Genomic DNA, 60,948 nt, shown 5'->3' on the forward strand with positions numbered 1-60,948 from the left:
GCCTCTCTTGGCTAATAAAAACTAGCAGGGAGGGAACAGCTGGCTGGGCTAGGGAGGTGATTACTGCCTCCTTGTGAGAGGGAGTGGTTCCGAGCTGACTGAAAGAGGCAGTGGTGAGACCACTCCTGAAGAAATCTTCCCTAGACCTGGAAAACCTTAATTATAGGCCATTTGCAAATGTTCCATTCCTGGGCAAGGTCCTTGAGCGAGTGGTTGCCAACCAGTTCCAGACACTCTTGACTGAGACCAATTATCTGGATCCATTTCAATCGGGGTTCAGGCCAGATTTTGGCACAGAAACAGCCTTGGTCGCCCTGTATGATGACCTATGTTGGGAGAAAGACAGGGGGCGTGTGACTCTGTTAATTCTTCTTGATCTCTCAGCAACTTTTGATACCATCGACCATGGTATCCTTTGGAGACAGCTCTCTGAGATGGGTGGGAGTGGGAGGCACTGCATTGCGGTGGTTTCACTCTTACTTGGAGGGTCGGCTCCAGAAGGTGGTGCTTGAGGAACACTGCTCGGCCCCACGGATTCTCCAATATGGGGTTCCACAGGGGTCAGTTTTGTCCCCCATGCTGCTCAACATCTACATGAAATCGTTGAGTGTGGTCATCCGGAGTTTTGGAGTGCGCTGTCATCAGTATGCTGATGACACGCAGCTCTATTTCTCCTTTTCATTTTCTTCAGATGAGGCTGTGGATGTGCTGAATTGGTGCCTGGCTGCGACAATGGACTAGATGAGGGCTAATAAACTGAAACTCAGTCCAGACAAGACTGAGATGCTGTTGGTGGTGGTGAGGGTTCTTCTGACTGGATGGAGGGTGTTCAACCTGTTCTGGATGGGGTTGCACTCCCCCTGAAGGAGCAGGTCTATAGCTTGGGGGTCCTCCTGGGACCATCTTTGTCACTTGAGGCTCAGGTGACCTCAGTGGCATGGAGTGCCTTCCACCAACTTTGGTTGGTGGCCCAGCTACTCCCATATCTGGACAGGGATAACCTGGCTTCAGTTGCTCTGGTAATCTCCAAGTTAGGTTACTGCAATGCACTCTACGTGGGGCTGCCTTTAAGATGGTTCAGAAGCTGCAGTTTGTGCAAAATGCAGTGGCCAAATTGCTAACAGGGACCAGAAGGTCCAAACATATAAGACTGACTCTGGCCCACTTGTATTGGCTGCCTATATGCTTCTGAGCTCAATTCAAGGTGCTGGTTTTAACCTATAAAGCCCTATAAAGCTTGGGTCTGCAATATCCGACTGGACGCCTCTCCCGAAATGAACCTACCTGTACTCTACGTTCAGCATCTAAGGCCCTTCTCTGAGTGCCTCCTCCAAGGGAAGCTTGGAAGGCAGCAACAAGGGAGACGGCCTTCTCAGTGGTTGCCCCCCATCTGTGGAACAAGCTCCCTGATGAGGTCCACCTGGCGCCAACATTATTATCTTTTAGGCACCAGGTTAAGACCTATCTCTTTTCCCAGGCATTTGGCTGCATGTGATGAATTTTAATCGGCCCTGGATGTGTCTTTAGTTATGACTGATCGTTCAATGTTATTTTTTGTAAATGGCTTTAAAACTTTGTATATTGTATTTAATGTTTTAACTTCTATAAACTGCCCAGAGAGCTTCGGCTATGGGGCAGTACAGAAATGCAATCAATCAATCAATCAATCAATCCCCAGGTGATATCAAGCATTTGGTAATTATATGTCAGTTTATAAAATATATAAGCATATTCAGAGAATTATTAATTTATAACAATATAATGGCTTCTTTCAAAAAATATTTTAGATTTTTTAAATACATTGTTCTCCCTCCCTCCCTCCCTCCATTTGTATACTATTTTGGACAAAAAAAAAATGCTGTACTTCTGGGGAAATCACCATTGATTTCTGTGGGAGTTTAATCCCAGTAAATATTAGTGTCTTGACCATATTTTATATGAAATGTCACAACTAAGGTAAGTCAATAAATATACTAAAAATATTAGGAGTCTTCCTAATTTTGGCTTGGGGCACCATGAAAAATAATCTCATGATTTCTTACAAGGCAAAATTTCTGGTTGGATTTATTCCCCACCTCCCACCCCCAGCTGAATATATCATTAAGGAACAAAATTTATTAGCAACTTTAGATGCATCGCTGGACACATAAGCACAAACCCATCGCCAGTGAGATTCCCTTCACTTGAATGGTGTTTAATATGGCATCTTGAATGTGTACTGTTATCCCTCTCCTATTAAATGAAGATATATTATCAGTATTTGTCTTAAGCATTCTGTTTAACACTCTGCATATATATTCATTAGCACCTGGAATAAGAGCAGGTTTGCACTTTTACAATTGCAGTTATTTATTTCTCGGCACCAATCTGGGTGCAAGAGCTTGGTGCATCTTCCCATATGCAATTTCAGTGTCTGTCATTCACATGTAGAAACTCAGCTCTCTATTTAACACATTGCTGGTGAGAGATAGACATTTACAGGGCCCCTCTGCCCTTGAGCTGTTCCATTAGTGCATGGAAAGCACCTTGCAGCCTGTGACAAGCGCAGCAGATCGGCACTAAATCAAAAATCAGTGCCAGCCAGGGATCTAAGCCACCATGAAGGTCACAGCCATCAACTGCATGCCATCTCAATCCAAACAAAACACATTGGATACAGGGGGATTTTCTCAACTCACAATAGGAGGCAAACATGTCATGTTAGAATAATCCCCCTATAGCAGCGAAAGGGTAAACTGACCTTTTTTAAAAGCTCTTCAGAGTATTTAATCAAACTTTGAAGATGAGTAGTGGTAATTTTGGGGTAATTTTAATGCTGCAGCTGAAGCACTGGCTCTCAGCCACGCAAGCCACACTTTGGACAAAGGAATTCCCTTTTTATAATGTTGAGATCTAATATTGAGGGAGGAAACAGCTACTGTTTTTTAAAAAATAAATATGATACCAAAAGTCATGATCATATATTCTTGTCTTTATTAAGTAATGAAGCTAAGCATTTTGTTAATTTATATGATTTTGCTTTGTTAATTATTACACATGTATGCATGCATATTGATTGTGATAGATATGCACCCTAATCCATAAGCCACTTATAAAACAGTATTTTGATCTAAATGTATTGGCTATCCTATGGCTATGCTAGTACATGGTGGAAGTCTGTGTGTATTGTTCAAGTACAGCATATTTTTTTTCTTGAAGACAGGGGATTGAACTACATGACCCACTGGCTTTCCTCCAGTTGTATGATTCTATACACACATCTCCAAACGTGCAGGCCTGGAAACTTCAAATATGTCATGGGGGATTGCTCTGCAGCTCCTGTGCAAAATAAGTGGCACTTCCCTCATGAAACAAGCAGGGCCGGCCCTGCCATGCATCCGGGGTGAAGCGACCTGCTTCAAGTGGCACCATGGGGACAGAAAAAGGCAGGGATGGGTGTCTGAATGGTGCAGCAAACAGGGGCAGCCCTAGACTAACTGCCAGCAACTGGCACCTAGGCAAACCATGCAATCGGTGCCCCCACCCCCAAGCCCAAGGGCAGATCTAGGCTGAGGGTTTTGGTAAACTGGGAAATATTTTGTCCCTATTTTCTGTTAAATGAAGAGGCACCTCCACCCCGCCCTGCATCTTCGGAAGCAGAAATATAATCATTTATAATAAAACATGCCAAAAATGGGTTGTTATGAACTTGAGCACACTCCGGGAGAGAGCGGAGGACAGGAAAGCCTGGCGTGCTATGGTCCATGGGGTCATGAAGAGTCGGACACGACTTACCGACTCAGCAACAACAACAACAACAACAACAACAAAATGGGTTGTTGTTGTTGCTTTTACTAAGCATTGTGTCAGCATAGAGGGTCTGATAAAAACAACAAAGGAGATAAGCACAGCCCTGGAAGGAGGGTCCAGGTTGCATCCTTGGGGTGACACGGCCAATAAGGTGCCACCATCCCCTAGGGTCCCTCCAAAGACAAAGAAAATGGCTGCTGGGGGACCCCCTGTCTCCACCTGGGAGCACCAGTAGAGCAGGAGGTCACCTCGTGTTGCCTGAGAGAGGATTGTGTCCCAAAGGCGGGTAGGCAGCCTGACTTAGCTCACCATCCCCAGTCGATCCCTCACCCACCTCTACAGCCTTGGTCATATTCCCTCTGTATGCGCCCAGGAATTGAAATAATGACATCTTTGTTATTTTAGTATTATTTTTAATTTGTCGTTTTCCCCTCGAATTTGGTGCCTCACTTAACTTGGTGCCCATGGCTACTGCCTAGTTTGCCCAAATGGATGGGCTGCCCCTGGCAGCAAATTGTTTAAGAGCGTTAGCCCTGGCTGGGGTGAGGAGCATCATTTGTGCTGTATGCCAGGCAGCAAAATCTCTTGGGCTGGCACTGGAATCAAATACCAGTATGGCGGTTCAAGGGTGTGGACAGCTGGGGGAAAGGAGTGCACTTGGGGTCCAACTTAGCCAAGAGACAACCTTCCCCCCTCTGTCCTGCTATGATCTCTGACCAAGAGCGCTTCCGTAACGTTAGCAGCAATGCAAATATTTGACTAGCAAGGAGCAGCACTGCAGCCAGATAAGTTCTGCCCCTGGGCATCATGGACTTATGGGGGAAGGGCTTTAGATGGCCATGTGCAGTGCTTCAGAAGCACACAACTAACTTTATTTCTCTTCTCCCACAATCACCATTTTATGCTTTACAACTGCTTCTACATTCCAGATATGTTAGAACAATAACAAAACTGTTTGCCAACCCTGATAAAAAAAAACTCTTGCATGTCCAGTTTTGCCTTTTAAATTCACTTAAATCATAGGAATTAAATGGAGTCTGTTTCTGCTGCCCTGATGCCATCATCACTCACCATTCCCTGGGTGATAATTTGCCCCCCTCCCTGGGCTGTGGGGGTTTGGACTTTGGCCCCAAAGTTCAGCCCTAGCTGCACCACTGGCAAGGAGGCATAAAGGGACAACTTGATGATTGCCCCATCGTTGTGGAACTCTCTTTTCTTGGAGACTTACCAAAGCTACAGCCTGAGCATTTTTTAGAACTGTTGGTAAACATTTCCATTTGGGCTGTTGTTGTGGGGTAGACATTACCCCTGAGGGGTATTCTGGCATCCTCCAGGGATTTCTGAACCAATGGGATTCTCCACATCTTTTGAGTGCTGTTCTTGTTGAAATGGGTAGTCTCAATGTGCAGCTAACTTTTGGGACTAGGTGCAGTGGTAAATTTTGGAGTGCAGGCACTCATCGTGACAGTCTCCATAGCCATGCCCCCCAAGGAGAGTCCAAAATGTAGGCAGCTGTGTTGATCCATATCAACTCCATTTTATCCCCGGTTTTCAAACCAGTTTTCATCTCCATCAGGAGCAGGTCTTTTATAAAGCTGATGGGTCTTAATTCCTCATTCAAGACTAAGCCATCCCAAAATACTTTGCATCACTACAAGGAACAATTTATTGTTGCTGGGAAAATTTACTCCCCCATCCCCAGCCACTGTGAGGATTGCAGGTAAGTTCAGAGGGAAAAGGGAATTCTGATGTGGGGTGGCTGATGATGTTAGTACCCCTGCTAATTAAAAAGTACCAGCACTGCATTCCTTCAAGCCCTGGGTCCACTACACCACTGACTATGAGTCTACTCTGAAGTAGAGCTAACATTATCTAGAGGCTTTGACCACTCCCAAGGATGGCGGGCCCAGGATACTCTGACAGTAAGAGAATAGATGCTGGTAGGTTGAATACCCAAATGCTAGTCTTCCCAGTGTAAAGCCACAGATACTTGAGGAATTCAGTATTTGCAAATTCTGATGCAAACGGACATGATCTGCACCTCCTGGACCACTGTACAGAATGTAACGTAATTTTATCCTTTGGATATTGCACATCTCTGAATTTTGTGATGCAGTTCTCAGCTAAAAAAAAGGGTACCCAAATGCATTTAAAATACATTTAGAAATTCCATTTTTAGAGATGGAATATGTTTATAAGCATGCATTTTGTGAGAAAACACATATTGAAAGACAATTTTGTGCAGATTTTTAAAAGCACTAATTAATGTGGAAATGGAATGGAATGGACTTAACAAACACATGTGAAACTGACAAGGCTGGAAATAGACAGATCCCTCCCTCTCTATGTAAATCCTTGAAGGAACAATGCTGCTAGAGCAGTACCAGCCAGTGTTTGGTGGTAGAGGTGAAGCTGTTTGGCAGTTAGGTTTTTTTAGTATCTCTAAGAGTATAAGGAGAGACCCCTTGGATCAGACAAAAGATCCATATATCTGGAATGGGCAGAAGGTAGATTGGGATCTACCGGTAGATCTCTGGATGATTTGCATTGGATCAGTCAGGGTGTTCTGATTCCCAATGGTTTACAAAGGCAACAAAAGCCTTTTGGGGGGCGTGGCGGGGGAAGTATCCTAAATTAGATTACTGAAACCAAGAAAGCTGGGCGGTGGGGACTAGGAGTGGGTTTTTGTGTGAAAAGACTGTGAGCTCAGTTCTGGAACTACAAAAAATTTCCTGGGCTGAGCAAGTGCTCAGAGGTACCCTGTTCCTAAATTCTAAAATGTATGTCTGCACCTGCCCACACCACTATTTTGCACCTGGGTTTCGTTGGACCTTCAGGTTTTAGTAAAAAACCAAGTTCATCCCAAATCTGCCCATCTCTGCCATATATATGTATAGTCCACCTTCCTGTTTCCACAGCAGCAGACCAGATGCCTCCAGGAAGTTCATAAGCAGGGCATAAAGCAGGTGTGCATAACCTCAGGCTCGGGGTCCAAATGCAGCCCTTCAGGGGCTCCCCAAATGGCCCCACTCCCTTCCCCTGCCCCTTCCCCTTAATCACCGCTGGTATGTTTGCCCCACACCTTTTGCCACTGGACCCTCCCCCTCTTGCCTTCAGTCTCACCCACCACTGGAATGCGGCCCCTGAAAGCTTCTCTGAAATGGAATGTGGCTCTCGGGCTGAAAGAGGTTCTGCACCCCTGGCATAAAGGCAACAGCCCTTCCCTACTGGTATCCCACAGCCACTGGTACTCAGTGGGATAGTGCCTCTGGACATGAAAACCCCATTTAGCCATCATGGCAAATAGCCATCGATAGTGCAATACTATGTATGTGTACTCTGAAGTAAGTCCTATTGAGATCAATGCAACTGACTCTTAGGTAAGAGTGCACAGGGCTACAGCCTGAGAGAACTCTCCTCCTGGTTGCTTCATGAATTTGTCTAATACCCTTTTAAAGACACCTACCTGTGATATTTCTAGTTGGTTTGAGACCCATCTCATATATAAATTTGTTCTACAATACAGTGGAGGCTGGTGGCACCTATGTCAGTGGGGCGGTGTATCCGCTCTGACTGGGTTTCAGTCAGAACCAGTCAGAATTCTAAAGGAGCTATCCAAAGCACCTTGGATAGCTCTTTTAGAGTTCTGACTGGAACCCAGAGCAGATCCACCACCCCACTGACCTCGGAGCCACCAGCCTCCACTGCTACACGATGGCCAGCTGCCCTCAGATGCTTATATTACATTATTATTCATGGCACTGAGACTTTGAGAATGGGGCAAATGACACATTTTAAGAAGAAATGTCTACCAAGAAGCGTCCAGAGAGGCTTTGCCTGAATGGAACAGCTCTGAGTTCCAATCCCTGACAAGTGCATTGTGGCCATGGCTTACAGGCTGTGGTTGCAGCAGCAGAGGGAGAGGTGAGGGGCAGCAGCGGGGCCATTCCACCAGCCCTGCTGAAAGGCCTCTTGCTTTCCGCCCTCTTCCCTCCCCATCCCTTTTCTCTTCCGTGTCCTTTTAGTCTGTAAGCCTGCTGACAGGGCCTGTCTTGTTTTTATGGATTGTATGTAAGCTGCTCCAAGAGCCTTTTTGGCTGCAGAGCGGGGTAAAAATGCATTAAATAAATAAAATAAATAAATAAGGTCCTGTCCCTCTTGTTGACTGGCCAGGCAGGTGGCAGCAAAAGTGCAGGGAGTCTTTATGCCAGTTACTCCATAGGACACATAGCTGCAATCAGGGCCTGCTCCAGAGTTTTGAGGGCCCCTGGGCGAGACACCCTCAGCGGGACCCATCCCTCAGAGAGTCTGTCCTCTCACCACCATTGCCGCCAGCGCCTCTTGCTCCTTCTCCTCCTCCTCACCACCACCATTGTGTGGATCAGGGCAAGAGGCAGCTGAACAAGCAGGTTGCAAGGTGAAGAGGAGGAGCAACTGAAGGGGGCTCTTGTCAGTGGGTCCTTGCTGGGATGCGAGCCCTGGGCAGATGCGTAGCCGTGCCGACCTTTGACACCATCCCTCACTGGCATCCTGTGTGAGGACACTGGCTAAGGCCTTTCCTCCTATGTTGTAGCTCCATCCTAGCAGCTTGCTGTCTAATCATAGATGCAAAAAGTTTTCATCTATCTACCTGACTCCATAGTGCCTGAAAAGCTTTTGGATAGTGCATGAAGGCTGGTGGCTCTGATTTCAGTGGGGCTGTGAATCCATCCTGGGTTTTAGTCAGAACCAGCCAGAACTCTAAAGGAGCTATCCAAGCTGCAGAATCCTGTCCCCAGAATTACATGACTGCTTGTAATGGCAACAAACCACAGGTTATGCATGATGTTTTGCTAGTATGTTGACATGGGCAGTCCCATGGTGACCAGTAATTTTCTACAGTGGCCTTCTCCTATTGGTGCCCCCCAGATGGACTACTGGGAGCTGTAGTCTAACACATTTGGAGAGCTCCAGGAAGGTGGTTCTGAAGACATTACTTTGAGGATAAGTCATCTTAAATCTAAGCACTCCAAATTAACTAGTTTGTGGCTTTTGGTGTAGTTCAGCTGGTATGCAAAACATACCATTGGATTGTATCCAGTGTGTTTTACATAGCCATCACTGTGATAAATGGATGCCTCTCATATCAGTATATAGAACTGCTGTAAAGAGCTTCAAAAGTTAAACTGGAAAAATGGAAGAGAGGGGTGATGTGATAAAAGTGTTCAGGAGAGCCATTTTTTAGCCGAAATTTCAAATGAGATGGCAAGAGATAAAAATAGCAGACCTTTAATTTCCTACAGGCGCATGGTTGTTGGTTTGTGGTAGGTATGTGGAAGAAGACTGAATATATTACTCTGCTGTTGCAATACTTAATATTCTGAAAAGACACACCAAAATTTGGAGGGAGTAATCTGAGTCTTGTGTATGGAGATTCCCCTTTGTATTGCAAAAAGCTGGGAAAGCAGAGTTCTTTTAGCACCCATTCAGAGGACTGTCTTCATGGTCATCCGAACAGACAAAGAAGCAGGGCTGACCCTCCTATGAAGCAGGGTGAGGTGCTTGCATCAGGTGCTGGAGCAGAAGGAGAAGGAAATTGTGTTGCTTCCCCCCCCCCATGAGGGCCCACCACCACCACTGCCTTGCCGCCTCCAGCAGGTGCCCTGGAGAGCCCCACCAGCTGCTTTTCTGGCATGGCATTTGCCACAGCAAGAGAGGGGCCAGTGGGGCTCTCTAGAGCAGCTGCCTGCCCTCTCTTTGCCTCATCGCATGGAGAGTTGTGTAGCTGGAGGAAATGGCTGTGGGGGTCTCGCAAGAGCTCCACAGCCACCTACAAGCTGAATATGACTCAACAATGTGATGTGGCTGCAAAAAAGGCCAATGCCATTTTGGGCTGCATTAATAGAAGCATAGCTTCCAAATCACGTGAAGTACTAGTTCCCCTCTACTCAGCACTGGTTAGGCCTCATCTGGAGTACTGTGTCCAGTTCTGGGCACCACACTTTAAGAAGGATGCAGACAAACTGGAGAGGGTTCAGAGGAGGGCAACAAAGATGATCAGGGGACTGGAAACAAAGCCCTATGAAGGGAGACTGAAGGAACTGGGCATGTTTAGCCTTGAGAAGAGAAGACTGAGGGGAGATATGATAGCGCTCTTCAAGTACTTGAAAGGTTGTCACAGAGAGGAAGGCCAGGATCTCTTCTCCATCATGCCAGAGTGCAGGACACGGAATAATGGGCTCAAGTTACAGGAAGCCAGATTCTGGCTGAACATCAGGAAAAACGTCCTGACTGTTAGAGCAATACGACAATGGAACCAATTCCCTAGGGAGGTAGTGGGCTCTCCCACACTGGAGGCCTTCAAGACGAGGCTGGACAGACATCTGTCAGGGATGCTCTGACTTGGATTCCTGCATTGAGCAGGGGGTTGGACTCGATGGCCTTGTAGGCCCCTTCCAACGCTACTAGTCTATGATTCTATGATTCCCCTGGCTGTGGTGCTCCATACATGACAAGGCAAACAGAGGGTGGGCAGCAGCAAGGGTAAGGGGGCACAGAACAGGAATAGGGGTGTGTGTTTGTGTGATGTGGCAGGATGGGGAGCAATGCAGCAGCAGCGTGTGTGTGTTCTCTCCTGTTTCAGGCGGTGAGAAATCATGTGCTGGGGCTGCAAAAAAGCCTAGGGCCGGTGGCAACAAAAGAGGGACTGGTTCTTTTAAAAAGCCAATAATAATTATACCAGCAAATTCATGGTGCTTTGGCTAAAAGCCTCCTAGACTTGTTGTTGGAAGAAAAGTAGTACTCATTTACTTGTCACCATTTAGCTCTGTAGTTTGGCCCTTTATCTCAGCTTCTAGAAGTTTCTTTTGAGAGCCAGAGTACTGCAGAATACTTGAATGTGGCAGACCCAAATTCAAGCTCTTTCCAATCCCAGCTGTTGGGTAGTCCCCAGTGAGCAATTGTATCTCTGCCTAGCTTACCTCATAGGACTGTTGTGAGGATAAGAGATAGAAGACATCCAACAGCATTATAAAAACCACCAAAAATGCCTCAATTTGGTGGTTTTTAGTTGGAATGGTTACTTCCATGAAGGTGTGAGCATGGATTGCAGGAGCAATTTATTGATGTTTCTATCCTACATGTAAGATACAACAAACTGCTCTATCCCTATGATAAAGAAGATGCAACCAATATTGTAGTGAGTTGGGAGTTCATATACAGAGGAGGGGCTTGAAGAGCAGTGTGGGAAGAAGTCATCTTGTTGCTGCTAAGATGGCTTTGGAAGTGAGTGTAGTTAGATGCTCCCGGGGTCAGTTGTGTTTCATCCAAAAATCAAGGGTTGGATCTCTAACATCTGCCTTGCATGAGAGGAAAGAATTTTCTGCAAGAGGTACTTGTGGAAGGTACCCCCACCTGATTTTGGGGGACCCCCACCCACTCACCCACCACAATTCACACCATTCAACAGAGTCTTCTGACTCTCTGTGTAGCATTTTCAGGGCAGGTGGAGAGGTAGCTGTGGGAAGGAGGAAGTGGAGAAGTCTACTTCTGCCAGTGCAGTTGGTCCAGTGTAAGACTGGATCCAACCCTAACAGTTTGGGCTTCCTTCAAAAGGAGCTGTTGTCTGTCATTTAGTGGAAGCAGAGAACACCTCTGAGACTCTATTACAACAAACCCCACTGAGGGGAACTGTCCCCCTTGCAGACTGTTCAGGCTACTAGTCCAGTACTGCCAACCTTGACTGGCTGTGGCTCTCCAAAGTCTTAGTTCAAGGTCTTCCCCAGCCTTGCTGTCTAGATCTTCTGACAGAAGGTCCTGGGGACTGAATGTGGGACCATATAACCAGGCATGGGAAACCTCTGGCTATGGGCTCGATATAGCCTGTAAGGTTCCCCATATGGCCTGCCAGTTTCTTCCGCAAGCCCTGCCTCTCTTCCAGCAGGGAAAAGCTCTTACCTGCTGATAGGAGACAGGAGCTTTCCCCTGCCAAGGAGAGGGGGCAAGACCTGGGGAGGAAGCTGCTGGGTCATTCAGTCCTGGTTATGTCTGAGGCTTGTCCTGCTTACTTCTGAGCAGGCTCAACATTGGTAAGAATCACGTTCTGGCACCACCCACTCTGCCATTGGCCACGTCTGCCTTGCCTTTGGCCCCCAACCACAGATAGAATGAGGCCCCCAAGACCTTTCCCAGGCTGGAATTCAGCCCTTGGCCTGAACAAGGTTACCCACCCTTGCTGCAGACACAAAGCATGTGCTTATGGTCCCTGCTAAGGGATCAGGTTTCGCACCTTGATAGCTCCTTTAGAGTTCTGACTGAAATCCAGAGCGGATTTACTGCCCCACTGACAGCAGAGCCAGCAGCCTCCACTGCTCCTGTGAGTTGGCTTGTTCTGTGCTACAGTTATGAGGTAGTTTTTATATACTGAGGAAAGGAGGTAATAAACTTCCCATCTTAGACATTTCTAGCAATTAGTTGGACCATGTGTGCACTCACTTCCAGACCTCTGTCTGTTGCAGAAGTACTTCTTGATGCATCCTTTCAGTGATGAGCAGTGCAGTCCTACAGATGTCTACCCAGAAGTAAGACCCATTGAGTTCAATGGCACTTGCTTCCAGGTAAGTGAATGTGCACCATTGAGGCCCAAGCTTTTTTATTTGTTTATTATCAACAAATGCTATCCCATGCAAATTTTATAGTCATAATGGTGTGTTTGGTGACGAGGTGACATCTATACAGGAATATCTCATGGTGCATGACGGCAGCATGACATTTCCCCATGCTGCCTGGAATGATGATTATTAATAATAAAACATTTTGTTGTTCAGTCGTTCAGTCGTGTCCGACTCTTCATGACCCCATGGACTATAGCACGCCAGGCCTTCCTGTCCTGTGCTCTTTCCCGGAGTGTGCTCAAGTTCATATGTCCCTTTGCAAAGAAGGAGAGGACAGCTTCTTCCTGCTGCAAGGAGCTAACAATCTGCATAACAGACACAAGGCAGACAAGGAAGGATTGGGGTGGATAGTGGGAAGAATATGCAATTATGGCTGCAGTCCTATACACTCTTCCTGAGGAGTAAGTCCCATTGAATTCAGTAGGGCTTACATCTAAACAGACACGTTTGGCTTGGCCTCTGTTTTGCTTACATGTACTTAAGCTTAGTTACAGTGCAAGTTAGAGGTAGGCAAACTTTTTGAGGTGAAGGGCTGCATTGGCAGCTGCAGAACCCTTTGGGGGTCTGTGGGTGGGTGGGGCTGGTGGTGGGCAGGATGGTCATGGGTGGGGCTAGGGTACCCATTCATATACACACAAACACACCCTTGCCTGCAGGGATTGGTGTGTGTGTGTGTCTTGGAGGCTTCAACCCCCCCACCCCAACCCTTCCCCTATTCTGATGAAGATTGCTTTTCCCCCACTGCTAATGCCAGTAGTGACCTGTTCCCTGCAGCCTAGCTGACAGCTGATCAGCTGTGCTGCAGAGAATAGTGGGCGAGGCTCCCCAGGCCACACAGAGAGGGGATGCTCATATGTGATGTAAGGTATTGGGAGTAGGGTGTTGTGCAAAAGCTTCACAGTGTAGCCATAATTCAGTAGTAGAGCATATGAGGGCACAGGTTCTGTCCCACAGCCTTCCCCAAACAAGTGACCTCTAGGTGTTTTGGGCCACAACCCCCATCAACCCCCAGCCAGCATGGCCAATTATCAGGGATGATGGGAGATGTAGTCCAACACATCTGGAGGACACTGGATTGGGTGTCTAGTTCCAGGAACCTAGAATCGCTTCCTCTCCATCTCTTGGAATCCAGTTTAAACTTGTAATCTAGGTCGTAAGGGGCCTTGGTTTGGGCTTGGTTTAAATTGGCTGCTTATAAAATGCTACAGCAATTGTTCATATGTGGTGTACAGATTTGCTGTCTGAAAGTACTCACCCAAGTTCCTCTTTAGAGTCTGAGATTCTTGATTAACTCTAGGAAATAAATGGGACTTGCACATTATAACATTCTGCACTGCATCAGTTTAAAACTGCCATAAATAGAAGACAGATTGGGGTCTACTGGTAGATCTCTGGGTGATTTGCAGGAGATTGCAAGGGTTTCCCACTCCCAATTGTCGAACAACAGCCATAGCTAAAAAGCGCCTCATCCCCTAAATTTGTTTGCTGAAAAAAGAAGGCTTTGGGAAAAACTAGGAGTGTTTTCATGTATGAAAGGACTTGTGAGTTTGGTTCTGGTACTGATCACAAATTCCTGGGCTGGGCATGTGGTCTGAGGAACCCTGTTCCTTCATTCTTAGCATATCTAATACCCACTTTACCCAGTATTTTGCACCTGGCTCTGGTTGGTGGACCTCAGGATTCTAGTAAAACAGCCCAAACAGTAGATCCTGCAAGCCCAAAGTCTGATGCTCATCTGGTTTAAAACATTAAATCTGCTCCCCTTCTTAACTACGATGTGAACAGCCCCCACAAATAAGTAAGGTACAGTGGAGGCTGGTGGCTCCAATGTTGGTGGGGCTGTAGATCCATTCTGGGGTTCAGTCAGAACCAGCCAGAACTCTAAAGGAGCTACCCAAGGTACTGAACCCACTTGGGGGATAGGGTTCAGTGCCTTGGATAGCTCCTTTAAAGTTCTGGCCGGTTCTGACTGAAAGCCAAAATGGATTTATAGCCCCACCGAAATCAGAGCCACCAGTCTCCACTGGTAAGAGTTGGTGAAGAACTTTGGTTGGTGAAGAACCAGCGGGAGCTTTTCTGTGGAGCTCCACAGCTTTAATTTGAGGCAGAAGCGAGATGGGTGGGGTGGAGGTAGTGTATCTTATAATACAGTGCCATCTAGTGGTGAACCTGTATACATCTTGCGTACAAGGCGAAAGACCAGGCAAATAGCATCGGAATAAGAAGTAAGAAGTTTGTCAGATTTCTCTGCCATCCCCCTCCCCCCCTCCAATCCGGTTCTTCCACCGAGCTCTGCTTCTGCTGTCAGGGTTTTGTCGTTTATCTGTGCTACAGCTTTCATTAAAGCGAAGCACACCTTTGAGCTACATTATTCATTTTAAATTAACTTTATTACCAGCTTCATAGAACCATTGGCAAAGAAAGCTCTTCAAAAAAGAAAGCAGTGCGTCAAAGGCCTTCCCCCCCTCCTCCCTCTTGTCAATTAACAAACTTTTTCTATTCATCAGTCATCAGCCAGCGAGTCTGTTCTATTTAAATGCGCTGGCTTCTTCTTACTTCTTTTTTTTTTTTAACTTAATGCATCCCATCTGTTTCTGAAATAAATTGCAATAATCCGTGTTTAATGTTAATCAATGTATTACTAAATATGCAAATTATATTAAAAGACGTGGTTTGAAAAAGCTTTCATTTGTAAATATGGTAGCTCCAATGGAGAAGCATATCTAAAAGCCATTTAGCTACAGTAGCCTAACTCTAACACTGTGGCGGATTTATAAAGCGGTTCGCAAGTTGATCTTTCTCCCACAAGGGGATATGTAAAACTGTTGCATATCAGATGTTGTTAACATCTGATGGGCTAGTGCTAACAGTGTAAGAGCCTAATTTTCATTGGCATGTCTTTTATATTTAAATTAATCTTATTCCAACTTTCTAATTTTTGTGCATGTGGAGTTCCTAACATCAGGATATATGCGAAGAGTTTATGAATCATGGTGAATGCAACTTGAACAAGCTTTTAAATCAGTGATCAACATATAGCCCTTGAAATCATTCCCAGTGGAGGGTGGTTGGTCTGATTTCCATGGGGCTGTAAATCCATTCTGCGTTTCAGTCAGAACCATCCAGAACTCTAAAGGAGCATTCCAAGGGGCTGAACCTATTCTGGGGGTAGGGTTCAGCACTTTGGACAGCTCCTGGCTGAATCCAACTGAAACCCAGAATAGCTTCACCAAAATCGGAGCCACCAGCCTCCACTGATCATCCCCCAATAGAAGGGTCTCAAAGAATCCTCCTGTGAGGTTGATCATTCAGCCCGAGAGATGTATGTAGCAGCAGGTCATAGGGCATTCAGGTAATTGTTTCAGTCAGCCAGAAAATGGTGCTCAGGATGATGTGGAATAACGGGCCTCTTCCCCACTCCCTAAACAGCATTGTGAGAGGGGCCGCAGATCAGTGGTAGATCACCTGCTTTGCATGCAAAAGGTCCCAGGCTCAATCCCTGGCATCTCCAGGTAGGGATAGGAAAGAATCTTGCCTAGAGTACTGGACAGCCATTGCCAGTCAGTGTCAACAATACTGGGCTAGATAGACCAATGGTATGACTCAGAATAAGGCAGCTTCCTATGTGGAGGTGAGTGGAAAGGTTTCCAGAAGGTAGGATGTTGAAGTAGGACGAGTCCAAGTCCTCACTGGAAAGAGGGAGGTTGATGAAATGGGAGGCTTTGAGAGGAGCTGGGCTTCTTTCTGGCTATATAGAGGTTCCTCTAATTCTAATGTTCAGGCTGTGAGTGTTGCTGCTTACGTAGCTAAAATGGCACCACCCACACATGAGAGGGAGTATTAGCAGGCTTGTGGGATCCTCAAAGTTTACAGAAAAACAAACAATCAAAATCTTTATGGAAAAACCCTAAAGTGGAGGGGCACCCCAACACAACCCATTGCTGATTGGGCATGCTCAGTGGCCACAAATGCCAACTGACTGTTGTGGGGCGGGGTGAATGAAAAACAGAGAGTGAGGGGTAATGGAAGGGACTGGCTATAATCCTGCGCAGCAGAATTCCACACTGCAACATTCTGTTGCAGGTCCCACTTGCTTTGTCCTAAAACAGCTTCCAAGGTGGTAAACTTTGAAAGACATTCTTGGCTACAATTTTATTTGTTTATTTAAACTATTGGTATATCACTGTTCATCCAACAGATTCCAGGGGAGTAAACAGCAAATGTACACCATAAAATACTAAAAGATATAATAAAACCATAATATTAATGATACAATGAGGAAACAACTAAAAACAGACAGCAGACTAAAGCATTTCTCAAAATAAAATGCCTTGGAATTTTTTTTTAAAGAAGTCTTAACTGGATGACAAAATGTAACATAGGCACCAAGCACATTTCTTTAGGAAGGGCTTTCCAAGACTACAAGATGGTGGAAAGTGGGGATCCAATCAGGGTCAAGAGCCTTCATAGAACCAGCCTTAATGAGGACAAGAGGGAATTCATGGAGGTCTTCCTAGGGTAGGGCAAACTGAACTCAGAAGAGTTCATGGCTGAAAAATGTTATGCACATGATCCTTTGCAGTTGGCCATAGCCAAGGAGCCCTGATTTTGAAGTCAGTCTTTGGAAATAAGAGAAAGGAAATTCTCCTTAAGTAGCACCTTCCTGTGTAAGACAGGGATTTGTGACTTAGGGCAGAATCCTATGCATGTTTAGATAGAACTAAGTCCTACAGCTCCCAGCATTCCACAGTAACTTCATTTGTGGAAGATAGGGACATATGTAATAACTACTTGGTCATTTTGCTCGCTTTACTAGCTGCACAGGTCTGCTCATACTCACTTTTCAAATGTTGTGGGGTATACAAACGACAGTTCAATAAAGCAATATTCAAACATGTGATTGGTTTTTCCATAAATAATTACTCTGTTTCTTCACATACTTAGAGATTTCCCCACCACAAGAGAAAACTCACAATTCTCACAAATACATTTAGTAGGAATTCCTTTAACAGGCCCTGCACAATATTGCTCAGTTTTGAGGTGTATGTAAGGTTGCTACATTCAGTCTTACACGTTTAGGCAGAATAAAGCAACTAGATGAGTGATGAGACAGGCTTTACATCTATACTTCAAAGGATTTGCTGGTAGAAAGGAGGAGAAACCAGACATGGATTTGAGCTCAAAGCATTAGTTGTAATAGGGCCAAGAATTAGAACAATTTCACTCACAGCACTTAAAACACTTTTGAGCTTCTCTCCTGCTGTTGGGTGTGCATGTGGGAAAGGCAGAAATGCAGTTTTAAAAAGTACTTGCATTGGATTTTTTAATGGATTGATTTAAATGGATGCAGGGAGGTAGATTTACATTTGCACATCAGCCTACTGGCTATTTTTTCACCATCTTTGAATACAGGTCCTATATCTGAAGTGCATTTTTAGTCCTCCACCCACCATCTCCCACCCCTCCAGGGTTGTACACATTTGAGAATGGCCCTTTCTCTTGTTGAAATTGTTGACCTCTCCTTCCTGTATAAAAGTATCTCATTGGTTACTATTAACAGATGTCCTGTTTTAAAAGGTAGAAAATGGTGTTACCAAGTTTGCCTCCTTAGAAAGGGATTCCACTGCAACAACGCAGGTTTGTGGCAGAGCTCCAGTTTTCATTGCTCAAAAACATTGCATCCACCAACCACCCAGTACTCCTCATCTCAGTTAGCTCCTTTAGAATTCTGATTGGTTCTGACTGAAACCTGGAACAGATTTACTGCTCCACTGACATTAGACCCACCAGTCTCTCCTGGACACAGCACCCAGCAGATGGGGGGGGGAGGGCAGGAGAGAGACAGGTAGAAAGACACCCCACTGGTAACACATAAGAGCTTTCACCAAACTAGAGCAAAAAGGAGAAGGAGGATGGAGGAAGCATGTGTTCTAATCTGAACCAAACTCACCTAAGACAGCCCTGCACCAATGTGCATAGGTGACATCAGTGTAGGACAGGGGTCTTGAATCACTTTCAGCCTGAGGGCTAAATTCAATTTCCAAGGAGCTCTTGGGGGCTGCATCCCAATAGTAGGTGGGGCCAAAGGAAAAGGGGCAGGGTGAAAATGCCAGTAATTAAGCCTTAGGAGGAGCATTTCAGCCTTTTAGAATGTGGGGGGGGGGACTGCACAAATGCTGGGAAACTATCAAATGAGTGGAAATTGGGGAAAGGGGGGAGTGCCAGTGGAATAGGGTGTGGCCTGCATTGGGCCCCCCGACAGGCTGGATTTGGCCCACAGACCTGAGGCTCTGCACTCCTGCTGTTGTTGTTGTTGTTGTTCAGTTGTTCAGTCATGTCCGACTCTTCATGACCCCATGGACCATAGCATGCCAGGCCTTCCTGTCCTGCGCTCTCTCCCAGAGCATGCTCAAGTTCATATTCATTGCATCGGTGATGCTATCTAGCCATCTCAACCTCTGCCGTCCCCTTCTCCTTTTGCCTTCAGTCTTTCCCAGCATCAGGGTCTTTTCCAGAGAGTTTTCTCTTCGCATTAGGTGGCCAAAATATTTCAGCTTCAGCTTCAGTATCTGTCCTTCCAATGAGCACTCAGGGTTGATTTCCTTTAGGAGTGACTGATTTGACCTCCTTGCAGTCCAGGGGACTCGTAAGAGTCTTCTCCAGCACCACAGTTCGAAAGCATCCATTCTTCGGTGCTCAGCCTTCCTTATAGTCCAGCTCTCACAGCCATACGTGATACATTACTACTGGGAAAAACATAGCTTTGATTAGATGGACCTTTGTCGGCAAGGTGATGTCTCTGCTTCTTACTATGCTGTCTAGGTTTGCCATAGCTTTCTTCCCAAGGAGGAAGCATCTTTTAATTTCATGGCTACAGTCACCGTCTGCGGTGATCTTGGAGCCCAAGAAAATAAAATCTGTCACTGCTTCCATTTCTTCCCCTTCTATATGCCAGGAAGTGATGGGGCCAGATGCCATGATCTTCGTTGTTTTAATGTTGAGTTTCAAACCAGCTTTTGCACTCTCCTCTTTCACCCTCAACAAGAGGCTCTTTAGATCCTCTTTGCTTTCTGCCATTAGGGTGGTATCATCTGCGTATCTGAGGTTGTTGATCATTCTCCCGGCAATCTTAATTCTGACCTGTGATTCATCCAACCCGGCGTTTCTCATGATGTACTCTGCATATAAGTTAAATAAGCAGGGTGACAATATGCAGCCTTGTCGTACTCCTTTCCCAATTTTGAACCACTCGGTTGTTCCATGTCTGGTTCTTAGTGCTGCTTCTTGGCCCTCGTAAAGGTTTCTCAGGAGACAGGTAAGGTGGTCTGGTACCCACATCTCTTTAAGAATTTGCCACAGTTTGTTGTGATCCACACAATCAAAGGCTTTAGCATAGTCAATGAAGCAGAAAGAGACGTTTTTCTGGAATTCTCTTGCTTTCTCCATGATCCAGCAAATGTTGGCGATTTGATCTCTAGTTCCTCTGCCTCTTCTAAACCCAGCTTGTACTTCCGGTAGTTCTTGGTTTGCATACTGCTGAAGCCTAGCTTGTAGGATTTTGAGCATCACCTTGCTGGCATGTGAAATGAGCGCAATTGTACGGTAGTTTGAACACTCTTTGGCATTGCCCTTCTTTGGAATTGGAATGTAAACTGACCTTTTCCAGTCTTGTGGCCACTGTTGAGTGTTCCAAATTTGTTGGCATATTGAGTGCAGCACTTTAACAGCATCATCTTTTAGGATCTTAAATAGCTCAGCTGGAATACTGTCATCTCCGCTAGCTTTGTTGTTACTAATGCCTCCTAAGGCTCACTTAACTTCACTCTCTAGGATGTCCGGCTCAAGTTCAGTGACCGCACTATCATGGCTATCAGGGACATTCAGATCTTTCCTGTATAGTTCTTCTGTGTATTCTTTCCACCTCTTCTTTATCTCATCTGCTTCTGTTAGGTCCCTGCCTTCTTTGTCCTTTATCATGCCCGTCTTTGCACAAAACGTTCCCTTGAGATCTCCAATTTTCTTGAAGAGATCTCTAGTCTTTCCCATTCTGTTGTTTTCCTCGATTTCTTTGCATTGTTCATTTAAGAAGGCCTTCTTGTCTCTCCTTGCTATTCTCTGCATTCAGTTGGATATATCTTCCCCTTTCTCCTTTCTTTTCACGTCCCTTCTTTCCTCAGCTACTTGTAAAGCCTCATCAGACAGCCACTTGGCTTTCTTGCAGTTCTTTTTCTTTGGGATGGATTTCGTTGCTGCCTCCTGAACAATGTTACGCACCTCCGTCCATAGTTCCTCAGGCACTCTGTCTATCAGGTCTAATCCCTGAAATCTATTCCTCACCTCCACTGTATATTCATAAGGGATATGATTTAGGTCATACCTGAATGGTTTAGTGGTTTTCCCTACGTTCTTCAATTTCAGCCGAAATGTTGCAACAAGAAGCTCATGATCTGAGCCACAGTCAGCTCCAGGTCTTGTTTTGACTGACTGTATAGAGCTTCTCCATCTTTGGCTGCAAAGGACATAATCAATCTGATTTCGATATTGACCATCTGGTGATGTCCATGTGTAGAGTCGTCTCTTGTGCTGTTGGAAAAGAGTGTTTGCTATGATCAGCATGTTCTCTTGGCAAAACTCTTATTAGCTTTTGTCCTGCTTCATTTTGTACACCAAGGCCATGCCTGCCTGTTATCCTGGTGATTTCTTGACTTCCTACTTTAGCATTCCAATCCCCTATGATGAAGAGGACATCTTTTTTTGGTGTTAGTTCTAGAAGGTGTTGTAGGTCTTCATAGAACCGATCAACCTCAGCTTCTTCGGCCTCAGTGGTTGGGGCATAGACTTGAATTACTGTGATGTTGAATGGTTTGCCTTGGATTCGTACTGAGATCATTCTGTAGTTTTTGAGATTGTACCCCAGTACTGCTTTTCCCACTTTTTTATTGACTATGAGTGCTACTCCATTTCTTCAAAGGGATTCTTGCCCACAGTAGTAGATATGATGGTCACCTGAATTAAATTCGCCCATGCCTGTCCATTTGAGTTCGCTGATTCCCAAGATGTCGATGTTCAATCTTGCCATCTCATGTTTGACCACCTCCAGCTTTCCTTGATTCATTGATCTTACATTCCAGGTTCCTAAACAATATTGTTCTTTACAGCATCGGATTTTCTTTTCATCACCAGACACATCCACAGCTGAGTGTCCTTTCGGCTTTGGCCCAGCCGCTTCACTCTTTCTGGCACTACTTGGAAATGCCCTCTGCTCTTCCCTAGTAGTATATTGGACACCTTCCGACCTGAGGGGCTCATCTTCCGGTGTCATATCTTTTAGCCTTGTGATACGTTCCATGGGGTTTTCTTGGCAAGAATACTGGAGTGGGTTGCCATTTCCTTCTCCAGTGCACTACATTTTGTCAGAACTCTCTGCCATGAGCTGTCCATCTTGGGTGGCCCTGCACGGCATAGCTTATGGCTTCACTGAGGTATGCAAGCCCCTTCGCCACAACAAGGCAGTGATCCATGAAGGGGACTCCTGCTGTAGGCTGAGGCAACTATACACCATCTTACTGAGCTTATATGGTTCTCTGTCCACTGTCTTTTTGCCATTTTGGCCCTCTCATACCGCATTCATAATATCACACCAGTGTATGATTAATCCAGAATAGCTACCATTCTAACCAGCCTGATTCAAGGTGCTGGTTTTAACCTATAAAGCCTTACATGGCTTGGGAACACAATACCTGATGGAGCCCTCTCCTGACACGAACCTATTTGTACACTACGCTCAACATCGAAGGTCCTCCTCTAGCTGCCTTCTTGAGCGAAGCTCAGAAGACAGCAACGAGAGGGCCTTCTCGATGGTGGCCCCCCAATTATGGAATGATCTCCCCAATGAGGCCTGCCTAGTGCCAACATTGCTATATTTTCTGCACCAGGTTAAGACCTTTCTCTTCTCCCAGGCATTTGGCAGCATATGGTAAGTTTAATCAATCCTGGATTGTTTTATGGTTATTTGCTTGAGATTGCTTGTTTGGAGCAGTTTTAGATATATGTTCTCTTGTGTATATTGTAAATGGCTTTTAATCTCTTTATATTTTTAATCTTTGTAAACCACCCAGAGAGCTTTGGCTATTGGGCGGTATAGAAACGTAATAAATAATAATGAAATAATAACTTCTGTGGCCACAAATTCTAGCCCTGATTAGAATCAGGGACAGAAACGGCCTTGGTTGCCTTGGTAGATGATATGAGGAGGGCTCTGGATAGGGGTGAATGCTCCTTCCTTGTTCTCCTCGACCTCTCAGCGGCTTTCCTCCTGGACCGCCTGGAGAGGTTGGGCATTGGAGACACCGTATTGCGGTGGTTCCGGTCCTTCCTCTCTGGCAGGTACCAGAGGGTAGCACTGGGAGAGGAGGTTTCGGACCCGTGGCCACTTACTTGTGGGGTGCCACAGGGTTCCATCCTCTCCCCGATGTTATTTAACATCTATGTGAAGCCGCTGGGGGCTATCATCAGGAGGTTTGGGGTGCAGTGTCATCAATATGCGGATGACACGCAGCTCTACCTCTCATTCAAATCTTCACCAAGGTTGGCTGTAGAATCCCTGTCCAAATGTCTGGAGACGGTGAGTGGCTGGATGGGGAGGAATAAGCTGAAGCTGAACCCTGACAAGACCGAGGTACTTTTGGTGGGAGACAAGTGGAGGTTGGGGGATGTTGACCTGGTGTTGAATGGGGTACAGCTACCCTTGAAAGACCAGGTCCGCAGCCTGGGAGTCATTTTGGACTCCCAGCTGTCCATGGAGGCTCAGGTATCAGCTGTGAGCCGGACAGCACTGTATCAACTCCATCTGATACGGCGGCTGCGCCCCTTCCTTCCCGACCATCTGCTCCCATCGGTAGTACATGCCCTGGTCTCCTCTCGTTTAGACTACTGTAATGCGCTCTACGTGGGGTTACCCTTGAAGACAGTTCGGAAACTGCAGCTGGTACAGAACGCGGTGGCTTGCCTGATTAAAGGCAGCCGCCGGCGAGATCACGTCACTCCAGTGCTGAAGGAGTTGCACTGGTTACCAGTTGTTTTCCGGGCCAAATTCAAGGTGTTGGTTTTGACCTTTAAAACCCTATATGGTTCCGACCCAGCCTATCTTAAGGAGCGCCTCCAGCAGCACCAGACAGGCCGCTTAACAAGATCAGCCTCGGATGGCCTTCTCTCTGTCCCATCAGCCAGGACAGCTAGACTGGCGGGGACGAGGGAGAGGGCCTTTTCTGTGGTGGCCCCCACTCTGTGGAACTCCCTCCCTAGGGAACTCCGTCATGCCCCCTCTTTAATGAGCTTCCGTCGTGCATTAAAAACGTGGTTGTTCAGGCAGGCATTTGGGGTGGGTTAGGGTATTTTAGAAAATGTTTTTATTGTAGAATTTTATTGTTTTAAACTGTTTTATTGTATGTTGTACATCGCCCAGAGTGGCTGGGTGACCAGCCAGATGGGCGATTAATAAATTTAATAATAATAATAATAATAATAATAATAATCATCCTCACCTTACTCATAAGCTTGCATTGAAGAGTGGGACAAAAAATATATTATTTGGCCATAGTTTAGCCATCCTCATTAGCCATACTTTAGCCAGGGCAGGTGTTTGGGTGGGGGGGAATTGAAGAGTAAGTAATCCTTCTCATTATTTTGAGTCTGTGCTCCGAGTTGCTAAATTTTGTCTCTGCTGTCTCATATATAGTATGATCCCCTTTGTAACTGAATGGTGTTAGTGCAGTGACTTCAACAGTTACTAGCTGAGGATGGTATAAGTCAGGTCAGAGAAACTAGCCCTGACAGGAGCTGCAGCCACACAGACAAAAGCAAAAGCATCAGAGACTTGCCAGGGCTCAGCCCCAGAACCTGTGCTATGTGGCAGGGTGAGAAGTTATAATAAAGCACACATTGTCTCTATGAAGTATTCCCCAGTTGAAAAAAACGTAAGTGGGGGGGAGGACCCCCAATGAGGACTGAGCATGCTCATTAGCCACTGAATGCTGACTGGCTGTTGAGGGCAGGGAATGCAGGGGGGAGAGGGAGGAGGAGGATGAAATGGAGTGTCCTGGAAAAGGTCATGGCTGCCTGATAGGAACCCTGGACAGGAACATTCCAACTGCAACATTTTGTTACAGGTTTGTTAAGGTGGCCACTTATGAATCACTAAAAAAAGGAAATGCACTACAAGAAAAAGGACAAAAGGGGACACTGATTTGCATACAATTTGCATGTGCTAATTTATATGTATAGATGCAAATGTAGAAATTATTGTTATGACTTATATACATCACACCATGCTATGGAAAACTGTAACCAGGTGACCTGTGTGCCTGCCTGTTCAGTCTGTTGTTCAGGTGTTCTTGATGGGCAACGGTTCGTATGGTTCATTATCTTTAAACTGGAATTGGCAGGACAGCCCTTCAAATAGAGGACGCCTTCAAAGACAGAACAGTCCTCTGGCAGCCCTTCAAATAGAAGATAGTCCGCTATAAAAGAGGACACCTGGCCACCCTACAAGGTCCTACTTGTATCACTGAATTTAAGGATTTATAGGAATCTGCCATGCACAGAAACAGCTCACTGATCCATACAGGCTAGCATTGGCTACTCTGACTAGTGGCAGTGAATCTCCAGGGTAGAGAGGCCTCCCCTAGCACCACTCCTAAGCAATGGAGGCTGGTGGCTCTGATGTCAGTGGGGTGGTGAATCCGTTCCAGGTTTCAGTCAGAACCAGTCAGAACTCTAAAGGAGCTAGGATAGCTCCTTTAGAGTTCTGACTGAAACCCGGGCAGACTCACTGCCCCACTGATATCACAGCCACCAGCCTCCACTGCTCCTAAGACCCTCTTCTTTGACTGGAAATGGCAGAGATTGGATTTCCAAATGAAATTCATTCATTCTACCATGAGTGAGAAAAAAAGATTACACATAGAAGCAAAAAGGGGGAAACAATTTTACCTTTAAAAGAACTGGCATTTTCCATGGCAACATGAACAGTCCTGTTCCCTGCCCCCCACCCCCACCCCTTCAATATCCAGTTGGCCAATACACAATAATCCTATATGGATTCCATTATAACACAGCATCAGTTTAATATTCATGTGCAATAAAACCTTAGTCATAATTGAATTCACACTTTTCTCATAAAGCTGTTGGAATGTAACTAATTTGACTATAGTTATGATCTTTAAAATTTGAATGGCGCTTTTTACTGAAGACTTGCGGCAGGACCTCATTATCCTGTGGACTTTAATATGCCGAATACAGTTAAGGGACATGATTTCATCTCTCATGGATGAGTTCACAACCATTGCACTGGAGTGCCAGAGATGTGTACAAATTGGATGCCTTAAAAATAAACAGAAGAGAGTGTGGCTGTGATTCCTTTGTTCAAAGGACAAGGAAAAATTATGCTTAAATCAAAGGAACAAGAGTCCCCCATTAGGAAAACAAACACATTAGAAAAACAAGGTTATAATGCCATCTGCGGGTGCACAGGAATATCACAGCTACTCTGCCTTGGCACTGCTTGCTTAGAACCCAGATCCAAAAGCCTTTCTGACAGCCCGCGTAACCTGCTCTGAACTCCATGAATCAAATTGCATATGAATATGTGAACAGCTTCATATTATTAATCATTGTTTTATGAAGAACGTGGTGAGAAAATAAAACGCAATGCTCTATGGGAGAGACAGCAGACCTTTTAATGTTTCATTGTTGGCTGTGTGCGGTTGATGCCAATAAGCCATTAGCTAAAAAGCCTGCATTGGAATGAGGCAATGGATAATATATGGCATTTTTCTGTCATCACCAAAACACTCGTTAGAAATACTGTAATTATGAATGAAAAGCTATTAGGGATACTGTGGGAGAGATCAGTTGAATTTTATGCTACAGCATGTCTCTTGGCTCCTATTAAGCAATCTACAACTTCTTCCTAGAATACAAAAATGGTGACACAAAAAAGCGCTCAATTAAGTCACTAAGACTTATACTGGCAAAATCTCCTTTTAGCTCATTTGCATTAAGAGCTCTCGCATAAATAGCAATTTTCTTTAAACACAGGGGATGGAACAGAGGTTTTGCTTGCTGGCCCACCTTTCAGTTCCTTTTTCTGCTTTTTACTGTGGACAAAAGAGTGTCTTGGCCACTTGGTATGTAAGGTGTAAGCTAGGAACTCCAATTTTAATATTTAAACATTCTGGGCAGAGTGCCTCTCAGCATATGTCAAATTCTAAAATAAATCTCTGAAGCAGGCAGATGCATCTTGACTTTAGGGGAGCCTTCCTTAACCTTCATGGCTAGGGAAGCCATGGCTCTCAGCATTCCCAGCCATGCTGGCTGCCGAAGTTGTAGTACAGCACATCTGGTGTGCACCAGGCTGGGGAAGGCTGCTCTAGAGCACATGCATCTAAATGCACATACGTTGACACAAAATGCCAGTGCACTTGCTTCCATTCCCCCATATAACTTCCAATCAAAATAGTAAATATTGCTAAGGTTAGGATAAATTATACTAAGGGCACAGTCTTATGTATGGTTAGATAGAAAAAAGTCCTACAGCTCCCAGCATGCCCCAGCCAGCATGGCTTGCTGAGTAATGCCAGGAGCTGTAAGACTTTTTCTGCCTAAACATGCATAGGATTGCACCCTAAGATTTTATTATTCTTTCTGGAAAGAAAGATGGTTATGCTCAGTTTATTAGCAACCTGCCATACCTGAAAATGCTGTGTTGGGCTCAGGGATGCAGAGAATGCATTTTGGAGATTTATTTTATTACATTTCTATACCAGAGAAGAGTGGGGTGGAGGGTGCTCAGTTATGGATTCTTGTTGAAATAATGGAGCATTACATGTATACAAGAGAGTCTATTTTTATCTGTGAAATGCTATGTGGGGGGATGTATGTTTTCCCCTGAAGAGGAGCAAAGTCTTATGTTAAAAAATGTATGTAAGGACAAAGTGCCCCTGAGCATGTCCAGACTGGACTCCCTTTTCCTTTGAGTAGGGAATGCTCCCTAAAAACATGGCCTGGAATCTTCTATCCTGCAGATTCCAGGGCATGTTGTTAGGGAGCATTCATTTGTCTGCCTGCTTAAAGAAGAGGCCACAGAGACACTGTCCTGCTTGAGAGGCAACCTGGAACAAGACAGCTTGAAGGCACTTGAGCTCTGTACTGGCTTCTCTGTGCAGTGACTGGGGCAGGGGGTTCAAAACATGCATACTAAATTCACTCTGGAAAAGGGCAACAGCCACCCTCATTTTTCTCTTATCCAATACTAGGCTTTCACACGATAGTGCAACATTCAAGGGACTTGCTTATACAGTGCATGCATGCAAACCACACTATATGCAGTTGCCTCAGGGCACATTATGAGAGCCTGCACATATCCTTTACGAGCAAAAATGGCTCTGCTGGAATGTTTCTCTGACTTTGTATTCTGCAATTCTGAGAACTGGTTAAGAACATAAAATTTTGTCCCAGTATGTAAATTCTGGCCAGTGGTAAGATAACCCCATGATAACATATAGTTCAGGAATAGGCGACCTATCTGAGGCGATCTCAGCTGTATTCTGCCTTTCTATTTGTTTCCTGGTGATTCCTTCATGACCCATATTCATTGTGCTTTTGCTCAGGCCCAGGCCACTTCTCCATGGTTATGGCAGCCACATAGTGGGATTGTTAGAAAAAAGAGAGCCCTGAATGCTGGTTCAAGGCAATTTACAACAGGAGTGGGTAGGTGAAACCTCATTCCCACTTCTTAGAATCATAGAATAGTAGGGTTGGAAGGGGCCCCAGTGTCATCCCCAATGGGGGAAGGCATGGGGTGGGTGAAACCAGTCCCTGGCCAAAGCAGCAGCTGGAGAAACTCTACCCATGCTTCAACCAGGGGGCTTTGCTCACCCTGTCTTTTCCCCAACGGGGGAAGGAAAGGGAGGAGTGAAGCTGCTGGTGCACTTGGCCGATACTTGAAGGTGCTGGCTGAGTCCTGACCATGGGGCTCAGTTGTCCTCTAGAAGCGCTCTGCTCAACACTTGTCTTCCCTGTATGAGCAAAGCGGCTGGTGGATTAGGCTTGTACTTTTTGGAAGTGCTGGCTGAGCACATTTATTTATTTATTTATTTCATTTATACCCCGCCTTTTTTCCTCTTGCAAGGAACCCAAGGCGGCTTACATTATCTTCCTCCTCTCCATTTTATCCTCACAACAACAACCCTGTGAGGTAGGTTGGGCTGAGAGTCTGTGACTGGCCCAAAGTCACCCAGTGAGCTTCCATGGCCGAGTGGGGACTAGAACCCGGATCTCCCGGCTCCCAGTCCAACACTCTTGCCACTACACCACACTGGCTCTCAGTTCACTCATCCCTCGTCTTCCCTGCAGCTGGTGGCCATTTCTTTTCTTTCAACAAAAACACCCATTAAGGAGGAGAAGACAGAATAGCTGCACAATGTCTTTTGACTAGTCTAGAAGCACCCCTAAGCCCTCAGGTGTATTGCTTCATATGAGGGATGGGGTTGGGGGATGGGATTAGCAAAGCTTGAACTGGGCAACCTGTGATCTTTCTTTTCCTCAGTTGCCCTTCCTCATTGTCCTTCAAGATCACACATGTCCCTTCTTCACGTTAGGAAGTGACCTACTTTGCTATAACCTACACACATATATTTACAATTTTAGCACAGCTCGCAAGCTTCCTCATCTTAAGTAGTTGCCCACTGAACCTAGGGCTCCCACTTTTTCGCTTTAAAGAGACATTTTAGCTCTGTGCCTTTAGCAGCTGTGCGACAGGCAGAAAACCAACAAAAGTTTTCCCTGGGATGGGGCTACATTGAGGAGGAAAGCTGCTCCTGTGGATTTCTGCCTGTTACGCAGCGGCTGAAGGCTCAGCGCCTCTGTCCACATACAAAGCAGCCATCCTAACTGGACCACTCGTGCCTCTGGCCTCCTACAGAAACAGAGACAGCACGATGGGGATTTTCGTGAGCATCTTCCAAGGAGCAGAATGGCGATCGATCACTCGGCACTCGGATCATTCCGCCTAGCTCAGCCGAGAGCGCGGCCCGCACTCCTAAGGACGTCGCGGCAAGCGTCGGAAGACGCGTTCGGATGTTTTGTTGAGGCCACGCTGAAAGATTCGGGCATCGATTGGTCGCGGAGGGTTCTTTCCCCGTCCCCTGTCCCCCCCCCCCTCTCTCCGGGGTGGCCTCGCGCTAGTCCCTCTCTAACAAAACAAACCCACCTATTCCAACCGACCATTCGGCCGCGCGCGCGGCCGCGCGCAGCGACGGCGGGAAGCGAGGGACACGTCTCACGCGCCAGGGGGACTGACTGACTGGCTGACTGGCTGATTGCCGGCGCTGCGGGTCGACACAGCCCAAGAGGGCGTCCGGGACAGCCGGCCGCTTGGACTCCGCCTCCCGCGATGCTGCGATGGCTGATAGGAGCGGGGCGCGAGCCGCAGGGATTGGCTGAGGTAAACGCCGTTGGTGGACTACGCTGGGGGGGACTGTTGTGGGCGGCGAGGGCGGCGGAGCTCCCGAGTCGCTCAGGGAGGTGCCGTGTTCCGTTAGGACGGAGGGAGGGCGCAGCTCCCCCCCCCCCAGCAGCTTCTTAAACAAAATTACGTTTGGTGGAGAAAGCGTCGCTCCCGTGAAGGCGAAATAAAAAACCCTGAGCATTTGATTATATCTGCCGGTGGGCTATTTCTTATTCTAAGGCCTTTGCAACATTAATAATAATAATAACAACAATATTCATAATAATAAGTAGCAAGGCGTGACTTTAAGTCGTCTGAGGCGCCGCTGCTCTCTTTGCTTACTCGAGGCCACTTGACCTATTACAGCTTTGAAGGAGGGCCCCGTCCTTGGAACTGGTTTGCTCAAGTAAAAGGCACTTCTCGTTTTTCACGTTGAGCTCCTCCTCCTCCTCCTCCTCCAGCGGAGCAGTACTGGTCGGGGCGCAAAACGGAGTCGCGCCAGGGCCACAGACACCTTAAAAAAATAAATAAAAATGCTTTGCTTTGAAGGGAAGGGAAGGGCAGGGGGGAAGAAGGTGAAGCAGAAAGATTGGGAGGCAGGGAGAGAAGGGAAGGGGGTGAGAAATAGAATAGCATCTATGGTTAAAAAAAATACATTTTTTTAAAAATCCCTCACATTTGAAAAGGTTGGTTGCTATTCTCCTGAAACTGACATGTCTCAGGCACAACCCCCCCCCGCCCCGCCTCCCCTCAGTTGAAGTGACAGCAGAATGTCCAGTACTTCTGTGTGTGATTTTGTGTGAAGTTGAGACTTGTATAAATTCACAGATGTGTTTTTACTGTGTAATATCCTTCTTTGTGCCCACCTCCCCTTAACTCTCACATACCCATTTGCACTAGTCACGCAGGTAACACTCGTACACACGCCACTGCACACCACTCTCATACAGATGGAGCAGTCAACATATGCTAGGTAAACAGGTTTCCAACACTTTTATTTATTTGAAGTATTCTTAGGGCTATGCCCTCCCAAAACAAAAAGAAGTGGGTGACATGGTATAGTTTAAAGGTGATTACATCAGGACAGATAGCCAGAAATACCATGAGATGCTGCTCTGCCAAGGTCTTCAAAGCCTGCCTAAATGCTAGAGAAGAAGGAGCAAGGTGTAGGTCTGTTGGAAAGGAGTTGAAAAGATTCAGAGCTACCAGTGAGAAGACCCTGCCTCTAGTGCATGCCCGCTTTGCTTATCTTGATGGCTGACACTTGAGAGGGACCCCGGTAGTTCTTGGCATGTGATAGGGGTGGAGAACCTGTGGTCTGCTGGGCCTTTTCATTCAGCCCATCAGCTCTCCCATCAGTCCACACCCCATCCTCAGCCATACACCCTCTTGGCAAGTTCTGACCCACTCCTCCCAGTGCCCACCTCATCCACCATTTGAAGTGCATTTCTGGCAAACAAGCAGGTTTGCTTGTAGGTTCTTCAGCACAGCAACACCAACCCCTCCATGTTCTCTGCCACTCCTGTTAGCAATAGGAAGTCCTTGGGGAACTTTGAGGAGTATCAAAAGTGCTTGGAGATGGTCGCCAGCACTTCAGGCAACATTGGAAGGTTCCTGTAACCATAAAGGAGAGGGAGGAAGACTGTTGTTGTTCTGGTGGTTGAAGGGTTATGGCAGGACTGGGGGTGCATGAGGGAGGGTGCTTCTTGGGGTGGCAGGAGGGTTTTTCAGCTTTGTGTGCGAAAGTGTGTTGTGGGATATGTGTATGTATATATATATGTATATATATATGTATATACACACATACATACATACATGTGCATATCCCTTCATGGATCACTGCCTTGTTGTGGCGAAGGGGCTTGCGTAACTCAGTGAAGCCATAAGCTATGCCGTGCAGGGCCACCCAAGACGGACAGGTCATGGCAGAGAGTTCTGACAAAATGTGGTCCACTGGAGAAGGAAATGGCAACCCACTCCAGTATCCTTGCCAAGAAAACCCCATGGAACGTATCACAAGGCTAAAAGAGATGACGCCGGAAGATGAGCCCCTCAGGTCGGAAGGTGTCCAATATACTACTGGGGAAGAGCAGAGGGTATTTCCAAGTAGTGCCAGAAAGAGTGAAGCGGCTGGGCCAAAGCCGAAAGGACACTCAGCTGTGGATGTGTCTGGTGGTGAAAAGAAAATCCGATGCTGTAAAGAACAATATTGTTTAGGAACCTGGAATGTAAGATCAATGAATCAAGGTAAGCTAGAGGTGGTCAAACATGAGATGGCAAGATTGAACATCGACATCTTGGGAATCAGCGAACTCAAATGGAGAGGCATGGGCGAATTTAATTCAGGTGACCATCATATCTACTACTGTGGGCAAGAATCCCTTTGAAGAAATGGAGTAGCACTCATAGTCAACAAAAGGGTGGGAAAAGCAGTACTGGGGTACAATCTTAAAAACGATAGAATGATCTCAGTACGAATCCAAGGCAAACCATTCAACATCACAGTAATTCAAGTCTATGCCCCAACCACTGAGGCCAAAGAAGCTGAGGTTGATCGGTTCTATGAAGACCTACAACACCTTCTAGAACTAACACCAAAGAAAGATGTCCTCTTCATCATAGGGGATTGGAATGCTAAAGTAGGAAGTCAAGAAATCACCGGGATAACAGGCAGGCATGGCCTTGGTGCACAAAATGAAGCAGGACAAAAGCTAATAGAGTTTTGCCAGGAGAACACGCTGATCATAGCAAACACTCTTTTCCAACAGCACAAGAGACGACTCTACACATGGACATCACCAGATGGTCAATATCGAAATCAGATTGATTATGTCCTTTGCAGCCAAAGATGGAGAAGCTCTATACAGTCAGTCAAAACAAGACCTGGAGCTGACTGTGGCTCAGATCATGAGCTTCTTGTTGCAACATTTCGGCTGAAATTGAAGAACGTAGGGAAAACCACTAAACCATTCAGGTATGACCTAAATCATATCCCTGATGAATATACAGTGGAGGTGAGGAATAGATTTCAGGGATTAGACCTGATAGACAGAGTGCCTGAGGAACTATGGACGGAGGTGCGTAACATTGTTCAGGAGGCAGCAACTCAATCCATCCCAAAGAAAAAGAACTGCAAGAAAGCCAAGTGGCTGTCTGATGAGGCTTTACAAGTAGCTGAAGAAAGAAGGAACGTGAAAAGCAAGGGAGAAAGGGGAAGATATATCCAACTGAATGCAGAGTTCCAGAGAATAGCAAGGAGAGACAAGAAGGCCTTCTTAAATGAACAATGCAAAGAAATCGAGGAAAACAACAGAATGGGAAAGACTAGAGATCTCTTCAAGAAAATTGGAGATCTCAAGGGAACGTTTTGTGCAAAGACGGGCATGATAAAGGGCAAAGAAGGCAGGGACCTAACAGAAGCAGATGAGATAAAGAAGAGGTGGAAAGAATACACAGAAGAACTATACAGGAAAGATCTGAATGTCCCTGATAGCCATGATAGTGCAGTCACTGAACTTGAGCTGGACATCCTTGAGAGTCAATTCAAGTGGGCCTTAGGAAGCATTAGTAACAACAAAGCTAGCGGAGATGACAGTATTCCAGCTGAGCTATTTAAAATCCTAAAAGATGATGCTGTTAAAGTGCCGCATTCAATATGCCAACAAATTTGGAACACTCAACAATGGCCGCAAGACTGGAAAAGGTCAGTTTACATTCCAATTCCAAAGAAGGGCAACGCCAAAGAGTGTTCAAACTACCGCACAATTGCGCTCATTTCACATGCCAGCAAGGTGATGCTCAAAATCCTACAAGCTAGGCTTCAGCAGTACGCGAACAGAGAACTACCGGAAGTACAAGCTGGGTTTCGAAGAGGCAGAGGAACTAGAGATCAAATCACCAACGTTCGCTGGATCATGGAGAAAGCAAGAGAATTCCAGAAAAACGTCGCTTTCTGCTTCATTGACTATGCAAAAGCCTTTGATTGTGTGGATCACAACAAACTGTGGCAAATTCGTAAAGTGATGGGAGTACCAGACCACCTTACCTGTCTCCTGAGAAACCTGTATGAGGGTCAAGAAGCAACAGTAAGAACCAGACATGGAACAACCGAGTGGTTCAAAATTGGGAAAGGAGTACGACAAGGCTGCATATTGTCGCCCTGCTTATTTAACTTATATGCAGAGTACATTATGAGAAATGCCGGGTTGGATGAATCACAGGTCGGAATTAAGATTAAGTGCAAAAGCTGGTTTGAAACTCAACATTAAAAAAACGAAGATCATGGCATCTGGCCCCATCACTTCCTGGCATATAGAAGGGGAAGAAATGGAAGCAGTGACAGATTTTACTTTCTTGGGCTCCAAGATCACCGCAGACGGTGACTGTAGCCATGAAATGAAAAGACGCTTGTTCCTTGGGAGGAAAGCTATGGCAAACCTAGACAGCATAGTAAGAAGCAGAGACATCACCTTGCCGTCAAAGGTCCGTCTAATCAAAGCTATGGTTTTCCCAGTAGTAACGTATGGCTGTGAGAGCTGGACTATAAGGAAGGCTGAGCGCCGAAGAATGGATGCTTTCGAACTGTGGTGCTGGAGAAGACTCTTACGAGTCCCCTGGACTGCAAGGAGGTCAAATCAGTCAATCCTAAAGGAAATCAACCCTGAGTGCTCATTGGAAGGACAGATACTGAAGCTGAAGCTCAAATATTTTGGCCACCTAATACGAAGAGAAAACTCTCTTGAAAAGACCCTGATGCTGGGAAAGGCTGAAAGCAAAAGGAGAAGGGGACGACAGAGGATGAGATGGCTAGATAGCATCACTGATGCAATGAATATGAACTTGAGCACACTCCGGGAGAGAGCAGAGGACAGGAAGGCCTGGCATGCTATGGTCCATGGGGTCACGAAGAGTTGGACACGACTGAATGACTGAACAACAACACCATGTGCAAAGATGGGTAAATGTTGTGTTAATGTGGCGCATGCATGGCATGTAGTGTGGGTATGTGGCTTTGGCCCTCCCTACCATTGATATGTGGCCTTCAGAAGGTTACCCACAAGGTAATGTGGCACTTGGGGTGAAAAGCATTCCCTACACCTGGGATATGGGAATTGTATGAGTGAAAGTGGTCTTTCAGATAACCTTTTAAGTTCTTAACAACTTGGGTCCCACACTTTGAATTGGGCCCAGAAACATACTTGTAGCCAGTGCAATGGATGCAAAGTTGCAGTTATATGTTCAGATTTTCTGGCCCTCATCAGCATCCAGGTGGCCACATTTTGCACCAGCTGTATCTTTTGGTATGGACCATCTTCAGAGGCAGCCCCACATAAAGTTCATTGCAGTGGTGCATTCGGAGGTAACAAGAGCATTAGTAACAATAAAAAAAGGTAAAGGTATCCCCAACCAGTCATGTCCGTCTCTAGGGTGTGGTGCTCATCTCCATTTCTAAGCCAAAGAGCCAGCGCTGTCTGAAGACGCTTCCGTGGTCATGTGGCCGGCATGACTGAACACCGAGGTGCACGGAACGCTGTTACCTTTCCCGCTGAAGCGGTACCTATTTATCTACTTGCAATTTCTTGCTTTCGAACTGCTAGGTTAGTAGAAACTGGGTCTGAAGATGGGAGCTCACTCCATCATGCAGCACTCAGGTCTCGAACTGCTGTCCTGCCAACCTTCCAGTCTGCAGTTCAGCGTCTTAACCGCTAAGCCACCGCAGCCTCTTATTAGTAACAATAGCCAGGTCTAACTGCTCCAGTTAAAGCTGCAGTTGGTGTACAAGCCAGAGCTTGTAAAATGGACTCCTGGCCACTGATGTCACCTGTATCTCCCAATATAGCAGTGAATCCAGGAGCACCTCCAACTTGCGCACTTGGTCATTAAGGAAAATGCAGCCTCATTGAGGACCAGTTGTATACCACTATCCAGATCAGCCAGCTTCCTAGTCTTCAGAAACTCCGTGTTTCCAGGATTAGGTTTCCACTTGTTCTCCCACATCCATTCCAGAACCAAGTCAAACACCTGTTCAAGAGTTCCACAGCCTTCCTTGGATCCTTGGGTGGAAAAGAGGTATAGTCGCATGTCATCAGCATATTGATGAGATCAAAACTTGAATCTTCAGATTACTTCTTCTAGCAGCTTCATATAAGTGTTAAAGAGCATTGGGGATACAATGGAACCTGCTCCATAAGCCAAGGCTATGGGGCAGAATAGAAATCACCCAATACTACCTTCTGAAACTGAACCTCTAGGAAAGACTGGAAGCACTGTAGTACTGTGTCTCTTATGCCCAGGCCACACAGTTGGGACAGTAGGATACTGAGGTCACTGGTATCATATGCAGCTGAGAGGTCAAGTAGGACCAAGAGGATTGCATTCCCACCATCCAGGCCCTGGTGAAAGGCTGTTTGTCTCAAACCCAGTTTGGAACCTGGACTAGAAGAGACCTTAAATAATCAGTTTCCTCCAAAACCACCTGGAGCTGAGAGGCCACAACCCTCTCTAACAACATTTCCAGAAAGAGAAGTTTGGAGACTAGATGGTAGTTCTCCAATTTCTGAGCACCCGAATTTGGTTTCTTGTTCTGTTTTGCGTAGCAGAACCCTGTGAAGAAAGGGTGTAGCTCAGTTGGAGCCCTGCTAGGGGATTGCCAGAGGGGAAGTTCCAGAAGCATGACCACACAAGTCTGAGGCCAGGTCTTTGACAGGCAGAACAAGAAGTGAGTAACACCATAGAGAGCTATAAAGAGGGGAAGTTCCAGAAGGCTAGTCAGACAGGTCCAAGGTCAGGTCTAGGATAGGGAGAACAAAGAAGTGGCTAGCAACACATGGGGTCTAGAAACCAGATAACTTAACCTGTATGTTACTCCAACAACTAACAGACTCTGAATGAGCCTTAACTAGGGTTTTGTCTTCCTTCAGGTTGTTAGCTCCACCCATGCACTGAATGAGGCCTTCTCCCTTAAAGGGGCCTTGCTTGCATTAAAAGAAGCCTTTGACTATGACAATGCAGAGGTGACTGCAGTGTGGTGCTGACTTCAGAGCTGCAGTTTGAGGGTGATAATGCTACCTCCTCCAGATGCAGAGGGCTGACCCCGTGGGCTTTTCTGGGGAACAGGAGTCTGAGGAGGTAGGGGCCTGAAGATGTGCTTCTGGAGCCCAATCCTCTCCCTGGTTTGAGAGATTCTCTATTTTGGAGGCCTCTTTCCCTGAGGATCACAGCTCTGGTTCCCAATATTTCTTTACCAAGGCTACACTACAGCTTCTTAAAGGATAAGAGGGACCACATCTTCTCTCACGGGGCATTTATTACCTCCAAAGTCCAGGTCTTCAATCATGACCTAGATGCTTTAACTAGCCATTGCAAAGAAGTCTCTAGAGAACACATGATAGGTCTCAAATGTCCATATAGCTTATCTACATCTTCTGATTCAACAAGCTGAAAGATATCCATTACCACTTGACAAGCCATTGTACTTGACAAGCCTCTGGTATTGACCCTGTATTAACTATGGCATCTAACTATGTGAATATGAGTGATTTTAGCCGCAAAATGCATTGCAAATTTGTCACAGCAGCCCTTTGAGGGCTGCACCACCAAACCCACATTATTTATGTGGGGAAGGCCTTTCACCACCTGGAAGAGCTCTGCTATCAGCATCGTGCAGATGTAATGGTGGTGGTGAAGTAGGATTTCTTTACCGCTGTCACCACCACAAAGTAAGACCAAAGATGTACTCTTATCTGGGCCCAGTGATGCTCCCAGTGAATTCTCCATCATCTGTGCTCCAGTCATCGACCCAGTTGTTTCATTGCCCTCAACTTGGCACAACAAGTTGCTGATATGATTTAGCTAGAACATTCAGGAGCAATCATATCTAGAGTCTGCGTCATTTTCCTGTTCCAGGCAAAGACCTGAGGCTTGACAGGACAAACAGCTAAGGATACCCACAGATTATCATTTCCCAGTCCTGAACAGAATCCAAGGTATGACCTTGCCACATGTGTTGGGTCTGATATCACTTGAAATAGGTCCATGGTTGTCATGTCAGCCAGGAAGACCTGAGCCAGTCCAAATAAGGCAGGCTTGGCATGGATGTTGAAAACCCCTAGGACCAACAGCCAACTTCAAGAACTTCTGTCAGCTCATTTAGGAAGCCTGCCAGGCAGTGTGGCAGATGGCACACTACAAGAATTTCTTAACTTCCCCAAGATCATCAGGTATGTGCACTTACTTTAAGCAGTTGATTGATGAGAAACTTGGGAAGAGAACAGAATGAGCACCATATATAGATTTTTAAAGCTACAGTTCTGTGCAGACTTTTTCTGGGGTAAGTCCTGTTGCAAATAGGAGTCTTACTTCTAAGTAAGCATGAATCTCCCTTCCTTTAAAGTTGAAGGCTGGGAGTCTCTGGTCATAATTACACTCCAGAAACACACAATCATATTTTGAGTTTAGCATAGTTTTCTTAAATCTTGGATTAACAAATTAATTGTCTACGTACCGTTTGAGTTATACTGTGGTGAGGATAGCACCAACAGTAATAAGAAATGGGCATCTATTGATTATATCAAATTTGGTGATTTACAGTTTTATTTTTCTGACTTTATGGATTCCTAGAAATCTGTGCAGACCATTGGTGAAGAACAAACACAAAATCCCTACACTGAGCTCCTTGTGCTGAAAGGACATCATGATATAGTGCGATTTCTAGTGGCAATAGATGATTACAGGTAAGACATTACTTTTATAATCCCCCCTTTTGCACCATAGAGATTTCAGTGGACATCTTTAAAAATGAATCTTCTGTTTTTTCTCTCTGCTAAACTGAAGAAAGTATGACAGGTAGTTCAGACCTCAAATGTAGGTTTGGATGAGACATCCTTGCAAACATTTTAGCTGAAACCTAATTGCAATGTGCCTGTCACAGATTTTGACTTCAGTGCGAGAACACTGGAAGTTTAAACACTAAATCTTAGTGCAGTTGTGAGCCACTTATTTCTAAAATCATGTTACTATATTTTCTCCTAATGCGGTACTGATCCAGTGTTTATGCTTTTGATTAATTGCCAATGATCTGCCTACATTTGTCTGCAAGTTCCTCCCACTTCTTGCGAAGCAGTGATATCAGAAAGTTTTATCCCTTAACTACCATACAGATACTTGGAGGCTGATCCCTTTGCCTCCATACATTAGCTTGGATCGGCAGAAGGGGGTGAGCACAAATGACATTCCCACCTCCTCAACCCCAGCTGCCCCCAAGCACCTCAAAAACCTCACGTGAGGGTCAGGGGACCCCTCTGAACCTAGTAGGCTGTGACGCAGGGTGCTGTGGGGGAGGAAAGGACAGCCAAAAATTGGGTGGAGGCACCTTTCATGAGCAAAGCTCCTGCTCAGAGAAGGTTCCTCTGCCTGATTTTTGCCAATCACAGAAGAGGTAGAACTTTATTTATTTATTTATTTATTTATTGCATTTATACCCCGCCTTTTTTCCTCTTGCAAGGAACCCAAGGCGGCTTACATTATCCTCCTCCTCTCTATTTTATCCTCACAACAACAACCCTATGAGGTGGGTTGGGCTGAGAGTCTGTGACTGGCCCAAAGTCACCCAGTGAACTTCCATGGCCAAGTGGGGATTAGAACCCAAATCTCCCAGCTCCTAATCCAACACTCTTGCCACTACACCACGCTGGCTTATATAGAACATGTGTATATAAATTGGGGTTGGGTTTTTCCCCCCCATCAATCATGTCTGGAAGCAGTTATTTCTTACCACAAATTCATCCATAGTTTTTTTCCCATGCTTGGGGTCAGGCATGGGAGTCATATGCATAAGTTAATTCCCAATCCCTGAATAGGAGCATTTGCTAATTCAGGCAAATACTGAAGTCCTTGGATATAGATTCAACTTCTTTATTATAATCAGGTTGCTTGAAATATATATAAAAGCCTGGAAGAGAAATTCAAAGCAAATTCAAAATACTCTGTGTTTTACAGCCAGATTACAAAACAATGATATATATGAACCAGAATACAAATGTATGTACTTGTAAGCAATAAAACATTGTGTATTCCTTGAACAGTTTAATTCACTGGGTATTCCATCTTTTAATGTTTGGTATGCATAGTCATTAAAATCACTGTTAAACCAAATACCACCACCTTATTTGATTCTTTCCAATAATATTAGCATTGTTACTTGGTTTCTGAAATGGTTATATTCAGTTTTCATAGTTCTCTCATTGCATTTTTTGTCAACTGTTGTAAGCCAGGTTTCACGCTTCAGCTCTTTAGATAATATCATCTTATTGAGAATTTTGCAGAAGGATTTTCTTGTTTTCTCGGTGGCTCAGCTAAAACCAGTGAGTGGAAAATTTTCTCAGATTGGTTTCTGAAGATACTAAATAAATCCTGTATCAACCTAACAGACAGCTGCTTTTCACTTCTTTTCTTTTGTGTTTTTGAACATGAAGAGAGGGTCATATTGATTGCAAGATCACTAAAGAAGGCTAAGCCTCAGCAAGAGTCTTCCAAAAAATGGAATGAGATAAAATTGCAAGTAATACTCTAGCATTTGACACATTAAACTAGACTGAATTCATAACACACTTTAAGAATAGCTTTCTCTGTTGCTCGTTTGACCATTTCTTGCTCCTCCAGGAAGCAGACAAGGTTATAGAGGATGGTGATCATGACTGGAAAAGAATCAGGTGACCCATGAAACACCAGCATGGTGAAAAGAATCCATTTGTAGGATTGGTAGTTCTGCCATGAGCCTTTCACATGAAATCTTAGGCTTTATATTTCTGATTATTTTTAGGAAAATCTAGTGCATTGTATATATTGTGGTATTCCATAAGATTTAAAGAATAATCTCAAGCGGTGACACACAACATGCTATTGTTAGTGGAGTGTAAAGGTTCAGATTTGAATTCAGCTTGTAAGAGGCTCTTTAGAAAATTTAGTATTTTGTGCCACCCATTACAAGTTTTTTTAGATGTCCTTAAACTATGTATTATATTGTAACATGGGCCAATTCATGTATTATAATCATTAATTTATTTGCCCCTTTATCAGCTCATGAGAGTGGTCTACTTGCATGGGCAGTGTTTATATGTCAAGTAGGAATTTGCACCAGATGAGGGCAGCAGACTTTGTGAGCAGAGGAGCTCCAAAATAGACTGCTTTGAAATATGTATTCATGTACATTGTTGCTGTATTGTGTAAGTTCCTGTCTCACAGATTTCAATGCTCATATAAGAAGACAGCTCTTGAGCTGATAAAAATGCAGATAATTTCAGTAGTACTGTAGAAGATGTTTTCTCAAGTGATAGAAAGGAGAAGTAAAAAGATGGCCTAATTGATGGTTAATGTCTTTTAAAACTATTAGTTATTGAAACTGTAAGAATTTACTCCTGTATTGTATAAATAGTCACTTTCTTGAGTTCTAATTTGTAAAGAGTACAAGGAAGAATCCCCATCTTGTACAGGATTTTATTGAGGTTATGGTTTTTAGTTTGGAGGATTGCTGTTTTTTAAAATAATATTTTTTATAATTGAGGATATTTTATTCATATTAGGCTTGTATTTTTATATATGCAAAGTAATAAAAAACTTTTATATTTTTGAAGACTTAGGTGTATCTTTAAAAGATCAATTTCTACCAAAGTCAGTGTTTCATCTCTTTTTGCCCTGTTTGTCAGTGATCTAATTTAAAGAGTGATTATTTATTAGCATCTTTTATGTTTTTTGGTCGTGTATAAATAGATGTGGCATTTCCTTCAAACATATGTATCTAATTTATGATTTGTTGTTTACTAGGTTTGCATCTGCTGGTGATGATGGAATTGTATGTTTGTGGAATGCCCAGGTTTGTTTCTGTTTAGAAATACATTGCATACAGATGTGGTTTGGGTGAAATGTAATTTGGAGCCACTCAGTTCCAGATTGAGTGGCTCCAAATTACATTATTTATTTATGTATTTATTTATTTGACTTATTTATTCTATACTGCCCAATAACTGAAGCTCTTGTCCAGATGAGTTACCTAAATGTAAAGTTCTCTATTACAAAGAACTGGCATAGGAAAATTGTCACAAAAACAGTAGTTCAAACTGCATTTTGCAGATCATCCTAAATGTCCATAAGGTGTGCTAGCATAACCAATGTTAGAAAAGTTGGAGACAAAAGTGGCATGGAAATTATCAATATTCTGGCATATCTGCCTACAAAACTAGAAAAAATATCCCTAAAATAATAGTGTAATGACATGTTTCATGACTGTGATGGCATAGTATTTAGTACCTTTATTTGGTGGCTCAGCAGTTCCCTAGGTTGGGCTATCTGAAAAGAGTGTAAAGTATTATATGCAGTGAAATGTTTAAAAGCTTGCAATACCTGTGAATTGTGTCCTGAATATGGGACTGTTCACTAACCTAGAACATATTTTGGAAGAATGCTAAATTGGATGACAGTTGAGATTTTGAATTACACGCCTGTATTACGTCTTGTTTCGAAGCTGTGGTTTTTAGTGTCAGTTGAGGCTCTTCCCTTTAAAGCATTTTACCTGCTTTTCAGCTGACAAAGGCTCCCACAGCAGCTTACAATAATAAGACCCTGCCCCTAGAATTACAGTCTAAAAGACACAACACAAAAGAAAAAGGATTGGGAAGGAGGAGGAAAAAAGCAAATTCAGGCACTAGTTTTTGGTTACAAAGTTCTTATAGGTGTTCCTTCTGATAGGGAGGAATAAAGCCAGCTCCCTGCAGCAGTTCCCTCTGTGGCCAAAAGTATGAGGCCAGGTTGGTTTTCTCCCTTGCCAAGATGTTCTTCCTATGAGGCAGGGAGTGAAACCTCCCAGTGGCTGTTAGATGTAATGAGTATATAGCTTTCTTCCTGTTTGCACCGGATTGCCAAATATGCTGCCAAACCTTATAAAAATGTAAGCTTCTTCCAAGTTCATGGACAGCATGGTCAACACTGGATGTGTTCTGCAATTTTACTGCATTAAAGGGAATTTAGGCATAGAATTCAGCATCCTGGGAATCCCAGCTTCCAGTTTTAAACATGTTTTTAGCCTATCAGTTCATGAAAATAGGTTTGGAATTGTACACAGTGCCACATGAAATCAGTGCAGCTGCTGGTGGTGATAGGACAGGGCTGAGCAGGATTTCCAGCTGGGTTCAAGGCTGTGCATAACTCTTTGCTCCTTCCCATGCCTAGCAGAAGAAGTACTTCTGCTCAATATTCTTATTTTATACAGCTCAGTATTTGCTCAATATTCTTATTTTATACAGTTCACAGAATTCAGCTTTCTTGGATAAGACCTTTTATCATTTGTTAGCAAAGAGCATACATAGCCCCAGTTGTACTATGTTCTTAACCACCTGCGTATGTGATTTCTACCGTCAGGGCTGAGATGCTCATTAGGTTCTTAAAAACTGAAATCCTTCAGTATATACATCCTTTTAGTTTCTATTGTAACACATACCTGCAAAGGCACTGAAGGTCGTAGCCACATTCAGTGGTAGAGCACAAGTTTGCATGCAGAAAGTCCCAGGTTCAGTCCTCGGCATCTTCAGGTAGGGCTCAGAAAAGACTGTGCCTGACACCATGGTGAACTGCTCCTAGTCAAGATAGACAATACTGAGCTGGATGGAGCAGTGGTCTGACTTGGTATAAGGCAGCTTCCTACGTTCTTGCTTAATTTTTTAATGACTTAAATCACCGGTTAATAGAATAATCCAATTTATTGCATTTGTCCTTCGCAGTTTTTGTTTTCAGTAGCACTTTTATTATGATGTCTTTTATTCTGTTTTTCAGACTGGAGAGAAACTATTTGAGCTACATGCGCACACACAAAAAATCACAGCTCTTGCAGCTTTTCCTCTCTCAGATACTTGTGAAGAAAAATGTCACCTGATTTTGACAGCAGGTGCTGATAGGACTGTTATTGTATCCTTTAATGTGAATGCAATTGTGCACATTTTGGACAGGGGAAATACAGAAGTGGGCTAGACAGAAGTGGCCACCATGTCATAGCAGATGGACAGTCATGATTTCCAAGACAAAGCAGTCCATAGCAGACAAATGCCAACACTCCATTTCATAGACGCGAGTCTAGCAAGACATGATTGACAAGTGGAAACAAGATTCTGTGTGCTGATCTTATTCATCGCATATGCAAAAAGCTGCTACAAGGGCTAAAGAATGCTCTCCTCCAGACTGCATGCACAGCAAGTAGAGCCCCAATCAAGAGTTCTTGTATATTTGCCTCATTGATGCATGGAGTGCCCCCCCTTTGGAAGGGAGATGTGGTGCAGATATCTTCTTCCCCCCATTTGTTGTGTGTCACTGCTACAGTAGGGATGTCTGGGTCAGGGCAATAGAAATAGTCTCAAACACCAGTTGTGCCTCTCCATTTCTATAGTTCTAACACAAGTTAACTTTGTTATTATCTTCAATTCCTTAATAAATGAAAACAGGTTTGGGATTGTGACAATGGTGGGCAAGTCCACAAAGTATCCTGCTTCCATTCCACTGTGAAGGTAAGTCAAAATAGAAGTGACTTTGATTTTGTGTATTATGTTCACCTTTGGTGGCAGCCACATAATAGTTACTTTGAGCCCAGGTTATTGCAACACGTGTGACTTTTTTTCTGTGTAATTTGAGGTATTTATGGGCAGCTTGCATTCTCAAACAACGTATTGCTGCTCTCGGAAGCTAGATTGCCCATATAATATTCTGCTCTTTTCCCACCAAGGGCTGACTTACATGTTATACTCAGCTGCATTTGATCACTTTGTTTTCTCACAAGAATAGTTGCTCACTCACATGAGCAACTAACAGCTTAATCTCATGTAGGAAGCCCCAGGTCTCAGCCATGGCAACTTCAGTGATCTCTGAAATTGTATCTTTATGTATGTAGCTGCCATTGAGACCAAGACAGTTGCTAACTGTGTTGCTCTCTTAAGTACAATATTGGTATGAATGAAGAAAATGGCTAAAAGTAAGCTTTCTCTTAATACAGCCTCTGTCACTGAGAGAAACTGAAAAGGCAACCTCAGTACTAGTCCTTGGAATAGTCCTTTATCATTTTGATGCTCTAATTTCATGTTCCAGGGCAATATTGAAGTACTATGGCTAGTGTGACAAACTGAATCATAAAAGGTTAATTTTATTGCTCTGGATTTAGACTTAACAGATTCTCTAAAATCTGGAGAATCTCAAAAAATTAAGCTTTGTGTTTGAACACACACCAACAGAGACCTTCTCTTGATATAACTCTTCCCCCCACCCCCACCCCTGTCTTTTAAACAAACTCTTTCAGGGGTATGATATGAAGAGAAAAAAACCTGATATTTGTTATATATTGTCTTCCATTGACAAATATAATTATTTAAAAGGCTTTGAAAAGCTTAGTCTTTAAAGGACAGGTCTTGCGTTTGCCTTATATCCTCTTCTGTGAGATCTTGCCAAAGAGGTGCTCAAGCAAGTACCTCTGTTAATCAATCTTCCTTTCTGCTTTATAAGAGGAATGATGTCCCCTATGTTAATTATGAATATTTCTGGTAAATAATATTTCAAGTTGTATTTCATAATAACTGAAGTCTCACTAAGTAAAACTGATAATTTTATTGAAAAAAAATCCCTAAAGAACTTTGTTATGGGACATACATCTGATTATCCAATTTGGTTCTACAGTGTTTGACAATTCTTCAGAGGATGGATGTGTGGCTGTCTGGAGGGAGCGATTTGTGTGTTTGGAACCGAAAATTAGATCTCTTGTGTAAGACAAGTCATCTTATTGATGCAGGTAAAAAATGTAAATGGCTCATTATAGCAGCTAAAGTATAAGTAAAATGGATATATATAATGATATAAAATCAACTTGGCAAAGTCTCTTTAATTCTAAAGATAACATATATTAAAGCTGACCTCTATTTTTAAAATGTCAACGTAATCATTTTTGAATTAAGAGTACTTGGAGCCTCCTGTGTCCTATGAATTTTTAAGTGTGTCAAACTTCAGTAACTGTATGTTAACTGACCTGGGCCAGGATATATAAATCACCAAATGAATATATATCCCTTTAGAAATAAAATTAGACTCTTCCAGGTATACTTTGTATTTTAGGAGTATCATAAATGGTAAATGTAAGATTCCACCCAACCCAATAAGCAAAATTTTGTTGTTGTTGTTGTTCAGTCGTTAAGTTGTGTCCGACTCTTCGTGACCCCATGGACCATAGCACGCCAGGCCTTCCTGTCCTGCGCTCTCTCCTGGGGCGTGCTGAAGTTCATATTCATTGCATCGGTGATGCTATCTAGCCATCTCATCCTCTGCCGTCCCCTTCTCCTTTTGCCTTCCATCTTTCCCAGCATCAGGGTCTTTTCCAGAGAGTTTTCTCTTCACATTAGGTGGCCAAAATATTTGAGCTTCAGCTTCAGTATCTGTCCTTCCAATGAGCACTCAGGGTTGATTTCCTTTAGGATGGACTGATTGGACCTCCTTGCAGTCCAGGGGACTCGTAAGAGTCTTTTCCAGCACCACAGTTCGAAAGCATCCATTCTTCGGTGCTCAGCCTTCCTTATAGTCCAGCTCTCACAGCCATACGTTGCTACCGGGAAAACCATAGCTTTGATTATACAGACCTTTGTCGGCAAGGTGATGTCTCTGCTACTTACTACGCTGTCTAGGTTTGCCATAGCTTTCCTCCCAAGGAGCAAGCGTCTTTTAATTTCATGGCTACAGTCACCATCTGCGGTGATCTTGGAGCCCAAGAAAATACGATCTGTCACTGCTTCCATTTCTTCCCCTTCTATATGCCAGGAAGTGATGGGGCCAGATGCCATGATCTTAGTTTTTTTAATGTTGAGTTTCAAACCAACTTTTGCACTCTCCACTTTCACCCTCAACAAGAGGCTCTTTAGATCTTCTTCGCTTTCTGCCATTAGGGTGGTATCATCTGTGTATCTGAGGTTGTTGATAATTCTCCTGGCAATCTTAATTCCGACCTGTGATTCATCCAACCTGGTGTTTCTCATGATGTACTCTGCATATAAGTTAAATAAGCAGGGCGACAATATGCAGCCTTGTCGTACTCCTTTCCCAATTTTGAACCACTCGGTTGTTCCATGTCTGGTTCTTACTGTTGCTTCTTGGCCCTCGTAAAGGTTTCTCAGGAGACAGGTAAGGTGGTCTGGTACTCCCATCTCTTTAAGAATTTGCCACAGTTTGTTGTGATCCACACAATCAAAGGCTTTAGCATAGTCAATGAAGCAGAAATAGACGTTTTTCTGGAATTCTCTTGCTTTCTCCATGATCCAGCGAATGTTGGCGATTTGATCTCTAGTTCCTCTGCCTCTTCAAAACCCAGCTTGTGCTTCCGGTAGTTCTTGGTTCACATACTGCTGAAGCCTAGCTTGTAGGATTTTGAGCATCACCTTGCTGGCATGTGAAATGAGCACAATTGTACAGTAGTTTGAACACTCTTTGGCGTTGCCCTTCTTTGGAATTGGAATGTAAACTGACCTTTTCCAGTCTTGTGGCCACTGTTGAGTGTTCCAAATTTATTGGCATATTGAGTGCAGCACTTTGATAGCATCATCTTTTAGGATTTTAAATAGCTCAGCTGGAATACTGTCATCTCCGCTAGCTTTGTTGTTAGTCATGCTTCCTAAGGCCCACTTGACTTCACTCTCTAGGATGAATAAGCAAAATACAGTAAAGCAAATACTACACTGAAATATAATAAAGAATAATATTGCTTTTATAGTTTTAAGATAGTTTTGGAATGTGCTGCAAAATGTTTGGTTTTCACATTTACAAAAGCAGTTAAAAAAATTGCACTCCATAATCCAGTGCTGCTTTACAAGAATAACAAGTATGATGCTGTATTGGTGTCCTAAAAAACAGAACAAGACATTTATGGTGTGTCAAAATAAAAAAGTTTTGTATAGCTTAATTTTCTACTACATAGCTTTCAAATTTTTCTAAGCAAGAGCTAAGACTGGAAATTCATATCTGAGATGTTTTTAGTAGCCCCCTTGAGAAGTGGTCAGATAGCACTCCATACTTGTATAGAATAATAGCAGGTGAGATATGCATTAAATATTTACCTGTAATAAAACATCTGATCATATTGTTTGCCTTCTTAATAAAGATATCAGTGCTATGATTGAATTACCAAAAAATTGTGTGGCAGCAGCAGTTGGCAAAGAATTGAGTGAGTATTGCTTTAATATTGAAAATATTTGAATTTTATTAACATCTGTAGATGTTAGATGTGTTTCATATGTTTTAGAATGATAGAAAACATGTCTTGTATCTACTTATAGCCAGGGTGGGATCCAAAGATCTGCACAAAATCTTACCTGAGGTTACTTTGCTTCCTGCCATTTGTCACAAAGTGAGTTGTATTTTTCCTCCAAAGCAGGATATGGCATGTAGGTGGAGAGAGACAGTCCTTGAAGTAATTGCAAGTAGAAGGCAGATATTTTTGTAACAACATAATAGATAAACAGTATCATAACAATAGCTTATGTTTCAGGTTTATAAACATTTTTTTCTTAATTTCTCATCCCATAACACACTGTTCCAGTTTAGAAATAATAAATCTTGCAGGGGCAAGGAATGTACCACCTATGCCACCAATCAGGTGACCAGTGGCCTCAGAGGTGCCAGTGCTGATCATATTCTGTATCAGAACTTTATTAGTCTCCTCTGCTTGCAGATAAATCACTCATTTAGGTGGCGAGCGACAATAGAAATGAACCCTAAATGAAAACCTTGTAAAAACCACAAAAGCATGAAGGGACAATGCCGTCCCCCTTCAGCTCAGTAAGCATTCTTGATAGCTACAGAATGTTGAATGTCAACTGGAAAAGAAAAAATAGAAAACTGTTAGGAGGAGGGGTAGAGTAGAGTACTCTGGAAGAAGGGATGGCTGGCTGGCTAGAACCCTGAATGAAGCACTCCTGTTAGGAGGTGAGGATACACTACAACTTCTGTTGCAGGACCCATTTTTATGTGTTATTCTCATAAGTGTGAAGATAGTTTTTTAGAAATGTTGTTCACCTCTCCCTTGTAAGTAATTCTTAGACTGAAAACTTCCAGAGATGGAACTGAATGGGATGTCTTTGAAGTGAAACGCCTTCTCGACCATCAAGATAATATTGTGTCGTTGGTCAGTGTCAGTGGTAAGACTGACGCCAATTTCATTGTTAGTAATTACTGGTGTATTGTTGCTTACAAATGTTCTTCTGTTGCTTCCCTGTGGTTTTTGTTTTGTTTAAAAAGCTACCTTGTTGATTTGTATTAAACCATTTTTTGGCATCTTGTAATATTAGATGTGCCTGCATTTAAAATAACTTAGTGTGAAACTACTTTCCTTTAATATATTTACTATAATAGCAATCATGCGCAAATAAAGTTTTCTGATTTCAGTTAAACTTATACCTAGCTTTGACTTGATGGAATGAAACCTGAAATGCCTTCCTTGCTTTTTTTTTTTTTAATCATGTTTGTTACGTTACATTTTTATCACACCTTTCTTCCAAGGAGTTCTGTGTGATGTTCATGTTTCTCCACATGAGAAACATCTGAAGTACATTTGAGTTAGGCTGGGCTGAGAAATGATGACTGACTGAAGATCACCTGGTGAGGTTCATGGCAGAGTAGGTATTTTAACCTGGGTCTCAACAGTCCTAGTCTAACCACTGCACCATAATGACTCTCTTAGTGTTAAGGTCTATATAGCACAATTCATAACCTTAATCTAGAAGAGCAAATCCATGTGTGAAAGTAGGGTTCCACCACCACTTTGAGGTTGGTGCCATATGGTACCCATTAGCAGGCCATCACCAGGCCATCAAGGGTTACCAGGTGGCAGTTATTAGTCTATGGTAATAGAATGTTGCACTCATGTCCTGCTTGTGGGCTTCCCAGAAGCAGCTGATTGGCCACTGTGTAAAGAGAATACTTGACTAGATAGGCCTTTGGTCTGATTAAGCATGGCTCTTCTGTTCTTATGAATATTCCATGCCTCTTCTGGTAAGTTCATAGAGCCAAATGAAATGTGGTTCTCTCCCATCCCTTTTTAAACACTGCTATTTAGTGTTTAAACACAGTACACAGACAGTAAAGTTAACACTTTTTAGCACAATCCACTGAGAAGGTCTTCTGCAGGTTTCCTATTGAAATGAAAGGAAACTATGAAATTCTCATTCATTTTACTTAGATTTCCACAAAGTAGTTTTTCAGTGGATTTTGCTGTTTTTAAAACATTTTTATATGTCTTCATCATACATGGTACATCATATACAGTCAACTGTGCATTGACTTCTAATGTTTTGATTAACTTCAGAACCTTCTTGAACTTAGAATTGGTTGTTATTTATGGGAGTGCTAATATTTTTGGTACCTAGATTTGACTTTTGCGACTGGCTCTCATGTGGGTGAGCTGATAGTCTGGGATTCATTGGACTGGACAATGCAAGCATATAAACACAATTGGGATGCATCTCTTCATGTGGATCCACAACAAGAAATAAAATTATCACACAGCCAAAATGAAGTGTCCATTCAGCATTTAGCTTCTGATAAGGAGGTAAAAACTTAAACTATAAAGACCTATAAACTACCTTTACTCCTATGTCTCTGGTTAGTAAATGCTTATTTAATATGTACTTGGGATTTATTTTGTATTCAGTCATTCAGCTTATTCACATCCCAACCAGAAATGCTGTCCTGAGCAAAAGGCTAGTTTGCAAAGCTTGTCTTTGGCTTGCAAAATTCAGTAAGCCCCGGCAGGCACAATCCAATGGAAATCTCTCCTGTGAAAGGCCCATTAAATGATTGCAGAATTTCAGTTCATTTCAGAACTGAAATGGAGTGTGCGTCAGGGTCTTCTGTGCCATGCATTGAACAGGATAGGATGAGTATCATGCCATGGCTGCCAAATGTGCAGTGCTGTATTCTTCACAGAAGTAATGCATTCTTATTAAGTGAGTGATTCCCAAATTAGTAATAGTGAGGTAGATATTTTGTGTAGGATAGGATTATGCCAGATGTAATTCCTGAGCAAGATTCCTCAGTTTTTGTTTGCTCTCTCATTAATGAAAAGTTTGACAAGCACTGTAAGATCCCTTTTGTTTCTTGTTGCTCAAAATCCACGGTAATCATAATTACTAGTAATCTTAAATTCAAGCGTACATTACTACTTCAGTATAAATCATTCCAATGAATTCAGAATTGTCTGAGTGCCAATATTCTGAGTCCCAGAGCATGGTTTGAGGGTACATGATTCAGCTCCTTGCTGAAGTTAAGCAGGCCTGGTTCTGGTTATACTTGGATGGGACACTGCCTGAGAATCCTATGTATGTGGCCTCAAGTTCCATGATGGAAGAAAAGCTTATAAGGGTACTAAATACATAGAATAAATGAAACTGGGCCACCTAGAAATAAGATAGTAGTTTCTACATGCTCCCATTACAACAGTTCCAAACAGGTCCCAGTTTCACTAATTTTTTTAATGCACTAAAAGTGGAAGCATCAGAAAGCACCATACTTAATATTGGTCAATTTCTCGCCCTCAACCTTTCCAGCATGATTGGGAGCTCCCTAAATATGCAGAAGTACATATGTTTGTAAATTAAAAGATTTTTAAAAAACAAAACAAAACTGAAATTTCCTGTCAAGGACCTATGAGCTTCCAGGATATACAGGCTGCCAGTTTTTTGGCGGGGGGAGAGGGAATTTTCTTGCTCTACAACCTATAGTAACTATCATGTGGAAGGGGGATTAGGATTGGGGGGAATGTATGCTGTGAAGGTAAATTCCCCACTCTGCATTATTCCATCTCCAGGAAACTGCCCCCCCCCCCTTATAGGTATAAAATGCTTGTGTTTGGGGCTGGTAGTCCCAAAACAGAGCCCTCTAGTCTAATGGAACATAGGAAAATGCTTTCTGCTAAGTCATAATATTTGTCCATCTAGCCTAGTATAGTTGACTTTGTGGAAATCTTCCACATCATCTGCTTCCTGATCTTTTTAGCGGCCTCAGGAAGTGATAAAAAAAATCAGTTGTCCTGCCTTTCTCTACAAGGTCTGAGCAGAATGACAAGGCTTCTGTTTCAGGTTGGCTGGAGTCCTGAAAGAGGAGGCTGAGGATATACTCAACTGTAACACCCACTTGTATACCTTAAAATTGTGTTAGGAAATTTTATAGTATTTGTAGACTGCATTTCTGCCCATAGGGGCCCTCAAAGTAGCTCACAACTTTAAAACAATATCATAAACTAACAATAGCATATACATATAAGCCATGATAAAAACCAGTAAAAGGAAATCTGTTAGAATGCAGCCAGCAACTGGGGTCCAGGATAAAACTGAACACAACAGCCAGCAAAGGCCTGCCAGAACAAGGTTTTTACAAATCTAGAAACTTTGAAAATGGTTTGGGATGAAAATAACTGCTTGTGCTTTATGGCTTATTGGATGTTACTAACTGTCATAGTATAGTATTTATATGAATGGAGGCATAATGCAAAAATATTTTAGTCATTATAGTGGTAATTACACTTTAAAGAGCTATGTACCTCTAACATAGTCATTTGGACTGAAAGATAACAATGTCACAATCCTACTGGAAATCTGTTACACAAAGTAATATGCCTGCTTTGTTAAGATGTTCTATTTAATTTTCTTTCCAGTGTGTGTTTGCTGCTGTTGGAAAGGGCATATACGTGTATAACCTTCAGATGAAGCATGTGATTGCCTTCCAGAAGACTGCTCATGACTCCACTGTCCTGCATATTACAAAAGTTCCAAACAGGTACAAGTTACATTTATTTATTTTATTTTATTTTATTTAAAATATTTCTATCCCGCCCTATATCATTAAGATCTCAGGGCAGCGTACAGATAAAATCAATTTAAATAGTTCTTGTTGTTCAGTCGTTCAGTCGTGTCCCACTCTTCGTGACCCCATGGACCATAGCACGCCAGGCCTTCCTGTCCTGCGCTCTCTCCCAGAGTGTGCTCAAGTTCATATTCATTGCATCGGTGATGCTGTCTAGCCATCTCATCCTCTGCCGTCCCCTTCTCCTTTTGCCTTCAGTCTTTCCCAGCATCAGGGTCTTTTCCAGAGAGTTTTCTCTTCGCATTAGGTGGCCAAAATATTGGAGCTTCAGCTTCAGTATCTGTCCTTCCAATGAGCACTCAGGGTTGATTTCCTTTAGTATGGACTGATTTGACCTCCTTGCAGTCCAGGGGACTCGTAAGAGTCTTCTCCAGCACCACAGTTCGAAAGCATCAATTCTTTGGCGCTCAGCCTTCCTTATAGTCCAGCTTTCACAGCCATACATTACTACTGGGAAAACCATAGCTTTGATTAGACGGACCTTTGTCGGCAAGGTGATGTCTCTGCTTCTTACTATGCTGTCTAGGTTTGCCATAGCTTTCCTCCCAAGGAGCAAGCGTCTTTTAATTTCATGGCTACAGTCACCGTCTGCAATGATCTTGGAGCCCAAGAAAGTAAAATCTGTCACTGCTTCCATTTCTTCCCCATTTCATTTCTATTTAAATAGTTCAAAATTAATTTGAACTATTTAAATTAATTTAAATAGTAAAAAGGTAAAAGGTAAAGGTGTCCCCAACCAGTCGTGTCCGACTCTAGGGTGCGGTGCTCATCCCCGTTTCTAAGCCGAAGAGCCAGCGCTGTCCGAAGACGCTTCCGTGGTCATGTGGCCGGCATGACTGAACACCGAGGTGCACGGAACGCTGTTACCTTTCCCGCCAAGGCGGTACCTATTTATCTACTTGCAATTTCTTGCTTTCCAACTGCTAGGTTGGCAGAAGCTGGGAATGAAGACGGGAGCTCACTCCATCACGCAGCACTCGGGTCTCGAACTGCTGACCTGCCGACCTTCCAGTCTGCAGTTCAGCGTCTTAACCACTATAATTTAAATAGTATAAAACAATAAATAAACACCTAAAAACATACTAAACTATTAAACAAGCTAAAACCAGTTAAAATCTAAAACAATAAAACAGTTAAAACAATGTGCTAGGGAATGCATTTAGCCCTCAAAGGTTTTGGTAAAAAGCCATGTTTTTCCTTGGCGCCAAAACAAGACCAATTTCTGCGCCAATTGGGCCTCCAAGGGGAGGGCATTCCACAACTGGGGTGCCAGAGCAGAGAAGGCCCTCTCCCACGTCTCACCATAGTGTATGTCTTGTACTGGTGGGATCAGAGGAGAGCCCCTCCAACAGATCTCAGTTCTTGGACAGGCATATATAGGGAGAAGTGCTCCCTCAAATATTGAGGTCCCAAGCCGCTTAGGGCTTTAAATGTCATCACCAAAACCTTGAATTCTGACTGGAAGCGTATTGGCAGCCAGTGCAATTCCTTTAAAACTGGTGTTATAGGATTTTAATGAGGTGTTCCAGTCAAGCAGTCTAGCTGCTGCATTTTGCACTAGCTGCAACTTCCAAGTTGACTTCAAGGGCAGCCCCACGTAAAGTGCATTGCAATAGTCTAATTGGGAAGTTCTCAGCACATGTACTACTGCGCCTAGGTTATCCCTGTCCAGGAAAGGCCGTAGCTGGCAGATCATCTGAAGCTGGCCCCAAGTACTCCAGGCCACGGAGTCCACCTGGGGCTCCAGTGACAGGGGTAGATCTAGGAGTACTCCCATGCTACGCACCTGCTCTTTCAGGGGGAGTGCAACCCCGTCCTGGACAGGTCGCTTACCCATTTCCCAGACTCGGGAACCACCAATCCACAGAGCTTCTGTCTTGTCAGCATTTAGCTTCAGTTTATTGGCCCTCATCCAGCCCATTATAGCCTCCAGGCACTGGTCCAGCACCTTCACCATGTCAGCCGACTCTGACAACAAGGAGAAATAGAGCTGAATATCATCAGCATAGTGGTGACACCCCACCCCAAAACTCCTAATGGCCTCTCCCAACGGCTTCATATAGATATTGAATAGCATGGGGGACAGAATAGAACCCTGTGGCACCCCACAGCTTAATAGCCATGGGGTAGAACAGGAATCCCCCAATACCACTCTCTGGAATCAGCCCTGCAGGTAGGAGTGGAACCACTGTAACACAGTGCCCCCAACTCCCATCCTGCAGAGCCTATCCAGTAAGACATCATGATCAATGGTGTCAAAAGCTGCTGAGAGATCCAGGAAGATCAGGGTAGCACTCCCCCTGTCTTTCACCCGGAGCAGGTCATCAGTCAGAGCAACCAAGGCCCTTTCAGTGCTGTATCCTGGCTTGAAACCAGACTGAAATGGGTCCAGATAATCAGTTTCTTCCAAAAACGTCTGAAGCTGCCCAGCCACCACATGCTCAAGAATTTCAAGCATTTAATATTTCATGCACTGAAAGTGTAAGCAGCAGAAAGATGAAATGGGCTGTACTTAATTTTTATCCATTTCAACCTTCAACCTTTCCTTACAAAATATTCCAGCCGCTTAATGCCCTTGTCATATTTAGCTCTGCTGACAGCATGATAAACTCTTTAGCCTGAACTGCCCTTTTTGAAATGGAGATAATTTCTAAAAAATACACTACTGTGATTTTGATGGACAGTTGCTAAAAACGATTATGCTCACTAAATAAATGACCTGTTTTGCACGTAATGACAACCCATCAGTTTAAAAACTGATGGGATGTCATGCACAAATGGGGATGAGCGGGCACGCTGTCTGCAGTGCGTTTGCCTCTTTCGCTTTTATTGCACATCCCATGATTGGCCCCTTCGTAGGTTGTGGAGTGTGGCACGCGAACCTGGACAACCCCTAAACAACCCATGGGTTGTTGTTGGGTTAACTGCTGGATTGTTTAGCTCCTAAACTTCTGCCTAACTCCACAACCTATGAAGTAGCCAGTCGTGGGTAATGGGGTAAAAGGGGAAGAGGCGTGCATGCAGCAGGCCACATGTCTGCTCATGCATGACAACCCATCAGTTTTTTAATTGATGGGTTGTCGTTATGTGCAAACAGGCTCATTGGGTTGGATCCAAGCTTAGTCTGGATTTAACTCATTGTATTTTCTGAGCATAATGTGCAGAAGTATTATTTGACTGTTTCTGAAGAGGTAAGTTCATATAAATGTAACATCAGTCCTTTTGTCAGTATCTGATATGTATTTGTCAGTATCTGATATGACTACATTTTTTATAATGAAGATTATGGACATCTAATTGTCTTTTATGTTTTTTAAGTGCAGTTATTTAGACATAATGGTTGGATCATGATTTAGTCATACTTAGAGTAGACCCATTGAAATAAATGGGACTGACGTTAGTTAAAGAAACTTTTAGCCAGCACTAAAACCCTCTCTGCAGTGCCAGGTTCTGACTGGCCGTTGAAATGTCAAGAGAGAAGTGTCAAGACATGCATTCCAAAGCTTTGTTGCTGTCACAGAGAAAGTGCCACTCTATGCTGTTGCAGATCTCAGTTTTGTGAAAGCAAGATTATAGAGAAATGCCTCCCATGCCAATCAAAGGAATAGGAAGGACGATATGGAATGAGGCATGTCCAGGGATGGCGGAGAATTTCTCCCCGAATCTTCGGGGGCCGAGCGCCAACGCATTCGGCCCCCCGAAATCGGCGGTGAAATTCTCTGCCCCCCCCCGGGGATGGGACTTACCTTTGGCGAATGTCCCTCCCGGCGGCGGGTCCCGGCGGCGGTTCGTCAGCCTTTCGTCAGGGGCAGGGGCGGCATTACAAAGTTTAAAAAACAAAAAACAAAACCCGTGATAGGCTACGTAACGATTAACGTAGCCTATCACAGCTAGATTTCCAAAGTCAGCCGTGATAGGCTACGTAAATCGTTACGTAGCCTATCACGGGTGACTTTGAAAGAAAAAAAAAAGCACGTACGCAAATTTGCGTTCCTTATTTGGTCCCGGTAGTCTATGTAAAGATTTACGTAGACTACGCTGTAGTCTACGAAAATCTTTATGTAGACTACCGGGACCAAATAAGGAACGCAAATGGCGGCGCCCATAGGCCGCCGCCATTTGCGTACGCGCTTTTTTTTTTCTTCAAAATCACCTGTGATAGGCTACATAACGATTAACGTAGCCTATCACGGGTTTTGTTTTGTTTTTTTACACTTTGTTTCACTGCCGGGGAGACGGGGCGCTTCTCCCCGGCCTGAATTTCGGCCGGGCGAGGCAGGAAGCCTCCCCCCCCGGCCTGAATTTCGGCCAGGCGAGGCGGGACAGCTCCCCCCCTCGCCTGAACTTTGGGGGGAGAAGCAAAGCACCTCCCCCCCACCGCGAATCACCCCTGCGAAAAGGTAAGTGACTTTCGTACATCTCTAGGCATGTCTAAAGTGGGCCGGTGGCAGGCCATGAAGGCCTTAAAAGATAAATATAATCGGTAGCACTTTGAACTGGGTCCAGAAGCATATAGTCAGCTAGTGCGGTTGGGCCAAATAGGAGTGATGTTCTGTGCATCCCATCCTCTCCCTGTCAAGACATGAGCCACAGAATTGTGCACTAGCTGCAGCTTCTGAACCATTTTTAAAGAAAGCCATAGAGTGGGTTGCAGTAGTTAATATGTGAGGCATGGCTGTATCTCTGTTGGAGAGAAGCTGATAAAAGTGGCTCACAAGCCTAAGCTATCCCTGGCCACTGCAAGCATGTGAGAATCCAGCAGTAAGGTAGGGTCTAAGAGGACTCCTAGATCTTATCCTTCAGAGGGAGCATAAATCCATCCAGGACAGGCAAACCTTTTGATAGTGCCTGCCAAGGACACCTTGGCTGTCCATCCTGGTTTAAGTGGAGCTAGAGCTCAGAGAGGTATTCTGCCAAAGCCACACTTGATGGCAATTATGGAACCTTGATTTTGTGCAATTGTAGAAATATGCTTCTACACAGTGTTCCAGTAATACATACTTGATTTGGTTTTAACAGGCAATTAATCTCCTGTTCAGAAGATGGCAGTGTTCGCATATGGGAATTGCGAGAGAAACAGCAACTTACAGCTGAGCCGGTTCCATCAGGTCTGTATCCATAAAGTGAGGATATGTTTCATAAGAACTGAGGGGAGAAGTAATTGTAGATAGGACCATCTATGGAGATATCCATTTCCATGCATAACACTAAAGATGGCCTTCATTCTTTCTGCTATATTATTAGTATTTGTTAAAGTTGCTCAGAAAGCAAAAGAGAGCCATTTTAATTTGAATGTGCACCTAAAATATTTGATTTTATAACCAAATTACAGAAAAAGCAAAAAACTTAATATATTCTCGTCCAGACCACGTAACCTGACCTGTACAGTGCTGCTGTTGGCATACAACCTTGCATGATCATGACCGTTGAGTTGGTTTGATAAAAGCATCTTTTTGTTTGGAAGAGATATTTAATTTTCAGGCATTTTGGCTGGCAACTTTCTTAGGATGCCTGAACAGTAGCAAGAACAAATGCAAACAAGCAGCAGGTAACCTGATGCAGTCTGCTTGCAGGAAACTGATTTACTTCAGCTGGATATTCACCTACTGGATAATGTCTTTGAAGGCCAGACTTAAGACCAAGCAGAACAAGATCTCCCAGAGTATGTGACTTTGACACGCACTCCTTTAAGCATTTCTTTTAATGTAGCCTTAATTTTCCAGGTTTTTTCAGTATCTGGGGATTTGGAAGGACAAGCAAGCAAGCCAGTCACACAGCTAAAAAGGCACCAGAGAGCACCACTGTTTTCTCCTTGGATCTTACTGGGGATTTGATTGGGCATTCTTCAGCTGTGCAGGTTTGTTGGAACTGGCAGTAGGAAGTTATTGATGTGATTGTTCTGGTAATTGTGGGAAATGCTTCTCTTTAAAACAGGTGTAATTTAGAGCTGCAGGGATAGAAATAGATGAGAAGTCTAAGCTTTTGCCATGCTCAGATCTTAAGGAATGCAGTGACAGTGTTCTGTGGAAATGAAAGGCCCACCCTAGAAGGTACGGCTCTTTTAGGACATGAAAAGTCAGGGAAGATAATTATTTTCTTGGCTCAGGTGCTTCGTACTTGAAACTTCTGATTGTCCTAGGACCATTTCATATGTGACATTATTCTTACATTGGTGCAGGAAAAATATGTACCAAACGTGTATACGGTTATGTGTGCAACCACACCTGTATCTATTTTGTTGTGATTATGTTTGGAAGACGCAGCAAAACAACAACAACCCTGTAACAAAGTAGGTACTTGTTCGATTATCACCCATGATAGAACATAATGTTTTGCAGTTTTCCTTGCAGTTAAGTGGGATAAATTGTATGTGTAGAGTGGCTGTTAGGGTGTGGACACCCAGGTAGAACCCTTGATTCAGTCATTCACTGGGACTTGCCATTCTATTAAATACAAGCTGCCCCTCTATGAACAGAAGGCTCTTTCGGTTGCTGGAGGAAGCAAGGATGGAGCGGGGTAGTGATTTTTGGTTTCTTCCTCTGCAGCCCACAGTACCACTTCACACACTGTTCTGGAGGGCCCCCAACCCTCCAGAAGAGATTTTCAGAGTCACAGAGGACTGCAGAAGATGGGGAAATAAACGAAAATTGCCTCTCCATCTTCCACCCACAGGACCATCCAGTTGCCAAGTTCTCCTCCACACAGCTCTGGATCTGACTCAGTTGTCTTCAGCCATCTATCTGTCCATTAGCTGATGGAGTTCCATAGAATTTTACTATACATTTGCTTGCACAGAATTCCCAGCTATCCTATTGCTAGGCTTACAACACAGTTACAAGCTACTATATTGCTAGGCATAGCTGCTCTTTATTGGCTAGCTTTATTGGTAAATGCAGGCTTTACCGTAAAGGTAGCGTAAACAAAAAAGCACACAAACTTAACTGAAGTTAATCAAAATACACTAATTTGAAGTTAAGGAATGGTGTGTTGTTATTTATAGTTCTGATAAAACAGAATGAATAGCACACACCTTCCTGATTAAAATGTAGCATTGTTCATGTTACATATCAAACTACTTAAGCATGCATTTGTTGTTTATGATGCATTTAGTATGATGTAATATGATGCATTTCATATTGGAAGAACCATGCAACAGATTTTACATGTTCACTGAGGTTTTGGGCTTGTTTCATAAAAATCACTCCTTTAAAGAGGGCTTGCAGAACCAGGTTGTAATATGACAGGTTTCCTGTTCCCTTGAACGCACCTAAAGTCATTCCTTGGATCCTGGCCTTTACGTTCACCTTTTGAATCTGTCATTATTTTAAGATCAAATAGGAGTGTAGATGTTACTCTAAATTCTGTCTTACCTATTTTACTATTTGTACCTGTTGATGCTTCCTTTTGACCCTAGCCAGTTTACTCTGATGTTCATGATGATTCTTGGGGAACTTTAATATTATCCTGAGCTTACCATTTTGGAAATATTTGTTAACTGATACAATCAGTATTTTAATTGTGCTGAAAAGGTCTGATAGTTGAGTACATTATGTTGATGACATAGTTTTTATTGCAGATGTTCCTGTACTTCAACGAACATGGCCTGGCAACATGCTCTGCTGATCACCTCATTATTTTGTGGAAGAATGGAGAACGGGAGTCTAGATTGCGCAGCTTAATGTTATTTCATAAGTTAGAACAAAGTGAAGATGTGCAGCTTAGGATCTAAGATGACTTAATCAGGAATAAATGTATGGAATATGAGTGACTGAAATGTTATTTAAAGTCTCTGGTATTTAAAATAAATTTGTGCTTAATTTTGTTCTTGATTCTTTAAAAACCTCTTACAATTAAATAAGTTGTACATTCATTGAATTTGTTATTACTCTATAGAGGCAAAATAGTTTTGTACATTGAGACCAGAGTAGCCTGCATTACTAGTGGCAGTATATATTCTTTAAACTCCATGAAATAATGGTATTTGAGCAAATTAGAGAAGCCTATCTAAGGTTTTCCCAAAGAAATAGCATTTGATGAGAGATAGTGGGAGCAACTGGATGCTATTCCATCTTATAGATATGT

General features: G+C 43.8%; 1 protein-coding gene across 4 annotated transcripts; it reads left to right on the forward strand.

Moving 5' to 3' along the window:
- The first annotated feature begins 29,519 nt into the window (after nt 1–29,519).
- WDR41 (WD repeat domain 41) lies at nt 29,520–60,736 on the forward strand. 4 transcript variants are annotated; one of them, XM_084833406.1, is made up of 13 exons: nt 29,520–29,943; nt 38,566–38,678; nt 41,767–41,815; nt 43,768–43,899; nt 44,430–44,492; nt 45,649–45,760; nt 48,110–48,172; nt 49,038–49,145; nt 50,373–50,554; nt 52,658–52,779; nt 57,886–57,974; nt 58,590–58,723; nt 59,412–60,736. In XM_084833406.1, exons 1-13 carry the CDS (start codon nt 29,893–29,895, stop codon nt 59,619–59,621), a joined length of 1,428 nt encoding a protein of 475 aa, XP_084689532.1. In that variant the 5' UTR covers nt 29,520–29,892; the 3' UTR covers nt 59,622–60,736. The 4 variants fall into 4 exon arrangements, with proteins under 4 accessions (XP_084689532.1, XP_084689533.1, XP_084689534.1 ...); XM_084833407.1 differs by having other exon boundaries at nt 60,443–60,736; XM_084833408.1 differs by lacking the exon at nt 49,038–49,145.
- Nucleotides 60,737–60,948: the final 212 nt, after the last annotated feature.

This window comes from Heloderma suspectum, chromosome 2 (assembly GCF_057233095.1).
Source record: "Heloderma suspectum isolate Gila_16-S chromosome 2, 16-S_ref, whole genome shotgun sequence".
Taxonomy (NCBI): Eukaryota; Metazoa; Chordata; class Lepidosauria; order Squamata; family Helodermatidae; genus Heloderma; species Heloderma suspectum.

What these genes read in the sequence shown, in the direction of transcription:
- WDR41 (XM_084833406.1), top strand. Translation starts at nt 29,893, where the DNA reads ATGCTGCGATGGCTGATAGGAGCGGGGCGCGAGCCGCAGGGATTGGCT. An exon ending in AGCCGCAGGGATTGGCTGAG is followed by an intron (nt 29,944 to 38,565) that starts GTAAACGCCGTT and finishes ATGGATTCCTAG; the next exon opens with AAATCTGTGCAGACCATTGG. An exon ending in AGCAGTTGGCAAAGAATTGA is followed by an intron (nt 48,173 to 49,037) that starts GTGAGTATTGCT and finishes CTCCCTTGTAAG; the next exon opens with TAATTCTTAGACTGAAAACT.